The sequence below is a fragment of the Bombina bombina genome, chromosome 3, assembly GCF_027579735.1.
Source record: "Bombina bombina isolate aBomBom1 chromosome 3, aBomBom1.pri, whole genome shotgun sequence".
Classification (NCBI taxonomy): Eukaryota; Metazoa; Chordata; class Amphibia; order Anura; family Bombinatoridae; genus Bombina; species Bombina bombina.
The window spans coordinates 545941709-546013797 of record NC_069501.1 but is presented as its reverse complement, the minus strand read 5'-3'; the positions used below and the strand labels follow the sequence as shown (position 1 = coordinate 546013797).

The 72089-nt window shown below is 38.5% G+C and overlaps 2 protein-coding genes and 2 non-coding genes across 6 annotated transcripts; 3 read left to right on the top strand and 1 right to left on the bottom strand.

Annotated features, from left to right (window-relative positions):
- The first annotated feature begins 26327 nt into the window (after positions 1-26327).
- On the top strand, positions 26328-41489 carry RAB42 (RAB42, member RAS oncogene family). Its single transcript, XM_053707044.1, has 3 exons — positions 26328-26629; positions 38341-38762; positions 41166-41489. Exons 1-2 carry the CDS (start codon positions 26415-26417, stop codon positions 38732-38734), a joined length of 609 nt encoding a protein of 202 aa, XP_053563019.1. The 5' UTR covers positions 26328-26414; the 3' UTR covers positions 38735-38762; positions 41166-41489.
- Positions 40988-65784, bottom strand: TAF12 (TATA-box binding protein associated factor 12). Of its 3 annotated transcripts, XM_053707041.1 has the most exons (7): positions 65663-65766; positions 59975-60056; positions 49766-50017; positions 49572-49649; positions 43987-44101; positions 43545-43633; positions 40988-41307 (listed from the first exon to the last, which is right to left on the bottom strand). In XM_053707041.1, the coding sequence occupies exons 1-7, from the start codon at positions 65725-65727 to the stop codon at positions 41272-41274; spliced, it is 717 nt and encodes a 238-aa protein (XP_053563016.1). In that variant the 5' UTR covers positions 65728-65766; the 3' UTR covers positions 40988-41271. The 3 variants fall into 3 exon arrangements, with proteins under 3 accessions (XP_053563016.1, XP_053563017.1, XP_053563018.1); XM_053707042.1 differs by lacking the exon at positions 59975-60056 and having other exon boundaries at positions 65663-65784; XM_053707043.1 differs by lacking the exons at positions 59975-60056; positions 65663-65766 and adding an exon at positions 60361-60384.
- A 429-nt stretch (positions 65785-66213) lies between these two features.
- On the top strand, positions 66214-66348 carry LOC128654789 (U11 spliceosomal RNA). Its single transcript, XR_008401513.1, has one exon. It is a non-coding gene; the product is annotated as a U11 spliceosomal RNA (small nuclear RNA).
- A 4028-nt stretch (positions 66349-70376) lies between these two features.
- On the top strand, positions 70377-70511 carry LOC128654790 (U11 spliceosomal RNA). The gene has a single exon (XR_008401514.1). It is a non-coding gene; the product is annotated as a U11 spliceosomal RNA (small nuclear RNA).
- The last annotated feature ends 1578 nt before the right edge of the window (positions 70512-72089 follow it).

Sequence of the window (72089 nt, the reverse complement as noted above, 5' to 3'; positions counted from 1 at the left end):
GCTAAACGTATTACTATCCCATTTGAGGATAGCTCTGTTAAGAAAGTTGTTTTCAACATACAAGATATTTGTTTCAACCAGAGTCGGCCGTTGCCACGGTTGCTGGAGAAACTACCTTCTGATGTGACTCCTTATAGGATTGATCGGGGTGGAGAGATCCCCTCGACATTACTCAGAAAGATTTACGGCCTGGAGGGTTGCTAATTCTTTTATCTGTGATGCTATTAGGCAGATTATTTGCCTAAATGCTAAGGCTTCAGCCTTTTCTGTTCAGGCCTGCCCTCCTACCGCAAGAGAATATGAACGAGTCTAAGGGACTAGTTTCGTTCTTTACTTTTGATAAAGCCCATGTCAGCAGTCCTTCGCTAAGCCTGAGCAAACCAAGAGCTCTTGGAAGCCAGCTCAGTCCTAGAATAAATCCAAGCAGAGCAAGAAGCCCGCCGAGTCTAAGTCGGCATGAACAAGCGGTCCCCGGTCCTCTGCTGGATCGTGTAGGGGCAAACTGTGTACGGGATCTGTCTTCTGAGGAGTTATTGTCCTGGTGCCTATCACAGTGAGAGGTTTGGGATACTATTCAAACCTTTTCGTGGTTCCAAAGAAGGTCAGAACTTTCCGTCCGATTTGGACCTGAAGTGCTTAAAAAAGTTTATAAATGTCCTCTCGTTCAAGAGGGAGACAATAGGTACATTCTTCCCCACGTTCGAGAAGGGCAGTTCATGAACACAATAAATCTGAAGGATGCTACCTTCACGTACCAGACCCTCCTGGGTGATTGTGACTACGGTTGCCAGTCTCTCAGGATGGGGAGCTGTTTGGGGTGCCAGGAAGGCACAGGGCCTATGGACTCAGGAGAAAAAGCTCATTCACGATCACATTTTGGATCTTGGGGCAATATACAATGCTCTGAAGGCTTGGCCTCTGCTGGATTCATCCCAGTTTATCAGATTCCAATCAGACAATATATCCTCGGTGGCTTACATCAACCATCAGGGTGGATACGAGAAGCTCAATAGCTATGAGGGAAGTATCTCAGATCTGGAGTGGGGAGAGACCCACATTTGTTCACTGTCAGCAATCCAGATTCCAGGTGTGGACAACTGGGAAGCGGATTTCCTCAGCAGACAATACTTTATTCCGGGGGATTGGTCTCTCCATCCCGAGTGTTTGCGGAAATTTGCGAGAGGAAGATCTTATGACGTCTCATTACCAAGTTACCCAGATATGGGTCGAGTACAGGGATTCTCAGGCGGAGCTAACAGATGCATTAGCGGGGCCTTGGAGGTTTAATCTAATTTATCTTTTACGGCCATTACCACTACTTCCAGTGTAGTGGTTCGAATCAAGTAGGCATCAGTGATACTGATTGCTTCGTCTTGGCCACGAAGGATAGGGTTCGCGGACTAGTGGGGATGTCGTTATCTCCTCCGTGGAAGTTACCTTGTTGCAGGGATCTGCTGACCAAGGTCTCTTTGTTCATCTATGTCTAGATCTCTGAGGCTGACTGCGTGGAGATTTGCATGCTTAGTCCTAGCCAAGAGAGGGTTTCCGAGAGTGTTATTTTTACTCTCTTTCAAGCTCGTAGCTGGTTGCTCGTCGCATCTACCATAAGGTGTAGAGGACCTACTTATTCTGTTCTCCAGAATAAACTAGAGAAGGGCTTTCTGCAAGTCCCCTGAGGGAACAGATTTCGGCCCTGTCTGTGTTACTGCACAAGAGGTTCGCTAAGCTTCCTGATGTGCAGTCACTTGTTAAGGCTCTGCTAGGATCAGACCTGTGTTTAGATCTTTTGCTCCTCCTTGGAGTTTAAATCTTGTTCTTTAGGTTTGCACGGACTCCGTTGGAGCCTATGCATGAAGTATACATTAAATTATTGTCTGTGAAGGTTCCTTTTCTACAGGCTATTCTGTGATTACTGCCTTGCAATGCATCCCTCCTTATCTGGCTTTCCATGCTGATAAGGCTGTTTTACAAACCACGTTAGGTTTTCTTCCTATGGTTGTGTTAATTCGCAACATCAATCAAGAGATTGTGGTTCCTTTTAACGTAATTCTGGATGTGGTTTGTGCCTTGAAGTCCTATCTTCAGACCACGTAGGAAATTAGACAAACTTCTTTTTCTGTTTGTTCTCTTTCCGGGAAGCATGGGGGTCGGAGGGCCTCTTTGACTTCCTTATCTTTTTGGCTGAGGAGTGTCCTACGTTTCGCATTGAGACAGCGGGACATAAGCCTCCTCTGAGGATTACGGCTCATTCAACTAGAAATGTGGCCTCTTCTTGGGTCTTTAAGAATGAGGCTTTTATGGAGCAGATTTGTAAGGCGGCTACTTGGTCCTCCTTCCATACTTTTTGCAATATTTTACAAATTTGATTTATTTTGCTTTGGTGGAAGCAGCTTTTGGGAGACAGGATCTGCAGGCTGTGGTGCCCTCATTATAGGGTCCGCCTTCTTTTACCCTCCCGTTTTTTTTATTCAGTGTCCTCTAGAGCTTGGGTATTTGTTTCCACAAGTAATGAATGAAGCAGTGGACTATCCTCCCATTAAGATGGAAAGCATAAATTATGCTTACCTGATCATTTCATTTCCATCTGTGGGAGGAGAGTCCACTGCTCCTGTCCGTTTCTCCGGGTGCGGACCTAAATTTAATATTCTCTACTGGCACCATTTATACCCTGATATTCTCCTACTGTTACTTGTTCCCTTGGCAGAATGAATGGGGGATGAGGGGAGTGGGGGAGGTATTTAAAGGGTCCCTGAACCAAAAAAAAATATTTCATGATTCAGATAGAGCATGCAATTTTAAGCAACTTTCTAATTTACTCCTATTATCAATTTTTCTTCGTTCTCTTGCTATTTTTATTTGAAAAAGAAGGCATCTAAGCTAAGGAGCCAGCAAATTTTTGGTTCAGAACCATGGACAGCACTTGTTTATTGGTGCTGTCCAATTAGCAAGGACAACCCAGGTTGTTCACCAAAAATGGGCCGGCATCTAAACTTACATTCTTGCTTTTCAAATAAACATACCAACAGAATGAAGAAAATTTGATAATAGGAGCAAATTACAAAGTTGTTTAAAATTGCATGCTCTATCTGAATCACAAAAGAAAAAAATTGGGTTCAGTGTCCCTTTAAGCCTTTGGCTGGGGTGTCTTTGCCTCCTACTGGTGGCCAGGTTCTTAATTCCCACAAATAATGAATGAATTAGTGGACTCTCCTCCACAGATGGAAATTAAATTATCAGGTAAGCATAATTTATGTTACTTTGCTATTTTGTGTGAGAGTAGGGGTGACCTTCTGGTATTTTTGTTGAACCCAAACATTGTTTATTAACATTAAAGTCCAAATGTCCAGCACAAGTGTAAAAATGAATGCATGTGCAAACCACTGAGCCACAGTATCCAGCTCCACAGTAATACAAAAAAGAAAAATGTAGCCATACCATCCAAATATAATGCTTTATACAGCTCACAAAACAGGATCAGCAATATTTTGGGACACAGCCCTTTATTCATTCTTTTTCAATCAATCTTTATTGCAACTTCTACCTAGTGCATATTTTTCCACAGATACCCATGCTCGTTAGTGATACAGAATATAAAGAGATCCCATACATTGTGTTGTTATAATATCATGGTTGTACATGACATGGTTGTACATGACATCATTGTCTGATCTGCTAAACAATTCAGTACATTCACCTTTGAATAATTTCCTTATTTTGTCAATGTCACCTAAATCTGTTACTCAATGGGTTACTTTGAACTGACACCATGTTACTAGTAAGAAAGTCAGCCTTCTATAGACATGATTAAAGGGATAGTCTAGTCAATATTAAACTTTCATGATTCAGATAGAGCATGCAATTTTAAGCAACTTTTTAATTTACTCCTATTATCATTTTTCTTCATTCTTTTGGTATCTTTATTTGAAAAAGCAGGAATGTAAGCATAGGAGCCGCAGGGCCGGCCTTTGGGGTGTGCAAGCCACAGCGCTCAGGGCTGATCCAAAATTTGGATTCCACCATATTATCGCAACATTTATACCCTCTGCTTAATTTCACAGTGATGCCCTCACTTTCACTGTTTTCTACCAACCTTTGCTCCCCTTTTCTTGTGAAAGCTTAATATCCAACAGACCCTGGCTGACCAAAACGCCACCAACCAATTTAACAAACGGTTTGCTAGTCCGTTGTAACCAATCAGCAAATAGTTCCTTTGACACATAGAAAGATGGCTGCCAAACCTCCTTTTGGGTACGAGTGAAACAGGATAAGTAAATAGTGTTTGGCGCATGTGTACCCTTTGCTGCTGTTTTGTTCCTTTCGTCACTTCCTACCTGCAGTCGCTCACCTGAAAGACTGGGCAGCGAGTGACGATAGTGCCGAGACCCTGCGGCCCAGGATGGGCTTACCCTTGATATCTGCGGCCTGGACATGAGGATGGTCACCCTTATACTGAGTAAGTCCAGCCAAGCTTCCCCTCTCCCACAGTCCCTCGTTATACTTTATAGCCCCAGTCTTTCTCCTCAGCTTCCCTCATCTCAGACTTTTACTCCGTTACCTTTATCTCTCTCCTAAACAAACTTCCTACGTTACCAAAAGCTCAACTTGTCGTTATGTTTCTTTCCTTCCCTAGTTTTCTTCCCCCCTGCGTCCCTGTATTTATCGGTCCCCTTGATACGTCTTTTTTTAAGCCACTCTCTCATACTTCTCTAGGTCCTGCTATTGTTATGTTTCCTCCCCCTTCATACCCCTCTTCCACCCCCCACCCCCCCCCTGTGTGAACTCTTCTCCCATGAATGTAGGGACTGGGAAGAAGGACCCCCCCAGGAAATCATTTTTTTGAGGGGCAGATAATGCATAACCCCCCCCCCTTCCCCCAGTTAAATGAGGCAAGAGTATTTTTTAACAGCCTAAATACAGTAAGTGTGACTGTGTGTGTGTGTATATATATATATATATATATATATATTTATTTATTTTTTATTTTTGTGTAATTGGCAAGAGTCCATGAGCTAGTGACGTATGGGATATACAATCCTACCAGGAGGGGCAAAGTTTCCCAAACCTCAAAATGCCTATAAATACACCCCTCACCACACCCACAATTCAGTTTTACAAACTTTGCCTCCTATGGAGGTGGTGAAGTAAGTTTGTGCTAAGATTTCTACGTTGATATGCGCTTCTTAGCATTTGAAGCTCGATTCCTCTTAGAGTACAGTGAATGTCAGAGGGATGTGAAGGGAGTATCACCTATTGAATGCAATGGTTTTCCTCATGGGGATCTATTTCATAGGTTCTCTGTTATCGGTCGTAGAGATTCATCTCCTACCTCCCTTTTCAGATCGACTATATACTCTTATATTCCATTACCTCTACTGATAACTGTTTTAGTACTGGTTTGGCTATCTGCTATATGTGGATGGGTGTCTTTTGGTAAGTATGTTTTCATAACTTAAAGGGACAGTACACTGTAAAATTGTTTTTCCATAAATGTATTTTAAATGACTTGTTATACCAACTGCAGAGTATAAAATATTTGAGAAATTGCATTTTCAGGTTTATTTGTGTATATGAAGTAGCTGGTTTTGTGCTTTGAAACCACAGCCTATTACAATGGGTTGAGTTTCAGGTAATATCAGATCTCATTATGTTATCACTTTTATGTACACAGACTTGCTTCCTTATCTTATATTTGTCTGGAACACCAAAGCTCAATACATAGAGAGAACAATGGAAAATTATCATTTTATTACTTAACTATCCTGCCCCCCACTGTGAGTTTAATTCCTTCTGCTGGCTGTGTTTACTTAGGCTTGTCAATAGCGTATACGCCAGTATCAAAACTTTCAGTATAGGTTGGGAAACCACAAGCTAAATCAGCTATTTCAAATGCTGAAATAGGAGTAAAGGAGCTACTTGCAACCAATTTAATACACTCTAGCAGGTTAAAAGGATCATTGGGAAAAAATTTAAGGGGAGAAAGTTTTTGGGTGAACTGTCCCTTTAAGACACTCTCTGCTATGGTTTGGCACTTTATGTATTTATATAAAGTTCTAAATATATGTATTGTACTTATATTTGCCATGATTCAGGTTTTCAGTATATTTCCTTTTGCAGACTGTCAGTTTCATATCTGGGAGATGTTTTTTTTTATGAGAAAAAAAAAATTCCCTCCAGCTGTGGTTTGTAATAGTTGTCATGATAAACTTTTACATGCAGGGGAATCTATCTATCAGTAGTAGTTCATTACCTGTTGCTGTTCCCTCAACATCTAATGCACAAAATATACCTGTAAATTTAAAATAATTTATTGCTGATTCTATTCAGAAGGCTTTGTCTGCCATTCTGCCTTCTAATAAACGTAAAAAGTCTTTTAAAACTTCTCATAAGGTTGATGAAATTTCAAATGACCAGCAACATACTGAATTATCATTCTCTGATGAGGATCTATCTAATTCAGAAGATCCTGCCTCAGATATTGACACTGACAAATCCTCTTATTTATTTAAAATGGAGTATATTCGTTTTTTGTTAAAAGAAGTGTTGATTACATTAGATATGGAGGAAACTAGTCCTCTTGATATTAAAACGAGTAAACATTTAAATTCTGCTTATAAACCTCCTGTGGTTATTCCAGAGGTTTTACCAGTTCCTGATGTTATTTCTGATATGATTTCTAAAGAATGGAATATGCCTGGTACTTCTTTTATTCCTTCTTCAAGGTTTAAAAAATGGTATCCTTTGCCAGCAGTTAGATTGGAGTTTTTGGTAAAGATCCCCAAAGTTGATGGGGCTATCTCTACTCTTGCTAAACGTACTACTATTCCTACGGAAGATAGTACTTCTTTTAAAGATCCTTTAGATAGGAAACTTGAGTCTTATCTAAGGAAAGCTTATTTATATTCAGGTCATCTTTTTAGGCCTGCAATTTCTTTGGCTGATGTTGCAGCTGCTTCAACTTTTTGGTTGGAAACTTTAGCGCAACAAGTATCGGATCATGATTTGTATAGCATTGTTAAGTTGATTCAACATGCTAATAATTTCATTTGTGATGCCATTTTTGATATTATCAAAATTGATGTTTAATATATGTCTTTAGCTATTTTAGCTAGAAGAGCTTCGTGGCTCAAATCGTGGAATGCTGATATGACTTCTAAGTCCAGATTGCTATATCTTTCTTTCCAAGGTAATAAATTATTTGGTTCTCAGTTGGATTCAATAATTTCAACTGTCACTGGGGGGAAGGGAGTTTTTTTGCCTCAGGATAAAAGACCTAAGGGTAAATCTAAAGCTTCTAACCGTTTTCATTCCTTTCGACAAAATAAAGAACAGAAACCTAATCCTTACCCTAAGGAATCTGCTTCCAATTGAAAGCCTTCTTCGAATTGGAATAAATCCAAGCCATTTAAGAGATCAAAACCAGCCCCCAAGTCCGCATGAAGGTGCGGCCCTCATTCCAGCTCAGCTGGTAGGGGGCAGATTAAAATTTTTCAAAGATGTCTGGATCAATTCGATCCAAAATCATTGGATTCAGAGTATTGTCTCTCAGGGGTACAGAATATGATTCAGAGTAAGACCGCCTGTGAGAAGATTTTTTTCTCTCACGCATTCCAGCAAGCCCAGTAAAGGCTCAGGCTTTCCTGAAGTGTGTTTCAGACCTGGAGTTATCAGGGGTAATCATTCCAGTTCCATTTCAGGAACAGGGTCTGGGGCTTTATTCAAATCTATTCATTGTCCCAAAGAAAGAAAATTCATTCAGACCAGTTTTGGATCTAAAGATTTTGAATCGATATGTAAGAGTACCAACTTTCAAAATGGTGACTATAAGGACTATTCTGCCTTTTGTTCAGCAAGGGCATTATATGTCCACAATAGACTTACAGGATGCATATCTTCATATTCCGATTCATCCAGATCACTATCAGTTCCTGAGATTCTCTTTTCTAGACGAGCATTACCAATTTGTTGCTCTTCCTTTTTGCCTAGGGACAGCTCCAAGAATCTTTTCAAAGTTTCTAGGTGCCCTACTTTCTGTAATCAGAGAGCGGGGTATTGCGGTATTTCCTTCTTTGGACGATATCTTGGTACTCGCTCAGTCTTTACATTCTGCAGAATCTCACACTAATCAACTAGTGTTGTTTCTTCGAAGACATGGTTGAAGGATCAATTTACCAAAAAGTTCTTTGATTCCTCAGACAAAGGTAAACTTTTTAGGTTTCCAGATAGATTCAGTGTCCATGACTTTGTCTCTAACAGACCAGAGACGTTTGAAATTGGTTGCAGCCTGTCGGAACCTTCAGTCTCAGTCATTCCCTTCAGTGGCTATGTGCATGGAAGTTTTAGGTCTCATGACTGCAGCATCGGACACAATCCCATTTGCTCATTTTCATATGAGACCTCTCCAGCTTTGTATGCTGAACCAATGGTGCAGGGATTATACAAGGATATCACAATTATTATCCTTAAATCCCAATGTTCGACTTTCTCTGACTTGGTGGCTAGATCACCATCGTATAATTTTAGGGGTCTCTTTCATTCATCCAACCTGGACTGTGATCACAACAGATGTGAGTCTTTCAGGTTGGGGAGCTGTTTGGGGATCACTGACAGCACAAGGGGTTTGGAAATCCCAAGAGGCGAGATTACCAATCAATATTTTGGAACTCCGTGCAATTTTCAGAGCCCTTCAGTCTTGGTCTCTGTTGAAGAAAGAACCGTTCATTTGTTTTCAGACAGACAATATCACAACTGTGGCATATGTCAATCATCAGGGTGGGACTCACAGTCCTCAAGCTATGAAAGAAGTATCTTGGATACTTGTTTGGGCGGAATCCAGCTCCTGTCTAATCTCTGCAGTGCATATCCCAGGTATAGACAATTGGGAAGCGGATTACCTCAGTCGTCAGACTTTACATCTGGGAGAATGGTCTCTCCACCCAGATGTGTTTTCTCAAATTGTTCAGATGTGGGGGCTTCCAGAAATAGATCTGATGGCATCTCGTCTAAACAAAAAACTTCCCAGGTACCTGTCCAGGTCCAGGGATCCTCAGGCGGAAGCAGTGGATGCATTGACATTTCCTTGGTGTTATCAACCTGCTTATATTTTCCCGCCTCTAGTTCTTTTTCCAAGGGTGATCTCCAAAATCATCATGGAGCAATCATTTGTGCTGCTGGTGGCCCCAGCATGCCCTCACAGGTTTTGGTATGCGGATCTTGTTCGGATGTCCAGTTGCCAACCTTGGCTACTTCCATTAAGGCCAGACCTTCTATCTCAAGGTCCGTTTTTCCATCAGGATCTCAAATCATTAAATTTGAAGGTATGGAAATTGAACGCTTAGTGCTTAGTAATAGAGGTTTCTCTGACTCAGTGATTAATACTATGTTGCAGGCTTGTAAATCTGTTTCTAGAATGATTTATTATAGAGTTTGGAAGACTTACATTTTATGGTGTTCTTCTCTTAAATTCTCTTGGCATTCTTTTAGAATTCATAGAATTTTACAGTTTCTTCAGGATGGTTTGGATAAAGGTTTGTCTGCAAGTTCCTTGAAAGGACAAATCTCTGCTCTTTCTGTTTTATTTCTTAGAAAGATTGCTAAACTTCCTGATATTCATTGTTTTGTGCAGGCTTTGGTTCGTATCAAGCCTGTCATTAAATCAATCTCTCCTCCTTGGAGTCTTAATTTGGTTTTGAAGGCTTTACAGGCTCCTCCGTTTGAGCCTATGCATTCTTTAGACATTAAACTATTTTCTTGGAAAATATTGTTTCTTTTGGCCATCTCTTCTGCTAGAAGCGTTTCTGAATTATCTGCTCTTTCTTGTGAATCTCCTTTTCTGGTTTTTCATCAGGATAAGGCGGTTTTGCGGACTTCATTTAAATTCTTACCTAAGGTTGTGAATCCTAACAACATTAATAGAGAAATTGTTGTCCCTTCTTTGTGTCCTAATCCTAAGAATTCTTTGGAAAGATCTTTACATTCTTTGGATGTGGTGAGAACTTTGAAATATTATGTTGAAGCTACTAAAGATTTCAGGAAGACTTCTAGTCTATTTGTTATCTTTTCTGGTTCCAGGAAAGGTCAGAAGGCTTCTGCTGTTTCCTTGGCTTCGTGGTTAAAACTTTTGATTCATCAAGCCTATTTGGAGTCAGGTAAAGCCCCGCCTCAGAGAATTAGAGCTCATTCTACTAGATCAGTTTCCACTTCCTGGGCTTTTAAGAATGAAGCTTCAGTTGATCAGATTTGCAAAGCTGCTACTTGGTCTTCTTTGCATACATTTACTAAATTCTACCATTTTGATGTATTTGCTTCTTCGGAAGCAGTTTTTGGTAGAAAAGTTCTTCAGGCAGCGGTTTCAGTTTTCTGCTGTTGATTCAAGAATTTTCCTCACATTTATGAGAATTAACTTATATTTTGGGTTGTGGATTATTTTTTTCAGCGAAAAATGGCTGTTTTTATTTTTATCCCTCCCTCTCTAGTGACTCTTGCGTGGAGTTCCACATCTTGGGTATTGCTATCCCATACATCACTAGCTCATTGACTCTTGCCAATTACATGAAAGAAAACATAATTTATGTAAGAACTTACCTGATAAATTAATTTCTTTCATATTGGCAAGAGTCCATGAGGCCCACCCCCTTTTTTATGGTGGTTATGATTTTTTTGTATAAAGCACAATTATTTCCAAATTCCTTTGTTGATGCTTTTTACTCCTATCTTTATCACCCCACTTCTTGGCTATTCGTTAAACTGAATTGTGGGTGTGGTGAGGGGTGTATTTATAGACATTTTGAGGTTTGGGAAACTTTGCCCCTCCTGGTAGGATTGTATATCCCATACGTCACTAGCTCATGGACTCTTGCCAATATGTAAGAAATGAATTTATCAGGTAAGTTCTGACATAAATTATGATATATATATATATATATATATATATAATGCTACCCCCCAGATATTTTTGTGTTCTTATGCCAATACCTTCTCCCAGTCTCTCTCTCTTTATGCTTTATAGAGTAAATATTGTACAGTAGTTTATGAATACAGATAGATTTGTGGTTAAAGACCACAGAGAATTACCAAATTATGTGTTTAACAAAACCGGTGCATCAGAATAGAGCGTTGCTGATTATGAATACTCTTTATTCCAATTAAAATAAAATGGTTTTGGATAAGCACCCACAATGTTCACTTTCATGTTTATAAATGAATATCACTTTATGTTCCTCAGGTAACCTATTTTTTTACATTTGTTTTATTAAACCCTTTGCGATAACCCATATTTATCAATATAAAGAACATGTTATTTAATTATTTTCTAGTCTCCTTAAAGAGATTGTACTATGCAGTTCCATATTATACATAGAAAAACAACTGTGCAGTATACTTTGTGTTGATGTTTAGGTGAATGTGGGGGGGTAGGAGGCTCCACAGGAGTAGACCGCACAGGGTGCCTAAATACCTAAGGCCGGCCCTGAGGAGCTGGACCATTTTTGGTTCAGAACCTGGGTAGCACTTTCTGATTGGCAGCTAAATGTAGCCACCAATCAGCAATTGCTACCCAGGTGCTGAATCAAAAAAGGGCTGGCTTATATTTAAATAAAGATACCAAGAGATCAAAGAAAAATTGATAATAGGAGTAAATTAGAACGTTGCTTAAAATTGCATGCTCTATCCGAATCATGAAAGTTCAATTCTGACAAGACTATTCCTTTAAGGATCTAGCGCAGGCCTGAAGCATTGTCATTTACAAGCTGATGACCCTGATGTGACAATAAAGGGAAAAAGGAGGCTAGATCAAAGTTTGTTTATATGTAACACCTTTTCAGGTATCTCGGATATCAAGGAGTTACAAAAACCTAAATTATGCTAACCTGATAATTTTCTTTTCTTCTGACGGGAAGAGTCCACAGCTGCATTAATTACTTTTGGGAATTCAGAACCTGGCCACCAGGAGGAGGCAAAGACACTCAGCCAAAGGCTTAAATAACTCCCCCACTTCCCTCATCCCAAGGGAACAAGAAGCAGTAGGAAAAATATAAGGGTTAAAAAAGGTGCCAGAAGAACAAACAAATACGGCCCATAGATAAAACCCCGGCGGGGAGCTGTGGACTCTTACCGTCAAAAGAAAATTATCAGGTATGCATAATTTAAGTTTTTCTTCTTAAACAGAAGAGTCCCCAGCTGCATTCATTACTTTTGGGAAAGCAATACCCAAGCTATAGAGGACACTGAATGCAAACAAAGGGCAGGTACAGAAGACGGCCCCTTCAAAGGGCACCACAGCCTGAAATTACCCAACACCCGATAAACTGTATTACTAGAAAACAAGGGGTAAAAAACCGGAAGGACCAAGTAACTGCCCATCAGTTAAACAACCTGCAAGCCGTGCTAGAGAACACTCAGAATCCCTAGAGTCCACTGAGCACAAAGGCTTCCAAGGAGCCAAGCCCTGAGGCTCCCACTAAATGTACTCCCAACCTGAAGGAAGAGAACCTCCCTCTACCCCCGAGGGGGAGAACAGAAGATCCAATAAGAGATCCAAAGGACCACCAACAAGGGTAAGAAAAAAACTCAAAATGATTAAAGCGAACCCAAGGTTGCTATAAGACCACCGCCCCGGGAAATGAACTCCCTAGAAGGACAAGGACCAGAGAGTAACTCCACACCCATGAAAGATCACAAGGAAGAACAAAGGTCCACCCCCAGATCCATGACACAGCACCCTATAACTTACGGTGCCACAAGCTCCCCACTGTACCATAGTCTAGCCGACACAACCGCAAAACTAGTCAAACAGAGGTAGGTTAACTGTCCTAGCAGATAAAAAAGGCTCTCTGAGAGAACACAGAGCCACACTGAACAAGAACTCACAATGTTCAGTCTCAAGGCAGCAAAGCTGACCCTAAGTCATCGAGGTACACCATCCCACAGAAAAAAATGCTGAAAAATATCGGCAACAACTAACGACCAGGAAAAATCCGGACCCTAGAACAGCGTCCAACACCAGCAGCAAATGCAACCAGTGGAGGGATGGACACCGAGAATCCCCCACCGAAAGTAGAACAGGATCAACTGAAAGTACACAGTCAAGACTCAACAAAGCAGACAGATCCCCGAACCCCACTCCTAGGTAACGGACCCAGCCCAGAAGGCTGGCAACGAACTAAGACAGAGAATACAAAATTCTCCGAACCAGAACTCAAGAAGAGAAAAGAGGGGTCTTAGAGGAAACAAAACCCATGGGAGAACAACTCTGACCGTTACTTAAATCTGGCATGCTACCACGAAGCCATGGCAGAAAATCAACATGCTCGGGTACCAGAACCCCTACACAGCTCCCTTTCTATTAAGAAGGAACACTCCCAAGAAGGAAGATAGGGCACTGAACTACAGCGTGCTAGTACCAGAATTCAGCTCTGTTACCTCGTGGACGCAAGGAAGGAAGGAACCCCTCGGAAATTAGCAGATAAGGACCCTCGGGGCCTAAATGGATACTGTGATACTTCCAACACCTCCCCAAAGGAGGGCAAATGCAAAGGAACCACATCCCCAGCCATAGGCATGGAGAAGAGGATGTAGAGAAACGGTAAACACCATACCAATTGAGAAGAGACCATTCGACCATTACTGCCAGCTCAGCTGATACAAACAACAATGAGCCCACATCCAGGAGCAATAGCTGCCCCTGACGACAAATGTAGGATCCTGCCTGAGAGACAGTAAAACTAACAGTCAGGCAATTACCAAATCTCGCATAAGGGACAAAACTGACCCCCCTGAAGGGACAATTGGATGTTCTAAACCTAAAGGTTGAAACTGAACTGCCCAGTATCTAATCCAGAATCTCAGGCAAGAGACATGGCCATAAGCCAGACCCCCAGAAACTGGGACCGGCCAAATGTTCTAACCCCTGAGGAACCATCAAGCTGCCTCAAACGGAGGAGCGCACCCTGGGCAGTGCATCCCAATGTCCTTGGACATTGGACACTCATAATAGACTCAGACCAAAGAGCCTAGAAGACATCTTAACAGGCCTAAGAAGATGGCAACCAGCACCTGGAGGTGGATCTGAACCCAAGACCCTCTGCTTGCAAGCCCAAAGAGCTAGATCTCCTAGAGAGTCAAAGGGCAACACCCCAGAGTCAAAAGATCACAGGGATTACAAGGGACAGGCTCCAAACAAGCCCTTAGGTTGAGAAGACAACACAATCTCCAAAGATCCCTACAGGATCAGCCTCCCGGATATCCCTGTACTGTCCAAGGAATAACGATGGGAGCCTCACGTCTCCTGGCAGAAAAGCTAACCAGGGGAAATACTGGGGGAAAACGGGAGTAACCCAGACCCCTGCGCTCCCATATATGAGAGCGAGCGAGATACTGAAAAAAAAGGAGGAAATGCCCGAACTTCCAGGCACAGATGACCCGCCAAGAAGGGAAAAAAAACAGCCCCCGCAACCTACAAGAGGTACTGTGACTAGGCCCCAAGAACAGACATCCAGAAGATACCAAAAGTGAAAACGAAAATCTCCATCCATCTGGTACCCCAGAGGTCAACCAAACCTCCAAACCATAAGGGAATGGAGAACTTCGGTTCAGAGTCCAAAGGACCTCCAGAACCCATGATGAAGCCTTAGCAGGATCCAATCCTGAAACCCTCAACATTAGGACAAAATGAACATCCAGCACCCGACAGAATAGCCAGCACACCGGCACCATGTGGGTGACATTAACCCTAAGGAACAGCAGCTAGCGTCCGACCAGTACTCGCCTGGTACAAGAACACTCCAGAACAGTCCAAGGTCCAAGAAAAATTTAAGCCCCCGCAGGGATCGATAACATAAACACAACTATGTCTTATAGTAATGCGCAACTTCCAAGGAAGTGCCTACGCGACCACAAAATCGCAAGTATCCGTTCCAGAGAAGAAACGTTCCCAAAACAGAAAATTATAACAGACATGAGCTTCTTAAAACAAATAAACACATCCTAACCGTATCAAATAAAATGAAGGCATCACCCGTGGGTGAACGCACAAGGAGAATGGGCACGCTAACAGGACCAGCCGATCAGAGGCCCCATTCTCTCAAGCTCAGAACTGGAACAGATGCTTAAAAAAAAAACGGAGACGTCAAGGAGATTGGCTTTATCCCCATACGTCTAACCCAGTTTTCCATCAGGTACAGAAGACCGAGGATCCATCGGCCCACAAGGACTGGAATCCTCCAGCACCGCCAAAACATGCCTTAGTAGGACACAAAGACGTTCCAGTCTATAACGGAAGACAAAATGTTCCCCCGCCAGATTGATGGCGACCCCAGCCCCGAGGGTGGGGCCCCTGAAGCCTCAGAGGCCATCGCTTCCCCAGAAGGCTGAACTGAATCAGGCGATCTCACGCTTGACAGGCCCTGGTTAATAGAACACGGACAGTATCTTAAAAATACTTCTCTTGGGAGATATAAATGTGCCAGCGCCATAGATATGGCCATGCGGAACCGTGCTGTAACCTCTGGAGGAAACAAGCCACCTTCCGGAGAAGGAGTAATGGCCATAGGGGGACACCTGCTTGCGTAGCAAAAGAAGGTTCTGTGGCACGTGCCTCACAGGACATGGTATTTTCAGGGGGTGGATGGCTCAACACACTCTAAGCTCCCTTATTCGGAGGAAGAGAGTACTCTAGAAAGGCAATCGGAATATAACTGATGGTCATGGATAACCCGGGCCATTTCATACTCTTCGCAAGACGTATACTCCGAATCGGAGATATCCGTCTCTAAAAAATCAGAATCCTCCATAACCTGGAGATTGTAATTATGGTCAAACACTAAACGCCACCTTAAACCCCCAATGGCTGAGGTACTCACCACCTCCTGTGAACCAGACGACTAACGAACAGACTCTCTACGTTGCCACTCGGTCAGAGTACGGAAATGGAAAAACAACGTTACCACACCCGGTCACGAGGTGCACCATGTAAGCCAAAAAAGGTGCACTATTTTAATAGGACAGCACAAACTGATGATAAGGCCGTTATGTTACGAATAGCCATGAGCTCAAGCATCACTACACATTAGCAGACAGAGTCACATAACAAACATTATTAAAGTCCCCCCTGTTCAATAACCCAGCTCAGGAGATATGAACCCTTGATTCCATAAGATAAAGGAGTCCCACTGGGACCCTGACTTCTTTCGTTAACATTACATTCACATATCGAAATAAAATTAAACGATCTTACCGGAATCTACGCCGTAGAACAGGAACAAGTGTGACAGATAGTAGCCTTGCTTCTGACATGGACTTGAGTGAATAAAGCCAGGCAGCGAAACTGGTCAATGCTGATTGCCTAGGAGCTGTTAATATGAGTCAGGATGGTTTCACAGAAAGACTCTCCCTGCATCTCCAGACTCTAACCTTCATCCATGCTCTCACTGAGAGGCTGACAGGATTACTTAAAACTCCAGTCCCATTTTGAAGAGTACTACCCTTTATAAGAGACTTTCTTCAATCTTCTGACACTTCTCTGCCAACCTCCTGTGACAAAAGGCAAAGAATAACTGGGGGATGAGGGAAGTGGGGGAGGTATTTAAGCCTTTGGCTGGGGTGTCTTTGCCTCCTCCTGGTGGCCAGGTTCTAAATTCCCAAAAGTAATGAATGCAGCTGTGGACTCTTCACGTTTAAGAAGAAAAGAAACTTTTGCTTGACCCAGTTTTAAAGGTTAATTCCTCTATATAATCTTAAAGGGATATGAAACAGTGTATTTCATTGTTTAAAAAAAAAAATATATATATATATATATATTAACTTTTTACTTGATAGAAATCATTGCAATATGTATTATTCATCATTTTAAAATGATTTTACCTTTTATTTCTTTTTATTTAAACTTCATTTGTGCAGTGTAATTTACTTCCTGTTACAGCCCTACAAATGAGGCTGGGGTCTCTACAGGAAGGCTAATCTATCTTTATGTCATTAAACTTCTAGAGTAACATGTGTTGGTTTGCTATTAAGTGAATACTAGATACCCAGGCTCAGAAGAAGCAGAAGGCGACTTTTATGTTATCATTAAGCAAATTCTGTGGGAATACACAAGAACAAAATGGCGCCTCCTAGTGTAATAGAGTTTTACACAATATACAGTCAGACACAATGTAAGATAGGTACTCACAATGGTTGCAGCACCCACTTGTGCTTAGTAACACCGACTGGGATCTCTGTGTCCCAGCTCACTGTTCCTTAGATCCTGCACACCTCCGTCACTGGGCGTTTCCCCAAAGCAAAAAAGACTCTCAGGCTGTCAGTCAGGTAAAAAACAGTATCCAATTTTAATAAAATATAATAAAAGCACTATGTAATAAAATATTGCAACGCGTTTCTCAGGTTACACGCCCGTTATTTGTGTGCGGGTTTATTTATCCACATGTCGTAGTATGACGATACCTTTGGGCGGTTTTGTTGATACTCTTGATGTAATATGACGCTTTAACTTTTGGATTGGCGGATAGTGAAGAGGTGAAACCGCCCACAGGCTTTCAGTCTCATAAGAAATGGCAACAAGTATTGATAAAATATGTCAGATATAGATCACAAATATGCCTTGATATGCACTAATTCTAATATACTTGTTGAAATCATGACTATAGCGAGTCTATTCTTTGTCATTAAAGGGACAGTCAAGTAAAAAAAAAGTTCATGATTTCAATAGGGCATGTAATTTTAAACAACTTTCCAATTTACTTTTATTACCAATTTTGCTTTGTTCTTTTGGTATTCTTAGATGAAAGCTAAATCTAGGAGGTATACATGCTAATTTCTTAGACCTTGAAGATCACCTCTAATCTGAAAGCATTTTCACAGTTTTTCACCACTAGAGGGCGTTAGTTCATGTGTTTTATATAGATAACATTGAGCTCAGGCACATGAAGCTCCTAGGAGCATGCACTGATTGGCTAAAAATGCAAGTCTGTCAAAAGAACTGAAATAAGGGGGCAGTTTGCAGAGCCATAGATACAAGGTAATCGCAGAGGTAACAAGTATATTATTATAACTGTGTTAGTTATGCAAAATTGGGGAATGGGTAATAAAGGCATTATCTACCTTTTTAAACAACAAAAATTATAGTGTTTACTGTCCCTTTGATGAGTTCATAATTCAAACAGTATACAGGTTAGTTGTAACACATGTTTTGAAATGTATTTATATTCTAAAACTCACTGGCATGTTGTTACACACATCAAGTAAAGATATCATTGGCAATGGTTTATTGTATGTGGGGAATTAATCATTTTCACTCTGCAGTGTGATAGAGGAATATGGAGGGTTAACTAATTATCACATTATACACCTGGGTAGGGAGGAGGGGAAGCCAACTTTAGCTTTGTTTTGATATGTTCTGTGTAAAGCTTAGAGCTCTCAGTTAGGATGTATATGCCTGAGGAAACAGCGTGTAAGCTGAGAAACGCGATATGCAATATTTTATTACCTAGTGGTTATTGTTTGACCCAATGCTTTTATTATATTTTATTAAAATTGGATACTGTTTTTACCAGACTGAGAGCCTAAGAGTCTTTTTGCTTTGGGGAAACGCCCAGAAACGGTGGCGTGCAGGATCTAAGGAACGGTGAGCTGTGACATTGAGAGATCCCAGTCGGTGTTACGAAGCACAAGTGGGTGCTGTGAGGTTGAATATCTAACCTGATTAGTGTGAAACACTACACTGCTCACTTTTAAAACTTTCCCAAAAGGTTTAAATGTTAGATGAATCTGTGTAAGGTGGCGCAAACTAATGCCATTTCTACTTAGTGGTGTAGGCGTCTCGTTGATGATATATAATAAGGGGATATATTCACTACTTAGCCTAAGAACTGAATGGAAAGGTCCTGCTGTATAATGTCCGTACTGAGACTGAAAGAACTGAATGAGTCCTACTGTAAAATGTGGTAAAAATATGTTGGCTGTCTATAAATAATGAGATGTTAATCAATACTGGTGAAAATATAAATATATGCAGTTAATGATACAATATAAGGTATATACCTAAACAACTTTAAATACATCAATATGAAAATTAAAAAAATTAATAAATCACTAAATAAAAATGTAAAATAAATAAATAAAAACACCGGTGTATCGAATTGACTATATTGGAAGGCTGCAAAGCTATACAATTTCAAAGTATCACGGTTTAAGCTGTAATCAACCTGTTAAAAACTAAATAAAACCGAAATGTACAGTGGCATTCGAAACAAATCGTAACACAATCTTAATACAATCCTATCTCATTGTATCTATTAGCATAGTATCTGTATTGTATATCAATTCGCCCTCAGTTTCTAAGTTGAAGGCAAATAGAACTTTTGTAGGTAAATTACCCAATGACTTATTGTGCAGGTTAAATGTCCTGTTTCAATATAGCAAGTTAATATTGTGTTAAATATTTAATATGGCAATATTGGGGTTTTGCACCTCTCTGTAAAATGTCTTGTTTCAATATAACAAGCTGATAGTGTGGTAAATATTTAATATGGCAATATTGAAGGTTTTTTTGCACCTCTCAATTCATTCACATCGGTTTGTGGTGTATATGGGTGTGTAGTTTATTATACCCCTTCTTTCACATAACCACAGTGGAGTTCCGTTATTGAGGAGCAAATAAACATCAAAGAAAAGACCTCATCGATACATCCGGTAAACGGAGGCTGGAAGACACGGCACTCCACTGGAATCAACTGTACGACGAGGAAGGATTCTCAAACAGTGCACTGTTGAATCGAGGAGAGCATATACAGCATCAAACCGTATGTACATATTAAAAAAGTCAACATAGGATATCTACAAAAACCACATTGACTTTTTTAATTGCAATCTTTTAAAACGTCCGTAACCTGCAAGAAGGGGTATAAACTACATACCTATATACACCACAAACCGATGTGAATGAACTGAGAGGTGCAAAAAAAACCAATATTGCCATATTAAATATTTACCACACTATCAGCTTGTTATATTGAAACAGGACATTTAACCTGTGCAATAAGTCATTGGGTAATTTACCTACAAAAGTTCTATTTGCCTTCAACTTAGAAAGTAACAACTGAGGGCGAATTGATATACAATACAGATACTATGCTAATAGATACAATGAGATAGGATTGTATTAAGATTGTGTTACGATTTGTTTCGAATGCCACTGTACATTTTCTGTTTTATTTCGTTTTTAACAGGTTGATTACAGCTTAAATTGTGATACTTTGAAATTGTATAGCTTTGTAGCCTTCCTATATAGTCAATTCGATATACCGGTGTTTTTATTTATTTATTTTACTTTTTTTTTTAAACTTTTTTTATTGAAGGTAAAGGAGTTTACAGGCATAAAATGCATGGTACAAAAATCAATGCAAATATTCATGGCATATCTGAAAATACATACTGCACCAAGAGCAAAAGATAAATAGAGATAAACTAGCCTTCCCCTTCATTTTCTCCCCTCTTCATGTCTTGTTAGATCACTCTTGGATCTTAGGTTTGTAAATAGTATCATTCAGGGGTTTAACAAAGGCAATAACAGAAAATATACAGAAAAATGGCATCTCCAAGATTAACAATACTAAATAGGATTCGTGTTTTAGGAGTGAGAGATGCTAGGGTCCCAACCGTGCACCCACTTGTTAAAAATAAGCATTAACACCAGAACAATTAAGTATGAACCATAGAACATAGAGAAATAACATGTTAACCCTAAATGGGAAATGAGACTTAAGCAGCTTAACATGGGGACACTAATACTGTGGTTCAAGATAGCTGGGAAAAAACAACTTTACTTTTTTATTACGTCTCCAAAAGGGTAATATACAACAATTTAAGGCTAAGAAAACAGCCTGGGTAGAGAAGATTCATCCCTGATGTGTTCATTCTGTTATTTATTGGGTGTGTGTTAGAAAAAGGTAAATTATGCATTTAATTGTTCTAAAGGAGGTGTGCTTGTCATGCATATAGAGGTACCGTTACTTCGTGTTTAAAGACCCTTATTGTATCTTTGTGGTATAGGATGTTTCCCTCAGGGGCCCCCCACTAAGCCCCACAGAGAACATGCAAATATATTTAAGGGTGCTATGTAGGTTGCAATATCGACCGAGCATGGGTAAAAAGAAAACAATTCTGCAAAGCGCTAGATATGCGATAACGGTGTGGTGAGATGGCTTGATTAACCTAAATACCACTGTACAACATATATTGAAATTAATATAGTTCCTATCTCTTGCAAAAATACTTTTAGCTCCCTCCCCGGTTCCGGCCGCAAACCGCGGGAAGAAGGCCATTTTAGTGATAGGACATTAAGGGAACCTTTGCGTCAGGCAAAAAGTAAAATCAACAGAGTGAACTCATATTTTACCCCTAGTATTATTACATCATGAAATAAAAGAGAAAAACAAGCATCTTGTAACTCAGGGCAATACTTAGCCACACAACCCAAAAAGTCTTAATGTCTCTCCCACGGTGATTAATAAGCCAAACATGTATTGCAAAGGAAAAGCTTACATTATGCTTCTGAATTCAGGCAAAACCTATAAAAGCATGAGCACTGTCTCTATATCCCAATCATGGCTCCCACCGCCATGAAAATGGTGCTTATATAGTGATGAGGAAAGTCCTGTGCAACCCTCCACTTTCAAATCTGCAGGTCGGAGCTTGTTAGTGATGTCTAGTCGGGAAAATTGCCCAGGCATATGTGGTTTGTAAAAGTCATAGGGGCCAAGGCTCTTTTTATTGTTTGGAGCAGCGCGGGAGTCCCCCCCGAGCTCCCGCCCCGATGACATGTTGATTATAGTACCTTCTGGCCGCGGCAAGTCCTCCCGCGCCTCTACGATTGCGGACAGTTCAGGTAGTTTCCCGACCTGTATACTTGCAGCCTTCACCCGGCAAGAGCCGTCCTCCTTCTTGACTCCCTCCGTGCTGTCTGAGGGTTGCGGGACAAATATCGGAAACAGGCCCGGTGACTCAGTTGCGGGATTGGTGTCCTCTGGTAAGACCGGCATTGTGTCTGCTTTGTTGGCTAATATAGACAGGTGAAGTTTTTGCCTTCCTTCATAGATGTGAGTAAGATAATCCCATGGGGCTCTGGCCATCAAGTTCTGGAAGCAGCGCTCTAGCCTCTCCATACAGCTGTCGCAACTGGTGTGCAGGTTAATTTTCTGTTCGGCCTCCATTTTGCAGGACAACTATGAAGAGGTATTAAGTAGTATATTCTTCTATTCCGACTCTGAGCTGTTGATATGGTTCGGCAAAAGTGTATATGTTTCAGGCTGAAGTGGTGAGTACACGCTTAGGACCAGTACCCTCGATTACTCGAGGGGGGTGGCGTCGCCTATAGTGAGCCGCCGCTCTAGGCCCCTACGTCCGATGTCTGGCCCAAACTTCACAAGCACAGCACAAATGTCTCTGAATTTCAGGTGCTATTAGTGAAACTGCCCTCACAAGCAGTTAAGTATAGATTAGTGCTGTAAGGTCTCCTGTCGTCGGCGGATTTCAAGAAATCAGTGAGAGCTCAGAGAAAATGCGACCACATGAGATCGCGGTTCGGACACGCCCCCTTATTTTACATTTTTATTTAGTGATTTATTGTTTTTTTAACTTTCATATTGATGTATTTAAAGTTGTGTAGGTATATACCTTATATTGTATAATAAACTGCATATATTTATATTGTCACCAGTATTGATTAACATCTCCTTATTTATAGACAGCCAACATATTTTTACCACATTTTACAGTAGGACTCATTCAGTTCTTTCAGTCTCAGTAGGGACATTATACAGGAGGACCTTTCCATTCAGTTCTTAGGCTAAGTAGGGAATATATCCCCTTATTATATATCATCAACGAGACGCCTACACCACTAAGTAGAAACGGCATTAGTTTGCGCCACCTTACACAGATTCATCTAACAAGTGGGTGCTGCAACCATTGTGAGTACCTATCTTACATTGTGTCTGATTGTATATTGTGTAAAACTCTATTACACTAGGAGGCGCCCTTTTGTTCTTGTGTATTCCCACAGAATTTGCTTAATTGTTTCCTATTGGATTGGAAAGGAGCAGCCGACAGTGGAAAGTAAAGAATCCTCTGGAGTCTCAAGAAGGGACGGAACTAAAAAAATATTTACCATATGGACGTTTAAGATAAGAATTGCTTAATTTAGGAAATTGTCTAATTAATATTTTGCCTAATTATTACTATTTTGGGCAACATAAGATCTGCTATAAAAGTTGCTATAGCATTTTGTAACATAAGATTGGCTATAGGATTTGCTATAATTTTTTGCAAAGTTGTTTTAGTGTATTGCGTAATTGCGCCCCCTTGGGTGGTGATAAGGTGTGTTACCAAGTTGATCTTTGTGAACTTATGTTATCAACCTGTTAGCTTTCTTATTTCCCTGAGGGCAGGGGTTACACTAAGAATTTCTAAGTATTCATTTTGCAATAAAACAAGTAAGTTGTTTGCTGTTTTTCAACACAATCTGATTATTTTTATATTTACTTTGATCAAACATATTTGTTGTTTTTTTTACTAAATGAGCACTGTTTAATAACTATTTAATTTAGTACTTATCATCTTAATATGACATTTTACTATCAGCATTTCTCCGTTGAATCACTATAGGCATCTACAGCAAGGGGTTTAGCCGGCAAAAGTGCATTTTTATGTCATTTTCTTATGTGAAGATGTTTTCAGAGCAGAGTGCTTTTTAGTGTAAATCATATTTTCTACATTTTGCACAGATGAAGCAGTCGTAAGGTTTTCTGCATTAAAAAAAATTGTTTCCAAGAGGTACATAAAACAGGAAATGTATTGACTTGTTGGTTAAAATTGGGACCCCAATCCACCCAAATCCCCAGTTATATATCTTGCAGTTCTATTAGCACTTGAATGGAATGATGAATATAATTACTACTTCTGACCTCATTTAACTCAGCAGCCATATGATTTATCACCTTCCTGTATCCTATTCCCCTACTCAGGGAAGAGTAGTGAGTGTGAAAGTCAAATGGCTGCTATGCAAAGTGAGCTAAAAGTTTATTTCCCTGTAAGTGCAAAAAGTAAACACAGCACTGTGAGCATCTCTCTGGTTTTATTGAGTAACTTCTTATTGTAAATTTCATATAGGTTCTTAGGGGCAGATTTATCATTCAATTTGTCGATCAGTCCAGGGAGATTTTAATCTGCGATCTATGAGGTTTCTTCATAGATATCAGTTTTAGGCCTGAATGTTTGGGGCATTTGCAATTTGATGAATCCTCCTCACAGTGTAGGCAATTTCATAAGTTAAAAGAAGAGAGGGGTTTATGCCACAATTTTTCAATACACTATACTGATAGCAGTTTTTGAGCTTCAGTAAGTGGTAATGATAATTTTTGAATATCAAATATAAGAACATTCAAATGTTGAAAGATCAGAGCGGTATCCATTTAGGTTTAGTTTAAACACACTGTCACAACATTTTACATAGCATTTCTAATATATTTAAACAAATAGGACTAAACATTATTATTCAAATATATATAAATATATATATATATATAAATATATATATATATATATATATATATATATATATATTCATATATATACACACACATTATTTTAAATACACAATCTTGTAGCTTTTTATGGGGTCACTCTTTGGGCCTTAAAGGGACAGTAAAACACCTTGAAATTACAAGACATTTCTGTTGTATTGCTATAGAATATCAACCAAAACAAATTCACATTCTTTTTACTGCAATAATTTATCAATCGCCAATTGCTAAATTTTCAATGTTAAATTACATGAAAAGGGGAAAATAAATGATGGTATATTGCAAAATTGTTTCATTACACATAACTAAACATGTTGTATACAAATCTCAAGGTGTTTACTGTCCCTTTAAATTGGACAAGCCTATTTTAAAGTTCCCTTGTATAACTGTTACTATGTATTATTTTTAAATGGAAAATACAATTGCAGTGTTACCACCAATAGTTTATAAGCCAGTGAGCAATATGTCTCTGAGCTGTACATAAACTTGTATTTCCTGTTAGTTTCAGTAACAATTTAAAAAGGCAGTATACTTTGTATTTTTTTTGTTTTTGTTTAAAAAGACAGATAATCCCTTTACTATCAATTCCCCAGCTTTACACAACCAACATTGTTATATTAATGTACTTTATAACGTCTAAACCTCTAAATCTCTGCCCTTGAAGGCTGCCTCTTATCTCAGTGCATTTTATCAGCTTTTCACAGACAGACAGTGCTAGTTTGTGTGTGTCATATAGCTAACATTGTGCTCACTCCCGTGGAGTTATGCACTAATTGGCTAAAATGCACATTTGTAAATAGCACTGATATAAGGAGGCAGTCTGCAGAGGCTTCGATACAAGGTAATCTCAGAGGTAAAACGTGTATTAATATAACTGTGTTGGTTATGCAAAACTGGGGAATGGGTAATAAAGGGATTAGTTATCTTTTTAAACAAAAACAATTTTTGGATAGACATAAAATGTAAATATTTTATTATTTCATGCTTACGTGTTTTTTATATGTATTATATAATTCACTAAATATCCAATTATTTATAAACGCTGAAACATGATAAATAAGTCTTGTGAAGACGCATAATTAGCGCTGCGAAATCTGTTGGCGCTCTACAAATAACCGATAATAATAATAATAATTCCATGGCTCTGCACTGAAGGCGAAACTGATTCCAGGGGGAAAACAAGGCAAATAAATGAGTGGGTTATGTGAGTATTAGTTACACTCACATCCACTCCATCCTATTTTTGTGATTTGTTTCAATAATAAATTCCAAATTCCTGCATGTGTATCTCCAACTACTGTTTGGAATGTAAGATGTTTAGGGAACATTATTGCCTGATCCTTTTGTCTTGGTCTGCTCATCCCTGTTTATTGTCTATACTTTAAAAAGAGATTGTGTCTTGTATATGTGCTTTACAGGATTTTTATTTTTTTCACTATATTAGGAAGTGTCATTTGTAACTACAAATATTAGAAGTTTAACCCAAACCAATAGGTTGGAAACCATAGTTTTGTTGGGGAAGAGGGCAGTACAGACAGAGATGTGTGTAGTATAGATCTGGGTAGTGATAAGATGGTTAATGGAGAAAAAATTAAGAGGAATATTGAAGTGGGCGGGAGAAATACTAAGAGGAGAGTGAAACTGGCACTTCAGTAGTTATTTATGCACACCTGGTCGACAGAGGAATGTGAGACACAAGTAAAAACCTGCATCTGTGACCCAGTCACTGCACAGAAATAGAGAGGGGGTTGGAAAAGTGTTAAAAAAAACAAAAACCGTTGAGGAGAGCAAAATCTTCAGCATATTTCCTGTTGTTATTTGTGGGCAGCACTTATTCCCTCTACAATGGCATGTTCATGGGATTTCCAGTTCCGTGTTCTACTCCTAGGGGACTCTGGGGTTGGCAAAACCTCTCTCCTTCGCAGATATACAGAGGGAGAGTTTACAGAAACTACTGGGCAGACGGTTGGGGTGGATTTCTTCTGCAGAGAAGAGGAGCCAGAAGTGGGTGTCAGAGTCAGACTGCAGTTCTGGGACACAGCTGGGCAAGAGCGATACCGGTAATTAGAGCAAGTGTGTGCGATTGTACTGCGAGTCTGGCAATGCGAATGTGTAATAAGGTGACTGCATTGCCCCTTTAAAGAGACATGAAACCCAAAAAATGTATTTCGTGATTTAGCCAGAACATACAATTTTAAACAACGTTCCAGTTTACTTCTATTATCAAATTTGCTTCATACTCCTGGTATCATTTGTTGAAGGAGCACTACTGGTTTCTAACTGAACACATGGGTGAGCCAATGACAATCGCTATATTTATGCAGCCACCAATCAGCAGCTAGATCCTAGGTTCTCTGCTGCTCCTGAGCTTACCGAGATAAATCTTTCAGCAAAGAATAACAAGAGAAGAAAGCACATTAAACAATAGAAGTAAATTGGAAAGTTGATTAAAATTGTATGATCTGTTTAAATCATGAATGTCTAATTATGACTTCACCGTCCCTTTAACATCTTCACTATTGAACCATTTTAACCTCTTGTACTATTTTGATGTTTATGCACTTCATTTAAAATCCATTTTCAGTGCTTTTACCCACAATGTTGTCGTTGCCCCCCCCCCCCAAGCAGATAACGCGCTTTTAGAAAATAACAATTTGCAATTTTATCTAGTTGTGGCAATAAAAAAAACATGGTCTTGATTACAAGTAAAGCTTAAAAATATTGCTTTAGCACAATTGATAGAACTTCTGTTTTTGTGCTCAGTTCAAAGTTATTTTTTTATCACTTGAGATATAGTTTAGGGTGCACTTATACTATATGCTATATTGCTCAAGTTCTCTATGTAGTTGTGAGCTATACTGTTAATAATAATGGTTTATTTCCTGTCTTATTGTGATAGTAAATTATAGCATTTGTGAAACGCTAGGATTTACCAGTGCAACAAATAAAGGGGACTTTCAATCATGAAGTATAAAATACTTCATGCTGAAAGTTCCTTTATTTGTCTGCAGCATTCACTGTGCTAAGCGCCTCAGGCAGCCCACGGAAGAACGCTATTTTGCAGTGAGGTGATCTTAGCCAATAGCATGCTAGCTATCTAGCATAATGCCAGCTGGCCCGCACCAAACATAAAATTAATACTTACACACAGAAAGAAAATTAAAAAATCCTTTATAGATTTTCACGTGTAAACTATTTTTTACATTCACCTTGTTTGCCCATTGATTTAGATACCTGCACTTTTTTATTTGATAAGCGATTGCTCTATAAACCTTAATTTCAACAACTCAAGACCAGAAAGTCGCGATTCTACGGGGTGTTGAAAGGTGCTGTGCTCCCTCATTCATTATTAGTTCCGTTGCCCTGGATTTGCAGGTAGTGTCTTTTTAATGGGACAGTAAACACCAAAAATGTTATTGTTTAAAACGATAGATAATCCCTTATTTACCATTCCACAGTTTTGCATAACCAACATTGATATATTAATATACTTTTAACCTCTGCGATTACCTTGTATCTAAGCTTCTGCAGACTGCTCCCTTAGCCTGAAATACAAGTCTGTCAAAAGATCTTTGATGACTCTTAAATAACTTCACAGGCATAAGCTCAATGTTATCTATAAGGCACACATGAACTAACGCCCTCTAGCTGTGAAAAACTGTCAATTGCATTCAGATAAGTGGCGGCCTTCAAGGGCTTAGTAATTATCATATGATCCTACCTAGATTTACCTTTCAACTAAGAATATCAAGAGTACAAAGCAAATTTGATGATAACATTAAATTGAAACGTTGTTTAAAATGATATGCCCTATCTGAATCATTAAAGTTTAATTGGGACTTTACCCCAACATTTTCTCCCCTTTAATTTGTTCCCAATGATCCATTTGACCTGCTGGAGTGTATTAAATTGTTTACAAATAGTTCCTTTACCCTTATTTCAGTATTTGAAATAACTGATTTAGTCCCACCTATACTGAAAGTTTCTGGTCTTAAAATAAACTTTCATGATTTAAATAGGGCATGTCATTTTAAACAACTTTCCAATTTACTATTATCACCATTTTTTTTTATTTTTATTTTTTTATTTTTTTTATTTCTGGTTGAAAGCTAAACCTAGGAAGGCTCATATGCTAATTCTTTAGACCTTGAAGGCCACCTCTAATCTGAATGCATTTTGACAGTTTTTTTTCACCACTAGAGGATGTTAGTTCATGTGTGTCATATAGATAAATTGAGCTCACACATGTGAAATTACCTAAGAGTAGGCACTGATTGGCTAAAATGCAAGTCTGTCAAAAGAACTGAAAAAAGGGGACAATTGTGTGTGTCATATAGCTAACATTGAGCTCACCTCAGTGGAGTTATGCACTAATTGGCTAAAATGCACATTTGTAAATAGCACTGATATAAGGAGGTAGTCTGCAGAGGCTTAGATACAAGGTAATTACAGAGTTAAAAAGTGTATTAATATAACTATGTTGGTTAAGCAAAACTAGGGAATTGGTAATAAAGGGATTATCTATCTTTTTAAACAACAAAAATTCTGGACATTATACACAATTTTTCTTTGCATGTAGTTATTTGAAAATGGGTGTATATTGTTCATTTAATGTATTTACAATGACTTGTTATACCAGCTTTTTTTTTTATGTATAGTTTTGCTTATTTTTAAATAACATTGTTTTGATTTTCAGGTCTGTAAACACGTGTATACATCTGGCACTGTGGGGCTTGGTTAGGAGTCTGAAAATCAGCAAAATGTTCTTAAAAAAATAAGCAAAACCATACATTTTTATAAAAACACTACTAGATGGGCTATATAAATGGATCATCTACAAAACATTTATGCAAAGAATAATCTAGTGTATAATGTCCCTTTAAGGGAAAAGTTATTTTATAGTATATCGTCCCTTTAACATGTACAGAGCTCTATGCAGAGTAAGAGGAAATATAAACAATGTAGCACCTCAATCTTCTACAGTAGCAGACACAAAAGGATTGCCAATCCACAAATTCAAGCAATGATAAACAGCACAGCACAACACAGTATGGCTATTGGTTGCTGCCAGGTGAACACTAAACCAATCACTTGCCATCTACTAGGACTTGTAATCCCTTATTCAAATAATAGGGTACCCATGTTTCACATGAGAAGATTTATGTTATAATTCTATGGTTGTTGATAAACTTTATAAGTTTAGAGTTGCCCATCCCTGAAGCTTATCATTCTTCTTAGGTATAGAACATTGTTGTAACAATCACCTGGCAACTGGACAGACACAGGGACATTAATTTGAAAGTGGAGGATTGCTTTTTTTTTTTTTTAAAATAAGAGGTCTGTGCATTATTAGGTGTGACAAAGAGGCTACCACAATCGCATGATTTTGTTCTATATGCCTATGGTTTCATCAGATGACCACTGAGTATATCTGCCTGGACACAACAGGACCACTTACCCCATTTAGTGCTTAGGTTTGGGTTATATGGTCCCTTTATAAACCAGAGTACCCTAACAGTCACCTAGTAGACGTGTTTGGAATTTCTATTATAATGAATAGCTACCTAGAGGAGTAAGAGGCACTTCATTCAAAAGTGGATAATCCACTCTTTCATACGAGGGATAATTTGTGTGTCATGTGTATGCTGCCATTGGTTTATAGGGGATCAGTTGAAGCTACTGTCACACCATACACCTAGGGGCAGATTAATTATTGTCCAGATAGACCAGGGTTTACCTTTAATGAACCTATCTTCCAAAGATTGCAAATCTACAACCCATTGGGGCATTAGCCTCTCGATAAAACTTCCCATTATATACATAACTAAAGGTTACATGGAACAGCTGGTTGGAATTACGTGACATCATTTAAAAGTAGGACCTCATGTTCCTCTGGATGTTTTATGGGGTTAGATTTTTCTGGGGGGAAAAAGCCCCGTCCCACTTCCCAAAACCACCCTGGTGTTTAATTTTCAGTGATCATTGTGATCACTTACTGTTGCTAGAGGGAGATATGACCCCTCATTCGGAAGAGGGTTTTCTCATCCTTGTAAAGCAGAGGGGAGGATAAGGCCCTATCTGGTGGGACATGTGTATCTCCCAGTGATTGCCCTCCCCCCCTTTGAATGGTAAGCTTCCTTCCAATCCAATAATGGATCACGTATTCCTCTAGGCCACAAGGAGGGGTAAAAGGGCTTTGTTACAGACCCTCAACCAAACCTCATTGTATTTTTATGATAACCTACATCCTACAGGTGTCATGTGTGTGGGTATCAAAGCATAGAGCTTATAAGTGAAGCCCACTAAATCACAAGCACTTGGGAATGCCTCTGGTGCTTTCTTATTGCATATATTACATCATTATGCCTGCAGGGATACTATGGCCAGCTGTTCCTCTTCATCTGCACTAAAGAACAAGGAAATGGTTCTGCTTGCAGAAAACAGTCAACAAAGAGATGCACACAGGGTAGTAAAGGCCTATAGCTACACTGAGGCTTTGCAGCATGTATTTAATCAGGAGGGCAACTCTTAAAGGGACAGTAAACACACCTTGAGATTTTTATATACAAATGTTTAGTTGGGTATAATAAAACAACTTTGCAATATATTTTCATTATTTTGCCCCCTTCTAGTGTAATTTAGCACTGAAAAATTGAGCAATTTCCAATTCTCAGACCTTCAAATGCACCCTGCTGACTTCTCAAGACAAGGTGTGCTACATATATGTTCCAAATTGGCTTCAACTGATACAAGCTGCCAAAATATCACTCTATGCTACCTTTAGGACCGTGACTAGCTTTGTTGTCTGTAGACTAAAGCTCAGATTGGTTCCTCCAAATAAGGCACAGTAAAAAGGATGTTAATTTGTTTTAAAAACATTAAGACTTGGCGGATCTGTCATAACAACACAGCATACGTGGCTTGTTAAATACAAGGTGTTTACTTGTCTCTCTAATTTTGGAATTTCTCTTTATTTAACAGATATATATAATAAAGAAATACAGGGGATTCAGAAGCATAGGGTTGAAAACAGAGTATGAAATACACATTAATCAGCAGATTAATCAGCAAATCAGCGGTTGAAAATGTAAAAAAAGAACACAAGATAAACGTATATATATTACTAATGCATATTTGCTGTATGTGTATATTCACAGATAGATGAAAATAAGAATATAGAGTGATCTGCTCTGCATTAAAAAAAATATAAAGAAATATATATATATATATATATATATATATATATTTACACACACACACACACACATATATATATATATATATATATACTATTCCCACTCTGCACTTTCTCCAAAAGAATTAGTAAAAATATGAGAGCTTTCACACTCCCTCAGATATTTAGAATTATTAAAAGGGTGAATGATATGTTTGCCGGATAGGATTTAAAGGGACAGTCAACACCAGAATATTTGTTGTTTTAAAAGATAATCTCTTAATTACCCATTCCCCAGTTTTGCATAACTAACACAGTTATAATAATACATGTTTTACCTCTGTAATTACCTTGCGTCTAAGCCTCTGCAGACTGCCCCCTTATTTTAGTTCTTTTGACAGACTTGCATTTTAGCCAATCAGTACTCACTCCTCTCAAAATGCATTTAGATTAGAGGCGGCCTTCAAGGTCTAAGAAATTAGCATATGAATCTCCTAGGTTTAGCTTTCAACTAAGAATACCAAGAGAACAAAGCAAAATTGGTGATAAAAGTAAATTAGAAAGTGGTTTAAAATGACATACCCTATTTGAATCATGAAAGTTTTTTTGGACTGGACTGTCCCTTTAATTACTATCTTCCATTTATTAAGAAAGTCTTTAATACTTAATTGTAATGTAATATCTACTAAATTTTGTTCTATATATAATTATTTCAACTTCTTTTGGAATTCTTTAACCTTTAATGACAATTTCTTTCTAATGACATTGAGTCCACGGATCATCTTAATTACTGTTGGGAATATCACTCCTGACCAGCAGGAGAAGGCAAAGAGCACCACAGCAAAAGCTGTTAAAGGGCCATAATACCCAAATGTTTAAACACTTGAAAGTGATGCAGCATAGCTGTAAAAAGCTGACTAGAAAATATCTCCTGAACAACTCTATGTAAAAAAGAAAGATATTTTACCTCAAAAGTTCCTCAGTAGCCACCTCCCATTGTAAAGGATTTCTAAGCAGCATTTTAGTGTGTCTGTCCTGGGACAGCTGAAAGGATGAGCATCGTGAACTCTCATATTATTTCACCAATCAGGTAAAGGAAGCTTACTATGAAATCTCATGAGAGTTAAGTCAAATCTCATGAGATCACAGTAAGAGTTCATGACCTCAGCACTGCTGATGCTGATTGGCTGCTGTTCATTTCTTCATTTTTTTATTTTTTTTTACCTGCAGCTGGGAGCAGGTGAAGTATAACTTTTTACACAGAACTTACTCTGCTGAGCTGAGGAGATTGTGAGGTAAAATATCTTCCTTTTTTACATAGAGATGGTCAGGTGATATTTTCCTGTCAGCTTTTTACAGTTATACTGCTTCAGTTTCAAGTGATTTAGCATATGAGTAGTATGTCCCTTTAAATACCACTCCCCCTACCCACAATGCCTAGTCATTCCCTTTGCTTGTATCAGTTGCAAGGAGGTGTAAAGTTAGTTGTCTGATTCTTCAATCAAGAGTTTATTTTTTAAGCAGAGCAAGTTTGCTCTGGTTTTCTTTGGGGTTTAGTCGTAGTCCATGTCAGTCTCTTCAGTAGAGCAAGTGGTGGCTTGCAAAAACAATACTAAATTTAAGACAATAGATAATAAACAGTCACAGTCATGTGATCAGGGGGCTGGAAGAAGGTTCCTAGATACAAGGTTATCACAGAGGTATAAAGTATATTAATATAACTGGGGAATGGGTAATAAAGGAATAATCTATCTTTTAAAACAATAACAATTATATGGTAGACTGTCCCATTAAGCATTTGGGAACTTGTGGGGTATAATCCCCACTGAGCCTCCCAAGTAATTTCATACTGCCCTTGGTTAAAAGTTTGAGTAAGTTTACTCAGCCTTTTCTTTTTTCTACAGGTCCATGTGAGGTAGGAAGCCCCTCTCATACCAAGTGAGCTGTCCTGCTGCCGGACAGATTTTTGAGGTAAGTGCCTATTTCTTTCCCTGTTTTGATATAGAAGAATTTGGCACTTTGACAGTTATTTAGGTCTAAATATACAATCAGCCTTCTAGGTTAATGGTTTATTGTATGGCAGTTTTGCAGGCACTGGGGATGTTTGGAGGCTCAGTTTATTATGTTTTCACTTTGGTGTATATGTGTTTTTTTTGTGTATGAATGGCTACCGGGAGGTTTGTTAGGCCACACCCACAATAGGTGGGCTTATCTGAGATAACAAGGACGTTTTTGACGCCCTTTTAGCGGTTTCCTGTTGTTCCTGGATGTTGCAGCTCTGTTGCATAGCTCCTCAGAGGTGGTTCAGCGTTCTCTTCGCTTTCGGCTGTATGGGGGTCCGGATAATTTTCTCTTTGTTTCCGGCAGCAAGGAGGTCAGGTAGGCACCTCAGCAGAGCTTGCTGAGGTGTGGAGATTGCCTGTTTTGTTTTTTGTTTTTTTTGTGGGGCTGCTGCTCTGTTTATTTTTAAGTTTCTGTCTGAATTTCAGGGACTATAACGTTTGTGTCTTTTTTTGCATTCATTTTGTGAAAAATTGTTGCTGCATGATTTATTGTGCAGTTTATTTAAGGATTTTCTAGTTTAATCTGTTTAAAATTTAAAGGGACAGTAACGTTTTTTGTTTCATTAAAATTCTGATTTGAACTTAGAATTTTTTATTGATTAAGGTTTTTTCCTTTGTAATAAGTTGGAACAAGAGGCCCTGCAAGCTGTTGCTTGTTCTCTATGTTTAAATACTAATGTTGAGCCTCCTATACCTTTTTGTTCCTCTTGTATTGAGAGAACATTAAATTACAAGGATAGATATCCTCGGCAGAATCTGAGGCTTTGTCTGCTTTTCCTATGTTTCAGGGGAAGTGCAAGAGGAAATATAAGGTTTCTGTTTCTGTTGCAATTGTGTCTAATGTTTCTTCTCATAAGTCTGAGGAATGGTGAGATCTCTGATTCTGATAGTGTAAATCCTTCTTCTGAACCTAAGGTTGTTTCCTTTAGGTTTAAGCTAGAGCACCTCCGTTTGTTACTCAAGTAGGTTTTGACTACCTTGGATGACTCAGAGGCATCAGTCATGGTTATTCCTAAGAAATCTAGTAAACAATATGTTTTTTGATGTCCCTTCCTCGGTGGAAGTTTTTCCTATACCAGATCGTGTTTCAGATATTATTGCACGAGAATGGGAGAAGCCTGGGATTCCTTTTTTCCCTTCTCTAATTTTTAGGAAGATGTTTCATATTGCTGATTTTATTAAGGAATCTTGGCAGATGGTTCCTAAGGTGGAGGGAGCAGTTTCCACTCTGACCAAGAGGACCACTATTCCCATTGAGGACAGCTGTTCCTTTTAAGATCCTATGGATAAGACGTTTTCTGCGCTCCCACGGTTGGAAGGTGAATTTAGGAAAAAGTTCCTTAATCCCGGCTACAAGAGTGGTATTTTTGGTGGCCATTATAGATTTTCTAGAGATGAATTTTTTTCTGACAGAAGCAAGAAAGTCAAAGATTTTCAATATGTGTCTTGCTCTTCAGTCCCTTCCTCGGCCATCAGTGGCTAAGAGCATGGAGGTTATTGGTCTGATGGTTTCAGTCATGGACATCATTCCATTTGCTCGGTTCCATCTCAGACCTCTGCAGTTATGCTTGCTCAGGCAGTGGAACAGGGATTATGCGGATCTATCTCCAAAGATTGTTCTAGATCAGATGTCCAGAGATTCTCTTCCATGGTGGTTGTCTCAGGATCTTCTCTCTCAGGGAACTTAATTTCGCAGACCTGCCTGGGTAATTGTAACCACGGATGCTAATTTGCTGGGGTGCTGTCTGGGGTTCATTAAGAGCTCAGGGTCTATGGACTCTGGAGGAGTCGGTTCTTCCAATAAATGTTTTGGAACTGAGAGCAATTTTCAATGCTCTTCTAGCCTGGCCTCAGCTAGCTTCAACCCAGTTTATCAGGTTTCAGTCGGACAACATAATGTCAGTGGCTTACATCAATCATCAGGGAGGAACTCAAGAGTTCCTTGGCCATGAGAGAGGTAGCCAAGATTATTCAGTGGGTGGAGATTCACAACTGTTGTCTGTCTGCTATCCACATTCCAGGGGTGGACAATTGGGAAGCAGATTTTCTGAGCAGATACACTTTTTATTGAGGGGAGTGGGAACTTCATCCAGGAGGTATCTTCCAGCTTTATTCTCAGTTGGGGTAGCTGGAGTTGGATCTCATGGCATCTCATCAGAATGCCAAACTCCCGAGGTACGGGTCGAGGTTAAAAGATCCTCAGGCTGATCTGATAGATGCTCTGGCAGTTCCTTGAACTTTGTCTGGCATATGTGTTCCCTATGTTTGCTCTTCTTCCTCGGGTCATTGCTCGGGTCAAACGAGAGGGCATCAGTGATTATCATTGCTCCAGCGTGGCCTCGCAGAATCTGGTTTGCAGATATGGTGGAGATGTCTTCTCTTCCACCTTGGCGTCTTCCATTAAGGAAGAACCTTCTTCTGCAGGGTCCCTTCATCCAAATCTCGTTTCTCTGAAGCCGACTGCTTGGAGATTGAACGCTTGATTCTTTCTAAGCGTGGTTTTTCTGAGTCAGTCATTGAGACTATGATTCAGGCTCGTAAGCCTGTGACTAGGAAGATTTATTATAAGATTTGGCATAAATATTTGTATTGGTGTGAATCCAAAGGCTACTCGTAGAGTTAGGATTCCTAGGATTTAGTTTTTTCTCCAGGAGGGTTTGGAGAAAGGTTTATCAGCTAGTACCCAGAAGGGTCAAATTTCTGCTTTATCTATTTTATTGCACAAGCGCCTGGCGGATGTGCCAGATGTTCATTCTTTTTGTCAGGCCTTGGTTAGAATTCGGCCTGTGTTTAAGTCTACTACTCCACCTTGGAGTCTTAATTTGGTTCTTAGAATCCTTTAACAGGCTTCGTTTGAACCTATTCATTCTTTGGATTTTAAGATGTTATCTTGGAAGGTTTTGTTTTTGGTGGCTATTTCTTCGGCTTGAAGAGTTTCAGAGCTTTCTGCCTTACAGTATGAATCACCTTTTCTTATTTTTCACTCTGATAAGGTAGTTCTGCGTACTGCCTTGGGTTTTCTTCCCAAGGTTGTTTCTGATAAGAATATTAATCAAGAGATTGATGTTCCTTCTTTGTGTCCTAATCCTTCTTCTCATAAGGAGCGTTTGTTGCACAACCTGGATGTGGTTCATACATTGAAATATTATTTGCAGGCGACTAAGGATTTTCGCCAGTCTTTTTCTTTATTTGTTGTCTTTTCTGGGAAGCGTAAGGGTAAGAAAGCTACGGCTACTTCTCTTTCTTGTTGGTTCAGGAGTGTTATTCGCTTGGCAGCAGCCTCCTGAGAGAATCACGGCTCATTCCACGAGGGCTGTTTAATCTTATTGGGCTTTCAAAAATGGAGCTTCTGTAGGTCAGCTTTGCAAGGCTGCGACTTGGTCATCTTTGCATACTTTTTCTAAATTTTACAAATTTTATACTTTTGCTTCCGCAGAGGCTTCGTTTGGGAGAAAGGTTCTTCAAGCAATGGTACCTTCTGTTTAGGTTAACTGTCTTGTCCCTCCCTTATCATCCGTGTCCTCTAGCTTGGGTATTGGTTCCCAACAGTAATTAAGATGATCCGTGTACTCACCGTGTCATTAGAAAGAAAACATAATTTATTCTTACCTGATAAATTTATTTATTTCTTGACACAGTGAGTCCACGGCCCACCCTGTATTTTTCAGAGTTTGCTTTTCTATAAACTTCAGGCACCTCTGAATTTTAGATTACTTCCTTTCTCTTTGGTCAAATGACTGTGGATTGTGGGTAGGGGAGTGGTATTTAACAGCTTTTGCTGTGGTACTCTTTGCCTCCTCCTGCTCGTCAGGAATGATATTCCCAACAGTAATTAAGATGATCCGTGGACTCACCGTGTCAAGAAATACATTTATCAGGTAAGAATAAATTATGTTTTTTTATTTCCCTCCCTTTAGAATCTGGATTTCTGACAAAGAAAATAGCCATATTTATTAGTTTGTAGCTCGTTTGTACATATATCAACCAAGAATATTACTTTATATAAAATTAAATTTGTCTACCCAGGATTTTAGATAGCCAAAAGTAGTGAGGGATATTTGCCTTGAGGGAACTACATTTTATGCAATTAGAACCCTTGTATAAAATATTGTTACAGAAATTTTAGTAGCTAAATGGCCAGTTGGACAAGAACTAGAAGTAGGCAGCTTAACAATTAATACAAGCATTAAGAAAGCAGAGAAGACAACTTCCTCAGTGAAGTGGAAAGGATCTCATTTAAAAATATTGCACAAGGTTTATCGAACTCCTCTATTGTATCTAAATGGGAATAAATTTAAAAAAAATTGATTTTTTTTTAATAAACTCACACTCTGACGTTAAAATGTTTTTTTGTTTGTTTTTTTTGCCACTGAAGTATTGTTTTACATTAGATGTCCATTTTTTATTTTCTGCGTAGCCTTTTTACTTGCTGGACATGATTTCACATGTTCCTTTTATAGATAACATTAAAAAAAGACGGAACAAAATTTGATGACTATTAAAAACATTTTCCTTTTTTTTTTTTTTAAAAAAGGGCAGTGACACGTTCCTATTACAGAAATGCTGCAGGAGTTCTCCTTCTCTTTGATATCACCACCAGATCTACGTTTGAGAGTGTCCTGACATGGCACCAGGAGGTGACAGAGCGTGCTCAGCCTCTCCTTTTTATCTTGCTTGGAACTAAAAGTGACCTAAAAGAGCAGCGCAGTGTCACTAGAGAAGAGGCACAAGACCTTGCAGATGCACTGGGAGCCGCTTATTTGGAGACCTCAGCCCGGACAGGCAGTAATATTCCTGCTGCTCTTGGTCTTCTTTCTCGGGAGATGCTGAGAGCTGAACGTGATAGAGCACATACACAGCAGAAAGAAGGAAATGGGCCTATTAAGGAGGAAATTAAGGGAAAACAGAAGGGGAGGTGTGCATGTTAAAGCTCAACAATAGGGACAACTAGATCAGGTATGTTGGTAGCCAAATTTGCTAAATGATTGGAATGGTCACTGCAACAAGATCCAACTTGCTTTGCCACCGTTACCATTTCTGTATTGCCTAACAAACAGCTGTAACTTCATCTCATGCCAACAGTATTATTTAAAGGGACAGTGAAGTCAAAATTAAAGTTTCATGATTCAGATATAGAGCGTGCAATTAAAAAAAAAAAAAAAAAAAAAAGTGCATACGTGCTCAGGTGTTTGTGTGTCTTTAGTGCTGCAGGGCAATAGAGTTTGCAAACATAAAAATATTTTATTATATAGCAGTGCTAGAGTATTGCTGTTCCTGAGCCTAGGCTACCACAAGAAGAAAGCATATTTGATGACATACACCATATGGCCAAAAGTATAGACACCTGACCATTACACCTATTTGAGCTAGTTGGAGACTTCTAAAATAATGGGCATTAATATGGAGCTCCCAGCCTCCCCCTTTGCGGCTATATACAGCTGCCACTCTTCAGGGAAGCCTTTCCACACGATTTTGAAGTGTGTGTGTGTGGGAATTTGTGTCCATTCAGCCAAAAGAGCACGTGAGTGATGTTGCCATGAAGGTCTAGCTCACAATCAGCATTCAGATTCATCCCAAAGCTGTTCAATACAGTGAGGTGAGGGCTCTGTGCATGCCACTCAAGTTCCTCCACACCAAACGCGCCAAATCAGGTCTTCATGAACTTCACTTTGTGCACAGTACACAGCCATGTTGTAACAGGAAATGACCTGCCCCAAACTGTTGCCACCAAGTTGGAAGCACTCAGTTGTATAAAATTACTTTGCTTTCCCTTTTAATGCTACAGGATACAAACACCTTGTAATTACAAGACATCTCTGTTGTGTTGCTACAGAACATACAGCCAAGTCTTTACATTTTAAAAACAAATTAACATGCCCTCAGAAATTATTTTATTAGACAAACCCCACCCACCATTTGCCTTCTTTTTAGGAGCCAATCGGGGCTTTAGTCCCCAGATAACAAGGCAAGCCATTGCCATAAAGTTAGTAGAAAATAGCATTGTTTTGCAGTCGTTATCGGATACATCCAATTAGAGACTTAATTTTCAGAGTTCAATTACATGAGTAGGGGCAAAATATGCAAAGTTGTTTCAATATGCATATCTAAAGATTTTATATATACAACTCTCAAGGTGTTAAATATGTCCCTTTAAGATGACCCTTCAATGTAACTAAGGGGCCTAGCGTAATTTCTGAAAAACAGCCCCAGACCATTTTCCCTCTTCCGCAAAACTTTACAGTAGGCACTATGCATTCCAATAGGTAGTGTTTTCCTGGCATCTATATTTTTCCATCAAACGTGCTTCATCATTCGAGAGAACATGTTTCTCTCCAGTGGGCCACTCCAGCTGAATCTTGCATTTGCGCATGTTGATGTGAGTCTTGATTAGGGTTGCCACATCAGCCATGTTTTTCTGGACACTTATAAATTACACATGCTGCAGGGCGGAGCATGTATTGTGTTTCTGGACAGCACTATTCATATTCCTCCCTGCACACCCTGCAGCATGTGTAACTTATAAGTGTTCTGTATTTTAAGGGACGAGTGGCAACCATACTTGAGTACAGCTGCTGGGCCATGGAAACCCATTTCATGAAGCTTCCGACACACAGTTTTGGTGCTGATGTTGCTTCCAGAGGTAATTTGGAACACTGTAGTGAATGATGCAACAGATGATAGGCGATTTTTACACACTACATTCTTCAGCACTTGGCAGCCCCGCTCTGAGCCTGTGCGGCCTACCACTTTGTGGCTGGGATTTCACAAACTGACTTGTGGCAAAGTTGTAATCATATTATAGTCACTGAGCTCTTTAGTACAACCTATTGTACTGCAAATTTTGTCTATGAAGATTTCATGGCTATGTGCTGGATTGCATGCACCTGTTAGCAATGGATGCGGCTGAAAAACATAAACTCAGTACTTGGTGGGGTGTCCACATGCTTTTGGCTATATAGTGCATATTGGAAAATTGATAATTGCATGCAACATTTAAACCATAAAAGATTAATTTTGACTTAATTGTCCCTTTAATCCTGTATTTTCCTCCACTGTTTTGCAACACATTCCATTATTTTGTAGATCCCACAAGGATATGAACCTTGTGCCCTTCAGCTCCCTATGATAGTCTTGCACTAAAACCTCACAGAAAGGCTGTCTTTAGAAACCACAGAAGCATATTTTTTTAATTACCATAACAACCTTTAATTAACAAACAAACCCTCTGTATATATACAAAAAACAAAAAAAAAAAAAGTAGAGGGTGGTTTAACCCCTTCCCTGCCAGCGGGGCCTGCAATACCAAGGTGTTGGGAATCAAAACCCAATATACTGAAAATGTTATCTTCACAAACTTAGGCTTGTTCCGGAAGAGGTGGTCTCCGTACTCATCTGCCAGTGCTTGAAGGAGTAAGGAAGATTGGAGGAGATTAAGGATTTGAGGAGCAGTGTGTCTGGAGGGGGTTTACTTCTTTTGTGTCTTCTTGATCAAAGCCATTCTCTGTTGGGGGACAAAGGTGATCAATGAAGATGGAGCATACAGCAATGCAGAGAAACAGAATGCGCAAGCTGGATTTGCAGCATTGTATCCCTACTTTAGATACATTCAAAAAACAAATATATTTACTGCTTTGACTTTTTAAACACAATTATTTATATACTAATAAAAATACTGCAATTTGGGATTCTGAGTGGTCATTTATGTGCAAGACAGAATGTGAAGCAAAGTGAGACCACAACAGTAAGGACCGAGTAGAAAAGAAACCAGTGCATATTTATACAAATTAAGTCAGTCAAATGTTATTTTTGTTCCAAACTTTGGGTTCTTCTACATATAAAATGTCTTGCTGGCTTCTAAATATTTGTGTTGGCTCCTAAATTGTCAACCTCTGAATGTTTTACAGTGCAGAGATAGAATACACAAGGTTGAAGGGATACAGCCCTTCTTTATAAATGGACTGTACAGCTCAACATTAAATAATTGCAGATTTAAAGTGTTGCTGAGCCCACATAACAGCTTTTATTAAAGTGTCATCATTTAAAAGGGCCATTATAGGTATTACAATTATATGCGCTAATCCGTTAGAGCATGCAACTTTAAAGGGGCATTAAACTGCTGTGCACAGCTACAAAAGAATAGTAATTAATCACTAATTTAATTTCATCCTGTTCCTACAGCTCTATACAAATCTGTTCTCCTGTTTTAGTAGCTTAAAGTGAAGGCCCATTTTGATGAATTAGTGCCCGGTTTTTAATAAACCTATTAAAAACAAGGGCACTTTAATTCATCAAAATTGGCATTTCACTGTTTTCTTCAAAAACTTACTTTTTAATCCTGAATGCCGCTCCAGCGATTCCCCCGGCCGTCGGAAGCCTCTGCAGACGTCAGAAATTATGAATCAGGCTTCCTCCAATCACAGCTTCCCCTGGGGGGAATCTTGGCCTGATGCAACGCTGTGATTGGAGGAAGCTGGATTTGTCATTTTGGACCTGCGAAGACGGCTTGCAACGGGCGGAGGAAGTGCTGGCTGGCAGGATTAAAAGGCAAGTTTTTGAAGAAAACAGTGAAATGACAATTTTGATGAATTAAAGTGCCCTTGTTTTTAAAAGGTTTATTAAAAACCGGACACTAATTCATCAAAATGGACCTTCACTTTAAATGGTGCCAGATACTGAAGCTCTGCCTCTTTGTACAGTGTGCCGCCATCTTAGAGCTCAGGTATTCTCACAGCCGGTCACATAAGCAGTGCTCACTCACAGATCAGTGATATTGTCCACTTATTTACAGCTGTATAATGTGCATGATATGTGAGCTTTACTTTTATGTATTTTTTACACAGTTTTACAGTTACACAAAATAGAGCAATGCAGCCACAGCAAAAAAAATGTACATCTCCTGCTTTGTATCATGCACCATAACCTGAAGTACATTACACAGTTGTAAAAAAATAAAATAGAAGCTTTGCTCACTCACAGATCAGTGATATTGCCTGTCACAGGCTGTGAGAATACCTGAGCTAAAAGATGGCAGGGCCTGAGTATCTGGCACCTTTAAGCTATTAAAAAAGGAGAAAGGATTTTAAAAAGAGCTGCAGGAACAGGATGAAATACAACAACATAGTGACAATTCTAGGGTAGTTGTGCCCAGCAGTTTAACGTCCCTTTAACTCTAGTGACACTGCAATGCTGTGCGTTTAAAGGGACAGTAAACACCTTGTTATTACATTTCTGTTTTGTTGCTTAACTCCACCTACCATTTGCCTTATTTGGAGGAGCCAATCTGGGCTTTAGTACACAGACAACAAGGCTAGTCATAAGGTTAGTGTGAAGTGAATTGTTTTGCATTTGTTATCTGGTAAAGCCAATTAGTTACAGACATAGCAGGAGTTAGCCTTGAGAAATCAGCAGGGTGCATTGCATTTCAAGTTCTAAGAATTAGAAATTGCTTATTTTCAGAGACGAATTACAAAATAAATCAGCAAAATATATTGCAAAGCTGTTTAATTATATGTAACTAAACATTTTATATAAAAATCTCAAGATGTTTACTGTCTCTTTAATCCGAGAAAAATTAAACACGTTATTCTACTCAGCATCACTAGTCGTACAACTCGGCTGTGGGTCCCGAGTGGGATTTTAAGCCTTTGTTTACCCGTCTGACCAAACCATGAAGAACCATCAGGGAGGGTCCTGGAGAAGTAAGCTAATTTCAGCAAGTTATTAGATGGCGTCAGTTACCTGTTTGTGTGCCTCTGTTGTGCAGGCCTTTTTATAGGGCCTGATTTCTTCTGATCCAAATCCAGGGATCCACATGTTCCACTGTCGCTCTGAAATGGACAACAAAATCGCATTATACTATGCACACCCACCTACAATCCCATGGTGGCCTATTTGTCTATTAAGGGATAAAAGGCTGAAAGACCCTACAAATAAAAGATTGTATTTCTATTAAATCACAAGACCATGTGTCACAATATATAGTCATTCTGTTTCTAGTAGTGCGTAATGAGGAATGTTGTTGCCCTACAAATGTCATTGACTAATTGGAATATTACGACTGGATAATCTAGTTCTGCATCTCACTGATACTGTTAATAGTCATGTTACATCCACTACTTTTTACAAATATGAATGTTTTGTTATGCCATTTCTTTGTTTAATAATAATAAGTTATACTAACCCAAATGAAGCTGTACATCTTTTACTTCCAGTGTGTTAGATTTGCGGTGTCGTGCCAACTGACAGGCTGCAGATACCACACTCTCTATAAAATCATCAGCTATCTGCAAAAGCATCTGTGAAATAAATGAAGACGGGCATATTTAGACATATACATTTATTATTATTTAGTTGTAAAAACAAAAAGTAAGGGGTTTTGGGTATTAATATATAATAAAATTAAAAAGACATCATGGTGCAAAAATACACTCCATTACCTAGGTATAGACTTAGCTACAACAATAGATGAAACTTAAAAAAAAAAATACGAACTGAGTAAGAAAACTATTAATCGAGATCTCTCTTCTTGGCTAACCAAAAGGCTATCATGGTCAGGTAAAATGAACGTCCTTAAAACAAACATATTTCCAAGACTGTTATACATTCTACAATCATTACCAATTCCACTACCCACAAAATACGTTTCAAGCTTACAGAAGGCGTTCAGCGATTTTGTATGGAATAGAAAACCTCCTAGAATCAACACCAACATAATGCAAAAGCCCAAACTTCAGGGAGGGTTAGGTATCCCTAATATCACATTATACAGACAAGCAATTTTTTTACAAAGAATAGTTGACTGGCATATACATTATAATCATAAAAGATGGGTACAGTTAGAACGCTCAATATCAGACATTCCACACCTGGGAAGATTGTGCAGGAGCATGGAGAACTTGAAATACAAGTTAGAAAATAGCTCCCCACCTATATTAGAAACATTCACTGTTTGGGATCACATCCTGTCTAAAAAACATAATGATCTCATCGAAACCATCCCCTCTCACCTTGCTCATCGAAAATGGGCAATTTAACATAGGAAGCCACACCACAATAAGCGCAATAGACACAACTGTCCGTGATCTTTGCGTTCATATGATATCAAAAGAACAGATCCTTCCTCAGAAAGATCTATTAGATAAGGGCTACACTTACTTCCATAGTTAGTTTAAATACCATAGAGTGCACCGGTTTGTTTCACAACATGAACAAAGCAGAAACATGGTCAGACCTCTAACAAACTTCGAATCTCTATGTACTCGCACACCACCAATCACTCATACCCTTTCATCGATATATAAATTATTAACCATGAACCCACCTGGCTATATACCACAATATCTCGAGAACTGGGAAGATGACCTGGGTATAATCATCCTTCCTCAAACAGGCGCAATGATTTTCCAGAACATAACAAAAACGTCAATATAACTTTCCATGGTGGAAATTAATTTAAAAATCTTACATAGGTGGTATCTTACCCCATAAAAACTACACCGCTTATTCAGACACAAATCTGACCAGTGCTGGAGATGTGGCCACAGAGGCAGCGGCATGGCGCATATGTGGTGGTGGTGCAATTCAATCCAAACCCTTTGGAGACTAATTATAACAGAAATAGACTTGATCCTGGACATCCAATTTCCCTTAGATCCATTGATTTGCTTGTTATGCAAACCCCCCAAAATCAAGTATAAACCCTACAAAAAAACTATTATATATTATGACAAACAGCATAAAAGTTTTAATAGCCAAGAATTGGAGATGCAAAACTACCCCAACCCTAGAAATGTGGTCTCAGAGTTTCAGAATTTTTAGAACTAGAGGAATATTAAAAAAACGACAAGGTGGATGTATACGCAGAAATATTAAATACATGGGAACAATACCTCAAACAAACACCCACAGTCGGAAAACCGCAACACCCAAACTCCCTCAATTACTTAACCAGCACAGTCCATGACCAGATATATCCTGGATGGCTTGAGTAAACCCCTATAGACCAAATCTGTTATTGAACTGCACGCATATGGATGCCACAAAACTCACCTACTTTAATGATAATAAAATACAATGAATAAAGTATGTCACCTAATCTTGAGTACATGAGCAGCCCCCTCTTTCTTTCTCTCCCTTCTCTTTTCTTTATAAATATTTCTTTTTTCCCCCCTTCTTCCTGCATAGAAAATATTATGTTTCGATCATAAAAGAGGAAAGATATTCTTGTTTTTCTATGTTTAATTTCATATTAGTATGTAAAACAATACTGAAGTTGTTGTTATACTTTGACAGAGCTGTGTCTCCCACACTGTATTATGCAAATTTTGACAAAGTCAGTTTAAAAAAAAAATAATAATAATAAAAAAAAAAAGACATGAGACTAAGGGGCCGATTTATGAAAGTGCAAGCGGACATGATACGATGCCCCCTGCAGAATCACAGCCAATCGGTTGCTAGCAGGGGGTGTCAATCAGCCCAATTGTATAGGATCGGGCGGATTGATGTCCGCAGCCTCAGAGCAGAGGCTCACGCAGAAACAGGGTCATCAAGCTCCATTTGGAGCTTGATAATTCGGCCGCTAAGAATATTATGCTCCCATGACAAATCCAGTATCTTTATTGAATGTTACCTTTTTAAATGGGCATATGGTATTAACACTTCTAAACTAATGTGGAACACAGGGGGTTATACAGAGCAGTGGGGAGGAGATCAGATGAAGTTGCCACAGGCTGCACAATGACACAGAAGGGATTACCATACAATGGCACTAAACCCCTGCTCTCATATGACTGATTTGCAGTTATTAAAAGGGACAGTGCACTGTAAAATTGTTTTTATAGTGATGTATTTTTAATGACTTGTTATACCAGCTGCAAAGTATAACATTTATGAGAAATTGATTTTTCGGTTTATTTGTGTATATGAAGTAGCTGGTTTTGTGCTTTGAAACCACAGCCTATTACAATGGGTTAAGCTTCAGGTAATATCAGATCTAATTATGTTATCACTTTGTGTACACACACTTGCTTCCTTATCTTATATTTGTCTGGAAAACTAAAGCGCAATACATAGAGGGAACAATGCAAAAATTATTTTATTACTTAACTATCCTGCACCCCACTGTGAGTGTTATTTCTTCTGCTGGCTGTGTTTACTCAGGCTATTCAATAGCTGATACTCCAGTATACAAACTTTCAGTATAGGTTGGGATACCACAAGCTAAATCAGCTATTTCAAAGGCCAAAATAGGGGTAAAGGAGCTACTTGTAAATAATTTAATACAGTCCTGCAGGTAAAATGGATCATTGGGAAAAAATTAAATGGGAGAACTATTTTGGGTGAACTGTCCCTTTAACTAGCTCTGTATCTGACCATTAAACAGTGCCATGTTACTGTAGTAGTGAATGTCAATATGGTACTATCAACATTTCAATGGTAAAACAATTTGACAATGTATATTTATATAACATCATCATTATTACTATCATTGTTATGATCTACAAGCTATCAATAAAGAAACTCAACAAACACAAAAAGAGCAGAGGCTACTCTCTATGCATAAAACTGGACAGATCAGAAGTTTGTCCTTTCTGATTAACAACTTTATTCCATTAAATGGTGATCACTACATCAGGGATATTTGTTTCTCTATCTAAGTGGTGCTAAGATGCTGAGCACATATATTTTAAAAAAAAAATTAAAAAAAAAAAAATTCCTGAAGCAATCGAAGATCTCATAAGGAAGAAGTCCTGCATACCCCTGAAAATGTATAACCAAATACCACTTGTGAAGTGTTTGAATATATGAAGACATTTGATTTATTGTACGCATAAGAAACTTTAAATTCTGTTTTATTTAAACTTGTATTTATTTTTCATATGTTGCCGATTTGTCTTGTGTTGCACTTCTCCAAGTTACCACTTCAAAACACAGAGAAAATTATTTAGCATAAAGTATATGAAGGAATGGCTTGGGTCGGGGAACAAAAAAAAATAAATAAAAAAAATACAAATACAATTGTGGATAATAATCCCAGAAAAAAATAATAATACATAAATAGATTTATAAGTCTGTAACAAAGTGAAAAATCACCTTAACAGAAAAAAATGGTTGTAAATGCTTCTCTGGGATCCCATTTGTTCAGAAATAGCAGTCATATATGGCTTTGGCTTTGGCTTGGCTTTTTGGTAGTTAGAAGGCCGCTAAATACCGCTGTGCACCACACATGTATTGCCCAGCAGTGAAGGGGTTAATTAGAGAGCTTGTAGGGTTAATTTTAGTTTTAGAGTAGAGATCAGCCTCCCACCTGACACATCCCACCCCCTGATCCCTCCCAAACAGCTCTCTTCCCTCCCCCACCCCACAATTGTCCCCGCCATCTTGAGTACTGGCAGAAAGTCTGCCAGTACTTTAAAAAAAAAAAAGCTTTTTTTTTATTATTATTATTTTTTAAAATATTTATTCTGCCTTTTAGGATCCCCTTTTAGCCCCCAACCTCCCTGATCCCCCCCAAACAGCTCTCTAACCCTCCCCCCTCTACCTTATTGTCCGCCATCTTGGGTACTGGCAGCTGTCTGCCAGTACCCAGTTGTCCATATAATTAGTTTTTGTTTTTTTCTGTAGTGTAGCTTCCCCCCTCAATACCCTACCCCCCTCCTGGATCCCTTCAAAACAATTTTCCCCCTCTCCCTTCCCCTCTTTCCTTGAGTATAATGGCCGTGGGTGCGTACACATGCGCGCTCCCGAGCCCCGCCCCCTTGCGTGCTCACAGACACTCATCACAGGATCCGGAGCACGCACCAGCGATGGGCCACCCACCCGCCTCCCTGCATTGGCTCCCACCCACCCACCAACGATTGGCACCATTGCTTGACGATGCAGAGAGGGCCACAGAGTGGCCCTCTCTGCATCGAGAACTCTGCAATTCTATTTCTGCAGTGCCCCACTTGTGGGGCATGCAGAAATAGCGCAATCTCGCTATTTTGAGCAAGATCGCAGCAGAGAGAAGCCCAGGAAGCCAGGGCATAACGACCAACGTCGTAAGGGGTTAATCATCTTGATATCCTTTGTTGATAAGTATCTAAAAAAGGCTCAGGAGCTGCCGATTGGTGGCTGCACATAGATGCCTTGTGTGATTGGCTCACCCATGTGCATTGCTATTTCTTCAACAAAGGAAATCTGAAGAATGAAGCAAACAAAGTGAAGGCAAACTGATAAATGAAAGCCCGTTTTTTTAAAATACTATTAAAAAACAGGGGCACTTTAATTTATCAAAGTTTAGAAGGCAGCCATTTTGATTAAAAAAAAAAAACTTACCTTTGTTTTTTTCACAGCAAGAGCAGCTTCCCCCACCGGAGATCCTCTCTTCGCACATCATCAATGACTAATCCAACTTCCTCCAATCATGGCATGGCCTCAGGCAATGACTACCCTGGGGGGGAAGTCGTGATAGGAGGAAGCTGGATTAGTCATCGATGACGTGTGAAGAGAGGATCTCCGAGTGGGGGAAGCTGCTCTGGCTGTGCAAAGAAGAGAAGTTTTTAATCAAAACGGCTGTTTTCTAAACTTTGATTAATGAAAGTGCCCCTGTTTTTAATAGTATTTTTTTAAAAAGGGCTTTGATTTAATTAAAGTTTACCTTCACTTTATAACAAAATATTTGTGATTCTATTTTTAGTTAGTTAACACCTTACCTTGGATTTTAGGTTATTAAAGTGTATTGACACATCTTCAAATATCATGCAGACTCAAATAAATCTCACTCACCTCTTCCACATCCTCGTCTAGCTGTTCATTAGGATCCACCTCTCTGACTAAATCATGAAGCTTCTTCTTTGTTAGAACCTGATCAAAAGAAAAACAGGACATGTGTATTAAAGACCTGTTAAACTGAGCCAGAGTCTATCTTTAGATCATGGTGACACCCATTTCTATATCACACCATTATACAGTTCTGTTACCTGGTTAGCATCTGGGCTCACACGTCCCCCTCCTGTTGTAGATCCTGGAGTTTTGACCCCCACAGCATTGTTTACCATAGCTGGCTCCTGTTTCACAGTAGCCATAGCAGGTGTGGAGGAAGAGAAGCTGGACAGGTTGATCAGCGTGGATGCTCCAAATTGATTCATAATCTGAAGTGCTTTCCCACGCAGCTCACCCAATCGGGTTACGTCTGCGTGCTGCTTTGGGGTATGGGGCCCAGGGCCTAGTAGCTGAAGAAGAATGAAGGAAAATAGATTACAACAGCTTCTAGGAACATAAACTTTAAACAATGCATTCTGAATCTCAATGCCAAGTCTAAGTACACTTGAATGCCTCACCACAATCAGAGTGATAAAAGAGAAAATGTGGGCAGCTGCTCTATTTTCTCTGAAAGTAATTATATCAGAAATGTAAGGTTAAAAGCCGGCCAGAGAGAAATAGAAAGAGAGAGAGAGAAAGAGAAAAAAGAGAAAGAGAAAAAAGAGAAAGAAGAAAAAAGAGAGAGAGAGAGACTTATGGGCTAAAATAATTAGTGATTGGCAACTCAGATTTAAATACCTCATAAAATCAGGTATATACAGAGCCCTACTGTAAATCCTCTTTTTTTTTCAGGGTAGTTTATATTAACTTCAAAAAGGGACCAGCATCAGTAGTTCCACAGTCGGGGTATTCAACCCTTTCGCTGCTGGGGAATATTCACACAAACCCTGTCCTAGACATTTTTTGTTGTTTGGCCTTCATTGCCTTTGCACATAATTTTTTGCAAAGTTTTCTGGAGGTACCCAAACTCAAATTATACAGCAGACCAAGCATTTTTACAAAACAGCTTAAAGTGATGGTAAATTTAGTGCAATTTAAAATATCTTATTCTTCAAGTCACTACCACCTAAATCGCTAACTTTTTTTTTCTTTTATATCTCAAAATTTTAGATGTAAATTACTTATGTTTATCAGACTTTGCTCGGCCCTCTGCATTACTTCCTGATCTGTCCTTGATCGTACATAGAGAGTGGTACCACCCGCTCTCTACGTCGTCATATGGGCAGCTTGGCTTTTAACTTTAGCTTTGCGCGCCATTACCTGTATTGTGACAACAAGTATGCGATTTAGCGCATGTGCTTAAAATAAGAGGGGCGTGTTGGGGTATTTTACAGTCGCAGACTGGCCTGGATTTTGATTGTAAGTCTAAAAAACATGGCGTTGATTGTACGGGCGGAGGAACGGAGGTAAAATTCAAACGATATAAACAATAAATATTTCAAAATAACACATTTGGCCAGTTTCAAGAATTAAAAGTCCATATATTTTTTTATTTTCTATGCGATCGAATGTTTCACATACTTAGTTTACCATCACTTTAAGTTAACAGAAATGTAGTATGATATAATGCCACCATATCAAATGCAAAAATAGTAAGTTTGTGACATTTTGGACGAGATTACAAGTGGAGCGCTAATTTATCGCGTGTCCACAAATGGGCAAATTTGCCCGTTTTTGTGCGAGCGATAAATAACCAGCCATTATAAGTGGCTGGTTATTGCTCGCTGAAGCAATTAGCGCTTATAAAATTAATAAGAGATCAGATCTCTTGTTATAAATGTCCACAAAATGCCCCCAAAATCAAGTGTAATATATATATATATATATATATATATATATATATATATATATATATATATATATATATATATACATACACACAAAATAAGATCGTAGCATCTTTATTTTTTAATAAAATAAATGCAAAAAGCAGTATTTGAGGTCTAAAGGGAGCAGGTGTGGGGTATTTAAAAAAAAAAAAAAAAAGGCACTGAAAAGTGCCTTTACATTGCAGTCTATGGGAACTGTGTGTTTCCAGAAAATATATATGTATATGCTTAAATCCATAATGTGTATATACAAATATTTACGTATATAAAGCACATAAATATATATTTACAGTTTGCTGCCATCGCTGTGCTACTTAACCCCTGCGCGAGTTTTCATGCAGTGTCTGATGGCATGAGGACAAGGCTCCCTTTGGAGCCTATGAAAGTGCACTTTTGTGAGCTCAAGGCTTCCTAGCAATGCGAACGCAGCCTCACGTTCACATTGCTAGGAAGCATTGCGCTCACGAGAGTGCACTTCCATAGGCTCCAATGGGAGAATCGTTCTCATTACTCATTGGAGTGCTAATATTTCTCTCGAAAGCGATATTTAGGGCTCTGCATGTGGTGTACATATTAAATAGCATTTCCTAAATATTTCAAGCACACATTTATTGTCCCATATTTAGCATCACCTTCTCAAAACGGCAGAATTTGTGTATTTATACTTTACAGTTAAATTAACAATTAAACATCAGACGCGAGAACAATTCATTTTTTTAGTCACAATTCACTATATTGCGGTCTATTGAGTAGATCAGTAGGTATAAAAATATCTAAAAGAAAATAAGGCACAAACTCTTGAGTGTAGCGTTTATCTGATTTAATTTCTTTCATGGTGATGAGAGTCCATGATCCATTATTCATGTGAATTACTATTCTCTGCCACTAGGAGACAAAGATTCTCAAATCCCAAGAGCTCTATAAAACCCCTCTCACCTCACACATACTGCAGTTAAACGTATAGCCAAGCAAGTGAGGTAAGAAAAAGAAAGAAGAGGCAAAAATAGAGCAGGGGGGAAAAAAAGATGTGCTATAAAAAAAAAAATCTAACCCCAAACAAAGGGTGTGGTCTCATGGACTCTCACCACCATGAAAGAAATTAATTTATCAGGTAAGAATAAATTATATTTTCTTTCATACAAGTGGTGAGAGTCCACAATCCATTACTCATGTGAACTAATACCCAATCTGTGGAGTTCATGAGTAATAACATAAAGGGAGGGATTTAAAAACATTTTTCACCGAGAATATAAATCCACAACCCGAAAGAGATTTTATATATATTTATTTTATTTTTATTTTTTTATTATTTTAAATAACTCACTTAAAAACAAAACCAGGCATAACCAAACAGACAACTGCATGAAGAACCTTACTAACAAAGGCTGCTTTAGAGGAAGCAAAAACATCAAAATTGTAGAATTTAGTTAAAATATGCATAGAAGACCAAGTAGCTGCCTTGCAAATATGATCAACTGATGCCTCATTCTTAAAAGTCCAAGAAGTGGCAACTGACCTAATGAGCTGTAATTCACTGAGGCTGACCTGCCTCCAAATAAGCTCTGTGAATCAAAAGTTTGTTTTTGGTTTGAAAATAATTTTATTGAGCGTCATAAAAAAGTACAATATTTTCCATAAGGTTACAAAAGGTAGAAAAAAATAAATAAAGAAAAAGAACAATGCAAAGTTTTAAGTAAGCAATTTTAACATGGATTACTACTTGAGTGGCAGAATATGGAAAACTATGATTCCCTGGAATGATCACAGGAAAGTACATACGGTAGTCCCATGAATGGTAATTGCGTTTTCCTTTGAAAAAATGTCCATTGAGACCCTTTTTTAACATATAGATTATAGTTATCATCTAGGATGCTTTGCTTTCATAAACTTGTTACAAACTTAACTGTGAAATCCTATCTTCTTATACATAAAGGCATGTGCAAATCTATCTCCTTGCGTCCTACTTAAGAATTCAGCACACGTGAATCAAAAGTTTTAACCAAGAGGCTAAAGAAATAGAAGCCTTCTGACCTTTCCTATGCCTAGAAAAAAGAACAAACTAGAAAATTGTCTAAAATCCTTAGTAGCATCAACATATTTTAATGCCCTAACAACCAGAAAATGCAAAGATCTTTCAAAACCATTTTTAGGATTAGGACACAAAGTAGGAACAACAATTTACCAATGCTCTCTGAAGAAACAACCTTAGGCAAAAAATTAAATGATGTCCGTAAAACAGCCTTATCTTTATGAAAGATCAAATAAAGGAGGCTCACAAGAAAGAGCAGCAAATTCAGAAACTCTTCTAGCAGAGGATATAGCCAACAAAAGTATCAACACTTTCCAAGAAAGTAGTTTAAATGTCCAAATTATTCAGAATCAAAAGGAGGAGCCTGTAATCCCTTAACACTAGGTTATGCACCTTCAGGCAACTGGCAGATAAACCATTATAAAGGCTATCCTGAAAAAACAAGAATCCTAGGAATTCTAAAAGCATGCCAGGAAAAACCAAGATATGAAAGTTTTCCCGAGCCTTGTGATTGATCTACATAGAAACAGGCTTATGAGCCTGAATCAGAGTTTTAATCACAGAATCTGAGAAACCCCTATGTCTCAGAACTAAGCGTCAGTTTCCATGCCATCAAGTTTAGAGACTTGAGATCTAGATGGAAAAATAGGACATTAGGATAGAAGGCCTGACCATAGAGGAAGAGGCCAAGGAGGGTAACTGGACATCTGAACCAGATCTGCATACCAAATCCTGAGAGGCCATGCTGGGGCAATCAGGATAAACTACTTCTCTAGCCTTATCTTGGAAGTCACTCTGGGAAGAATAACCAGAGAAGGGGACAGATAAGCAGGCCAAAATGACCTAGGGAACTACTAGAACATCCACTATCTAGTACCTGGAAAGTTAGTTGTTCAAAAAAGAGGCCATCAGATTTCTGGGAGACCCCAAAGATCCACAATCTGATTGAACACATCCTGATGAAGAGTCCACTCCACTGGATGTAGACACAGACGACTGAGAAAGTCTGCCTCTTAATTGTTCACTCCTGGAATGTGAATTGCAGAAACTAGACAAGTATTTGCTTCTGCCCAAGAAAGAATCCGAGACACCATCATAGCCAGGGAACTGAGAGATCCCCCTGATGGTTAACATAAGCTACTGCTGTAACATTGTCTGTCTGCAAACAGAGATAAGAGTACCTTTTCAACAGAGGCCAAGCTTGAAGGGCCCTGAAAATTGCACAGAGTTCTAGAACATTGATTGGCAACCTCGCTTCCTGAGGTTCCCAAACCCCTTGTGCTGTCATAGACCCCCCAGACAGCTCTGCAACCTGAAAAAGACTTGCATCTGTAGTGATCACAGACCAGGTAGGACGAGCAAAAGAAGCCCCCTGACTAATAAACAAGTAACACAAGCTTTCATACGAGTCTTTCATATGAGAGTCCCCATACATAAAGGGTACACAGGCAGCTTCCTCTTTTAAAATATCCTCCTGCTTGAAAGTGGCCTCTGATCTATAAAAAATATAAACGAGAACAGGGCGTCCCAATAGTGTAATATCTCCATGAGATGTAATCTAAAAAACTAAGTACTTACAGATTTAATAGCACCCAATCATTTCTATTCATTCAGGCTGGACTATTGGAAGCCGACCAGCTGACTTAAATCTCAGTAATGCAAGAGAGATTCCTTCTATGGGGAGTTTTCACAGCTATAAGTATCCGAAAAGGAGTGGTATGCCCAAACTAGATATGGCAAACTGACCGATTGCTCTCCTTTTCCAAAAAACTAGCCCAAATAAGCAGGTTGTTCTGTCTCCCAAACTAGGCACACTGGTACATCAATACACAAGAATACTAGAGGGATGCGCTCTAATCCAATGAGCGTAAACCAAACAAGCGCAATCCCAGTGCGTGTAAACAGGCTGGCGCACAAAAAAACCTGCTGCGCGCAAAAGGGAAACAGTGAAAGATCTGTCCCAGGGAGATAGATATAGATATATATATATATCCCCCAAGATATCAGCACTCTCTGTTCCTGCCGTACAACTGTGGGGTGCCATCCAGTATATATGTAATAAATAAATACAAAGGATGCACTTGCCTTGATTCAAAATATTTAAATTAGTGAGTTAATGTTTTCAGGGAGTACGGGGTTACTCCCCAAAATGGTTAACTCACTAAATTAAATATTTTGAATCAAGGCAAGTGCACCCTTTGTATTTTTTTTTTTTTTTTTTTAAATGTAAAAATACATACCCTATATATATATAGATCCATAAAGGGAGGCAGAACACACGAATTTGTAGAGGAAACTAAAAGCACCCTGGCGAATGGTACAGTTGAGTGAGAGTGCACCTTTATGGAAATTATATGTATATCACTGAATAGCAGCTTCTGGTAGTAAGAAGCTTCTGACCCCTGTTACAATAAGGGATGGTACCTATACTATATTGGTTACCAATGTTTTACTGTTATATACAATACACAGATGTCCAGACCACATTGCATTCTCAGAATAACTGCAACCCTCAACTACAATGCACTATACTATAGCATTAACCTTAACACTGGCATACCCCAGTACAGCTATTAATGGAACCAGACCCACTATAACATTAGATTTATTGTGGTGGGGCTTACTGTTAAATTGCTAATCATAACCCCTAACATCCAAGAAGACTCTTACATGCCCCACCTCCTCCTTGAAACTAAGTACCCGCACTTGATCCCACTGCACATTAGAGAACCCGTGCACCTAAGATGACCCTCCCAGCTCTTAAGAGAAACCCCTCCAAATCTTACATAAAACCCCCCCAGCTCAGTTAGAAGAGAGAACAATTCTCAAATTTAGTCCTTCCACCGTAATTGTAACCAATTAACCAAACAGGATTTAAAAGAATAAAGTATCATTATTTAAAAAAGGAAGAAAACTGGAGAAGCCCTAGACTACATCACAGAACAACACTGCAAAGGGTGATCTCCATTATGGTGGAAAAAAAGCTGAAGGAAAATATTATTTATAAGGAGTGTCTGTTTTGGGGATGATCTTGTTTTTAGATATGGGGCTTTAAGTTGCAAGGGAGGTCAGTTTAACCGAACATTAATAGCAGAGCATATACAGCATATATATATTGTTTCTGAGAAAAGCAAATCAAGTTTTTTGTTGTTTGTTTGTTGTTGTTTTTTAAACAAATGTAACGTTCAGCCAACATATCAACACCAGCAACTAAAACGGTTTCCTGCAAAAATAGCCAAAGTATTTTGAGAGCATACAAGCAAAATATAGGCCCTGTTCAAAGTAACTTTGAATCTAGAGGGATCATAGCAAAATAAAAGTTTACTGGGTGGTGATAAACAGGCTCAAAAGTCCCTGACACAGTGTGGGGTAGATGTAATTTTGAGGAGACGTCCATCTTTATTACATCTATATTCTATGAATTTTGAGACATTGTACACATAATTATGTACTTTCTTGTCTTTATGTCTATAAGTCTAAGGACCATACATTATTATAAGTGATAAATAAAAAGAGAGAAGCGCTCAACCTGGGAACGAACAATAGAATAAAAGCTTGTTCTATGGATAGCTACCACCCAAGAAGCAGCCTCTTTTTGCTCAACATGTGCCTTTCACAGAGAAGAACTTTCCTGAAGCATATCAGTCTGATCCTGACTTCACAGTAATGTCCAGCCCTGAAAGTGTCACAATTTGCATAAATAAAAAGAGAGAGGGATTGCCTAGTATTTCGGGGCTGGACTGTACTGTTAAGTCAGGATCAGACTGATATGCTTCAGGAAATTTCTTCTCTGTGAAAGGCATATGTTGAGCAAAAAGAGGCTGCTTCTTGGGTGGTAACTAGCCATAGAACAAGCTATTATTCGTTCTCAGGTTGAGCGCTTCTCTCTTTTTATTTATGCAAATTAGGACATTTAGGGAAGTCTCCCTAAGTGTGATGCGGGAAGCCAGACGTGGACCCGTTGCTCAGTGTGCCTAGAGGGATATGGCTGCACCTCACTGATAAGGCCCACAATAGGCCGAAACGTACGTCTGGGGGTTTTGAGGTTTCTCTCGTTCAGAGGGGGATTGCCTGGTATTTCGGGGCTGGACTGTACTGTTAAGTCAGGATCAGACTGATATGCTTCAGGAAAGTTCTTCTCTGTGAAAGGCACATGTTGAGCAAAAAGAGGCTGCTTCTTGGGTGGTAACTAGCCATAGAACAAGCTATTATGCTATTGTTTGCTCTCAGGTTGAGCGCTTCTCTCTTTTTAATTTATGCAAATTATTATATGTGAAACTGTTTAAATCACAAATGTTGAAGGTGCATTCTACATCAACTGCACAAATAAGCAATAATCACTGAATAAATACAGACTGTCACCTTTTCTAAGGCAAGACTAAAATATGTCATGATAACAAGTAAACTAAAAAGATATCACAAAGTAATGGAAACAGGTCCAGTTAGTTTTAGAATAATTTCTTGTTAATTGTGTTTTTCAAACAAAACTTTATAGTTCTGGTAATTATTTAAAGGGCCATTATAGAAAAAAAAACTATCACATGCTCTCATTTTTTACAGCATGTAACTATCACTATTAACCCTGCAGGGGTTAAACCCAAGTACAGTACTGTTCACAGATAACTGCTGGTCCCGAACAGAAACCGCTGGTAAATCAATCAACGCTAGATGCACAGCTGGGTCGTGCAACTATTACTGCTGATTGGGTCAGCGGCAGTGCTAGTCAGTTGACACTCACGGCTATTAGTCTTGAGGTGGAAACGTCACCTCACTGGAGAAAGCGTTGTGCAGTTGGCGGTCGGAGGTGCTGAGTTAGTGATCTTCTTTCCTTACAGATAGGGTGAGTTTAACATAGTTTCTTACAAAAAAAATAAATAGTGATGGTAAATCCTAGCGTTTGTTATATAGGAATTAACAAAATGTCAACTCTTGAAGTAAGGTTGTTTTAGTACATGCCATTAAATATAATGAAACTCTGCATTTGTGTAATGTCTCCTGTATATTACAGACGCAACAAGCATACCAACACAAATGGTACAGTTTTGCTACTATCCAGAACTGATCAGTTCCAACCATGGAATCATCACTAGCTCAAACTATTATTCACTTACCTGGTCTGTGGTATTTGAGGACTGGATCTGAAACCCACTAATAAAGAGCTCCTCTGTCCTACCAAAGTATATTGAAGAATTAATCACAAACTACTTACCATATGGAATATGTTTCTTCTTTACCACAACTGAATTGAAAAGGGACAGCAAACACAAGATTTTTCTTTCATCATTCAGATAGAGTTTACCATTTTAAAACATGTTTCCAAAGGTATTTCTATTATCAACTTTGCTTCATTCCCTTGTTATCCATTATTGAAGGAGCAGCAATGCACTACTGGGAGCAAGCCAAACACATTGGTGAGCAAATGACAAGAGGCATACAGTTGCAGCCACCAAACAGCTAGTGCATTGCTGTTCCTAAGTCTACCTAGGTATGCTTTTCAATATAGAATACCAAAAGAGAGATACCAAGCAAATTACAATACATATTAGGAGCAAATTGGAAATGTGTTGAACATGGCATTCTTTGAATTATAAAGAGTTGCATTTGACTTTACTGTCCATTAACTGGTGAAATCCTGCCATCTTTCTCGTGTATCTTCAAGCAGAAGTACTTCTAGTGATCACTAGTAATTTTCCAAACAAGCACAGAATAGTCTAAATCTCATAGATGAGCTCCATTCCTAAGAACAACCCAAAATATGAGAATTTAAAAAAAAAAATCACAATTTAAGATTTGTTTGCTTGATCCACCTGAAATCAAATGTATAGTTTTCATTATTTTTAAAGAACATTGCTCTGATTTTCAGACTCCTAACCAAGCCCTAAAGTTTTATGAGAATACTGTCGGCTACCTACTCCAGCTTGCTCCTGTTTGTGTAAAGGGTCTTTTCATATGCAAAAGAAGGGGGAGTGTCTTATTTCCCACTTGCAGTGGGCTTTCCAACTGCCTTTTCAACAGAGTTAAACTGAGAGCTTCTAAGTAAGTTTTTAAACAGTTTTATACTGGATTTTTATATCAGTATCTGTGCATCTTATTCTTTATAGTAATGTCTATTACATGCAGTTATATGAAAATGAGTGTATACTGTCCCTTTAAGTTTTCACAGGGACTAGAGCCGAGAAGAAAATCTAACTACTCCGCTTTATAAACTGTGGTTTTATGAGCAATTATTCAACATAACTGTACAGTGCAGAATATTTATTAACAGTGCTTTAGTTCTTGCAGCTTGTTACCAGGTTATATGCCACACTACTATACAGTTTAGAGTGCCCATTATCAGAGATTAGATACTCAGCATCATTACACGAGTGTAAATGCTATTCAATATATAGCGCAGCATATTGATCATCAATATACACACACACAGCACAGCAAATGGTTAATAAGGCTGTAGCATTTGGGATACTCTATATCACTATATAGTGAATCATGCTTACACACTTCTTACTTACAGCTAGCTGAGTATCTAGCTCTGTAATGACATCACACACGGCGGTGGGACCACTGAGCACACACGCCATGGTCACTGGCTGTCTGTGGACAACAACAATATCAGGAATAGGTGTACACATGCTGGTGTCTAGGCAAGTAAAACACATACAAATAGCTAGAATATATGTGTGCAGAGAAATGAAACTTTATAGGAACATGGTACTCTAACATGTATATAAAAGAACAGCAGGTAAACATGTTACACTTTTTCTTTCATGTATGAAATAATTAAAAGGGACATAATACTCATATGCTAAATCACTTGAAACTGATGCAGTATAACTGTAAAAAGCTGACAGGAAAAGATCACCTGAACATCTCTATGTTAAAAAGGAAGATATTTTACCTCACAATTTCATCAGCTCACCAGAGTAAGCGTTCTGTAAAAAGTTATCGTTTAGTTACTGCCCAGCTGTAGGTTAAAAAAAAAAAAAAAGTTAGGAAGGAAGAAATGAACAGCAGCCAATCAGCATCAGCAGTGCTGAGGTTATGAACTGTTTAACTGTGACCTCATAGTAAATTTCCTTAAACTGAATAGGGTAAAAACGTGTGCATGAGGCATGCTCCCTTGCAAGTCCTGGGACAGGCATACTGATTGGCTGCTTAAAGTCCTTTACAATGGGCTGTGAATACTTAGGACATTTTTAGGTAAAATCTCTTATTTTTTACATAGAGATGTTCAGGTGATATTTTCTAGTCAGCTTTTTACAGCTATGCTGCATCACTTTCAAGTGTTTCAACATTTGGGTATCATGGCCCTTTAAGTAAAAAAATGTAAATGCAAACTGAAACTAAAAGGAAGTGCATGATTGTGCACAACAGAGTCCTGTAACCCAACAGATCAAAGGCTGGAAAGAGCAGCTTCAGTAGAAAGTTAAAGGGACAGTAAAGTCAAAATAAAACTTGCATGATTCAGACAGTGCAAGCAATGTTAAACAATGACTTTACAATATACTTCTATTATACAATTTGCTTCTTTCGCCTGGTATCCTTTGTTAAAAAGTATAACAAGGTACATTCGGGAGCAATACAGCACTACTGGGAGCTAGCTAGTGACTGGCGAATGCACGTATATGCCTTTTGTCATTGACTCACAAGATGTGTTCAGCTAGCTTCCAGTAGTGCATTGTGCTCCTTCACAAGATACCAAGAGAAGCAAATTTGATAACTTAAGTTGTATAAAAGTGTATGCTATCTAAATTAAGATAAACTATGGGCTTCATGTCCCTTTAAAGCGATGGTAAACTTTCACCTTTATAAAAACAGATAAGAATGTTAGTGATATTTTAGCTGGAGTTTAATTGATCAGTTGTAATGAAGATGCGCTGCCTATAACTTATTTTTTTATTATAGATATGAAATTCAAATACCTTGCGCTCCACCACCCACTTCAAAAGTCAATTTGTTTGATTTGTTCTCCAATCAGTGCCCCCCACTTAAAAGGACATTAAATACTAAATAACTGCTAGATTGATTAATTCAAAGAAAAGATTATTCTGAAAAAAACATGTCGATTTTATTTTAAAGTTTCATTAGCTGTTTAAATATTGGCAAAATAAGTGTAAAGATTTAGTGTCTATAAAACAACGAGAGCTGGCATGTTGTAACTTAGGTTACCTTCTCAGCTGTTGCCAATTAGGGACAGTGATAAATAGGTTACTAGAGTGTGCAGCCAATGGCGTTAAGGAATATAACAGTGTTCTGAACTTCCATTTCTAACAGGACCTGAAAAGCTCAAAATTTCAATATGGAATTACAGGAAAAGGGGAAAATAAATAATGAAAGTATATGGCAGAGTTGTATATATATATATATATATATATATATATATATATATATATATATATATATATATATATATATATATATATATATATATATATATATATATACACATATACACACACACACACGATTTATCGTTTTATATTATCTCAAAGTGTTTAACCCCTTAAGGACCGGGCATTTCAGACAAAAACTTCCCTAAAAGACCAGAGCATTTTTACCATCACTACATTTAAACAGAAATAGAGCCTTTATTTTTACCTATCAAAACTATATATTTTTTTTTAGTAGACACCTGAAAGTATTGATCTAGGCCCATTTTGGTATATCTCCCACCACCATTTCACCGCCAAATGCGATCAAATAATAATAAAAAAAAAAAAACACGTTAACTTTGTAAATAATTTCGGTGAGAAACCTAAAATTGTGAAAAACAGCAATTATGGCACAAATGGTTGTAAATGCTTGTATGTGATCCCCTTTAGAAGGCCGCAAAATATGCCACTGCGTACCACACTTGTATTATGCACTGCAGTGAAGGGGTTAATTAGGTAGCTTGTAGGCTTAATTTTAGCTTTAGTGTAGTGTAAAGATCAGCCTCCCACATTACACATCCCACCCCCTGATCCCTCCCTGACCCCCCTCAAACAGCCCTATTCCCTCCCCACCTTACAATTGTAAAGTCTGCCAGTATGAAAAAAGCCTTTTTCTATAAAAAAAAAATATGTATTTGCTGCAGTGTAGGTTCCCCCCTGACCACCCCCTGCAGCTGCCCCCCTCAATACCCTACCTCCCTCAGATACCTTTATGATGACGGATCCCACTGTGGATCCCCCTCATTGCCCCTACCTCCCTCCTTCCCCCTTAATGACGCCATTTTTTTTTGTAGCTCTGATGAGCAGTCCCACCCACTCCCACCTTCCCAAGCGATGTGCAGCCCACCCGCCTCCCTCCTTGCACTCCCACCCAACGATCGGCACCACCGCTGTGCGATGCAGAGAAGGCCACTCTACTCTGCAAAACTATTTCTGCAGTGCCCCACTCGTGGAGCATGCAGAAATAGCGCAATCTCACTATTCTGAGCGAGATCGTGGAAGAGAGAAGCCCAGGACTGCTGGTCCTTAAAGGGACATTTAACACTTTGAGATGGTAATATAAAATGATAAATTGTATATAATAAAACAACTCTGCAATATACTTTCATTATTTATTTTGTCCTCTTTGCCTGTAATTCCATTCTGAAATTGTGAGCTTTTCAGTTCCTGTTAGAAATGGAAGTGCAGAACACTGTTAAATCCAGCACAACCATTGGCTGCACACTCTAGTGACCTATTTATAACTGACCCTAATTGGCCACAGCAGAGAAGGTAACACAAGTTACAACATGGCAGCTCCAAGTGTTTTATAGACACTAAAACGTTACAATTTAAAACTACTTTCTAATTTACTTCTACAATTAAATTTGCTTCATTCTCTTGTTATCATTTGCTGAAGGAACAGCATTGCACTACTGGTAGCTAGCTGAACACATCTAGTTAGCCAATCACAAGAGGCAAATGTGTGTAGGCACCAATTAGCTTCCACTAATGTAGGATATGTCCGTATTCCTTTTCAACAAGGGATACCAAGAGAACAAAGCACATTTGAAAATAGAAGTGATATTGAAGGTGTCTTAAAATGTCATGCTCTATCTGAATCCTGCAAGTTTAAAGGGACACTAAACCCAATTTTTTTATTCCATGATTCAGATAGAGCATGCAATTTTAAGCAACTTTCTAATTTTCTCCTATTATCAAATTTTCTTCGTTCTCTTGCTATCTTTATATAAAAAGCAGGAATGTGATGCATAGGAGCCGGACCATTTTTTTATTGAGAACCTGGGTTATATGCTTGCTTATTGGTGGGTAAATGTAAGCCTCCAATAAGCAAGCGCTATCCATGGTGCTGGACCTAAAATGGGCTGGCTGCTAAGATTTAAATTCCTGCTTTTAAAATAAAGATAGCAAGAGAATGAAGAAAAATTGCTAATAGGAGTAAATTAGAAAGTTGCTTAAAATGTCATGCTCTATCTGAATCATGAAAGAAAAAATGTGGGTTCAGTGTCCCTTTAATTTTGACATTCTTTTACTTTTAATATTCTTTATACCTCTGTGATTACACTGTATCTAACCCTTTTGCAGACTGCCCCCTTATTTCATTTGTTTTGACAGACTTTCATTTTAGCCAATCAGTACAGACTCATAAATAACTCCACGGGAGTGTGCACATTATATATGGCACACATGAACTAGAAGTTCAAAGAACACATGCATAGGTTTAGTATTTAACAAAAAATACCAAGAGAATAAAGCAAATTTGATGATAATGTATAATGAAAAGTTGTTTAAAATTGCATCACCTATCTGAACAGGACTATCCCTTTAAGTTCTGTGACGGGTTGGGGATGAAATGTAGAATTTCAGGATTTTAAGTTACATGTGCATATATAATAATGTTTATTTTAAAAATGTTACCACCTTTTTATAGTCCGGATTATACAATTTTTATTTTTTTCCCATTTCTCATGGTAGATATCAAAAACTTCCAATACAAAGGCAGTTGTTTTCTTCCTAGAGATAATTTGTGGCTCTAGTGTATTGGTGACAAAAACTCAGATAACCTAAACCACATTTTAAAGTGATAGTAAATGTGCTATGTATTGAAAGATACTGAATCTACATATTTTGTAATAGTTTCATTCATAAAACTTTGGTGTAGATGCACAGATTCCGGTTATTGATTTACACCTAGAAGTTTTATTAAAACCCCTCTGGCCGCCTTTTACAAAACTGCTTTTATTCTCAAGGCGATGTTTCAAACTCTTAGCCATACAACTCACACAAACAAAACATAATGTTGCAGAGATACTTGTGGGCTCTGATCACTGAGAAGAAGAAAAAACAAAGCTCAGTTTTGTAAAGGGTGGTGGTGGGGGGAGTTAATACATTTTCTAGATGGGGGGGAGGGAGTTAATACATTTTCTAGATGGGGGGGGGGGGAGTTAATACATTTTCTAGATGGGGGGGGGGAGTTAATACATTTTCTAGATGGGGGGGGGGAGCTAATACATTTTCTAGATGTAAATCAATAACACATTTTCAACTAATTATACTAAATAATATGAAGATTCTGGATCTTCTTTCAATACAAATTTGCCATCACTTTAATTTAATAAGAAAGATTGAGAATGTCAACTATTGTGTGTGTATAAAGTGAATCACTTTGCAAAACTGTATGCAATGATACCACTACTAAAGAAAATAGTGGAAAATACTCATAGTAGTTTTTATTAAAATATATTATGCAGCGTGTGTAATATATATATATATATATATATATATATATATATATATATATATATATGTTCTTGCGCTTTAAGTTATTTTTAAGCACAATATATCACTAAACGTGGCTCTTCTGCCTATATAAATAGCTAGTAAAAATGTCAAAAAAAACAAACAAAAAACAACAGCTATGTAAGAAATGAGACCGTTTATTTAAATAAAAGTAAAATAAAAAATACTACAGCAACATGACGACGTAAGAAAGATACAGAATATAAACACACTACATGCTGAAAATATTTTGTACAATGCGAGTGTTGCTACCCACAGTACGGACATGTAATGTGTAGGGAGCTGTACATATACACCGACCTCAGCAGCTATCGTAATAACACATGCCATGTACAGCCTACAGCTCTAAAACGGTTATCTGTATCAGGACATATCCATGAGCACACTGCTTCTACTGCCGTCGTGATATAAGGTACCTGCAGCTGAGTATATAGACCAGACACACTGGGACGTACACTACACCCTCACCTCTTCCGCCTCTCTCGCTTATTCAGCCTCAGGAAATACGTCACTAGAGCCGCCCACTCACGCATGCGCAGCAACAGCCTTTGAAGCGTAATTAGAAAAACTTTATACATATAGCATCCGGGTATCTAAAAAAAAAAGTTACTTCAGTGATCAATATTAGAATGTGTATTCATTTCCGTGTATTTACATAGGAACAGTATTTGAAAAATAAACTACATTCACTGTTTATGAGTTATACTTTTTGTTAAAAAAAAAAAAAAAAATCGACACTCCAGCAGCGCTCTCAATTGTTGCTGAGTGAAGACGATTTGACCACAGATGACCGCTACTATTTTTTCCCAGCATGCTCTCTTATCTGCATACATTTGCATATCTCAAGTTAAAATGTCGATTTATTTAAACTTCCATAAATTAATTTCAATACCTTCTTTAAATAGTCATTTATGCTTTAGTTTTCAATTGATAATAAAATATTTTAGTATAAAAATTGTCACCATCAGTTTACGAAGTGTTCAGTAATGGCTGAACCCTGGAGCTAGCAGGAAACCGTTAAAAAGGGCTTGTGCCGTGCTTGGCACATCGCGGCCTCCTTTTAGGGGGCTGTGGTGCGGAATCGATATCAAGAGATTTCGGAAGCAAAATTTTTGTTACGGGGGCTGCTTGTGATCGTTATTCCGGGCGCCCCATATAAATTGTTGAAAAACAGATTTAAAAATCTGAATATGTAAAGGATAAAGTCTGTATATGCAGTTGCTTGAAGGATTGAGGATTCAAAGTTGATGATGAGGTGGAGAACATAAATCTGTCTCTCTCACTTTATTTATGTTTAACATCTGAACGTTAATATGTACCCCACAATGCTTCTAAAATATTGGTCTGTGGCACTGGCCCCTAGTGTTGGAACTTTAAAGGGACACAGAACCCAAATTTGTTCGTTTGTAATTCTATAAGAGCAAGCAATTTTAATCAACTTTCTAATTTTACTCCTATTATCATTATTTCTTCGTTCTCTTGCTATCATTTTTTTTTTAAAAAGAAGGCATCTAAGCTTTGTTTTGGTTTCAGTACTCTGGACAGCACTTTTTTATTGGTGGATGAATTTATCCACCAATCAGCAAGGACAACCCAGGTTGTTCAACAAAAATGGGCCGGCATCTAAGCTTACATTCTTGCATTTCAAATAAAGATACCAAGAGAATGAAGATAATTTGATAATAGGAGTAAATTTGAAATTTGATTGAAATTTCATGCTCAATCTGAATCACGAAATTAAATTTTTGGGTACAGTGTCCCTTTAAAGGGACACTGAACCCAAATTTTTTCTTTTGTGATTCAGATAGAGCATGACATTTTTAGCAACTTTCTAATTTACTCCTATTATCACATTTTCTTCATTCTCTTGGTATCTTTATTTGAAATGCAAAAATGTAAGTTTAGATGCCGGCCCATTTTTTGTAAAAAAACCTGGGTTGTCCTTGCTGATTGGTGGATAAATTCATCCACCAATAAAAAAAAAAGTGCTGTCCAGAGTACTGAACCAAAAAAGCTTAGATGCCTTCTTTTTAAAATACTCGGCTAGATTACAAGTTTTGCGGTAAGAGCTGCTCGATGCTAACTTGCAAGTTATTGTCACCACTCACCTCCCTATAGCGCTGCTATTACAGGTTTGCATAAACCCAGCGTTAGCAGGCAAGAAGTGAGCGAAGAGCAAAATTGAGCTCCATACCGCACTCCAATACCAGCGCCGCGGTGAGCTGGTTTTACATGCTCGTGCACGATTTCCCCATAGACATCAATGGGGAGAGCCGGCTGAAAAAAGTCTAACACCTGCAATAAAGAAGCATAAAGCTTCGTAACACAGCCCCATTGATTCCTATGGGGAAATAAAAAGATATGTTTACACCTAACACCCTAACATAAATCCCAAATCTAAACACCCCTAATCTGCCACCCCCGACACTGCCACCACCTACCTACACTTATTAACCCCTAATCTGCCGCCCCAACATCGCCACCTACCTACATTTATTAACCCCTAATCTGCCGCCCCTAACATCGCCGCCAGCTTTTAGGTGTGGCTGACTGGGAAGATTATTAACCCCTAATCTGCCGCCCCTAACATCAACGCCACTATAATAAAGTTATAAACACCTAAACCTAACCCTAAGTCTAACCCTAACACCCCCTACTTTAATAGAATTAAAATAAATCTAATAAAAAAAATTCCTATCATTAACTAAATAATTCCTATTTAAAACTAAATACTTACCTGTAAAATAAACCCTAAGCTAGCTACAATATAACTAATAGTTACATTGTATCTAGCTTAGGTTTTATTTTTATTTCACAGGCAAGTTTGTATTTATTTTAACTAGGTAGAATAGTTAGTAAATAGTTATTAACTATTTACTAGCTACCTATTTAAAATAAATACAAATTTACCTGTAAAATAAAACCTAACCTGTCTTACACTAACACCTAGCCTTACACTACAATTAAATAAATTACATTAATCAAATCCAATTAACTAAATTACAAAAAAACACTAAATTACACAAAATAGAAAATACATGATCAGATATTTAAACTAATTACACCTAATCTAATAGCACTATCAAAATAAAAAAAGCCCCCCCAAAATAAAAAAAATCCTAGCCTAAACTAAACTACCAATAGCCCTTGAAAGGGCCTTTTGCTGGGCATTGCCCCAAAGAAATCAGCTCTTTTACATGTAAAAAAAAAAAAATACAAACAACCCCCCAACAGTAAAACCCACCACCCACACAACCAACCCCCCAAATAAAATCCTAACTAAAAAACCTAAGCTCCCCATTGCCCTGAAAAGGGCATTTGGATGGGCATTGTGTCAGGGTACCAGGAATCAGACTGAGACAAGAAGTGCAAAAATAATCATACCTTTATTAATAGCAAAAAATAATAAAAAGTCCACAAGTCAAATAACAAGCCAGGAATCAAAACCAGAGCTGGTAGTCAGACGAGCCAAGTCAGGATCCAAAGCAAATAGTCAGACAAGCAGAGTCAGGAGCCAAAGCGAGTAGTCAGACGAGCCAGAATCAGGAACAAGGAGAACAGCAGAGTCAGGAACAAGCCAGGGATCAGGAACCAGGAGGAACATCAAACAGCCAGGTAATACACAGGAGCTCTCAGAAACAGGTCTGAGACAATGCAAGGGCAAAGCATACTGCACAGAGGCCCTTTAAATAATAAGTGATGACATCACAATTCTGAGACTGCATCCTGTCTCACACGGATGAAGTACACCAGTCTGGCCATAAAAGGATGTGCAGGAAATGAGCAGCATCACACAGTATGCACCAGCAAGTCAGCAAGAGAGGTTAGTAAAATGACTGCCAGCATCACATGACAAACAAGGCAGGGAAAAAACCCCTGACACATTGCCCTTAAAAGGGCATTTAGCTATTTTTCCGCCCAAAAGCACTAATCTAAAAATAAAACCCACCCCAATAAACCCTTAAAAAAAACCTAACACTAACCCCCGAAGATCCACTTACAGTTTTTGAAGACCGGACATCCATCCTCAACGAAGCCGGCAGAAGTCCTCAACTAAGCCGACAGAAGTCTTCATCGAAGCCGGCAGAAGTCTTCATCGAAGCCAAGTAAAAAGGATGCTGGAGTCGCAATTGTGCAATAGATGTGATAGCTTTATTTCATCCGATAAAACAGGTTACAATAGTGACAGCCCTTCCATAGTGTACAAGCTTACGCGTTTCGGCAGTTATGCCGTAATCATAGCTCACAGACTCCCTCCTTACTTTGGGCTTAAAAAGGGTGTAAAAACAGACTATTGGTTGAAAGGCTGTGACAAGTTTAACTCATTCTTACACTATGGAAGGGCTGTCACTATTGTAACCTGTTTTATCGGATGAAATAAAGCTGTCACATCTATTGCACAATTGCGACTCCAGCATCCTTTTTACTTTGCTACTATCAAGCCGTTTTTTTGGAGCCGGCAGTTTATCATCTCAAGTTCCTAATTAAGAATTTCCATTCCGGATACTCACAAAGTGGACAAGTGAGGACCTCACGATTGAACATAAGAATCAGGGATTCCTTACCCCCCGTAAGTCGCAACGGAGGATGACGTCACACCTGTAAGCCGGGTGAGTCATTGTGGCAGCGACCAACGTGTGGCTTGTTAGAACGTGGAGTCTCCAAGCCAAGTACACAGACCGGCGACCGCGCAGTGAGTGTTTCACCATACGACTGCAAACATACAGGTACCCACTATGGGATCAAAAGCCGTGAAGAGGGGGGTAAGTTTCATGTATTTGTGCATCCACACATTATGTGAATTTCACACAGAAGTATCCTATAGGATTATCACGAAGGGGTTTGTTTGATTCTCCCATACTTGGGGGAACGGACTCTCAATGTTCTTCATCAAAGCCGGCAGAAGTCTTCATCCAAGCGGGCCGAAGTCTGGGTTTTATTCATGACCACAAATGACTGCTACTATTTTTTCCCAGCATGCTCTCTCATCTGCATATTTTTACATATCTCAAGTTAAAATGTTGATTTATTTAAAGTTCCATAAATTAATTAATTAATCTTTAAATAGTCCTTTATGCTTTAGTTTTCAATTGATAACAAAATACTTTAGTATATAAATTGTCACCATCAGTTTACTAAGACTTCAGTAATGGCTGAACCCTGGAGCTGGCAGGAATCCGTTAAAAAGGGCTTGTGCCGTGCTTGGCACATCGCTGCCTCCTTTTAGGGGGCTGTGGTGCGGAATCGATATCAAGAGATTTCGGAAGCAAAATTTTTGTTAAGGGGGCTGCTTGTGATCGTTATTCCGGGCGCCCCATATAAATTGTTGAAAAATAGATCTAAAAACTGAATGTATAACATTTATTTTTAAGTGTGAATACACTGTTACTTGATGGATTTAAATAATGCATTATATTTATAGCTGGTGGGCTTGTTGAAGAGGACGATGTGGAGTCACATATGGTAACCTAAAACATTACCTAAATCTGGCTCTCCCAATTTATTTGTGTTTAACATCTGAACCTTAATTTTATGCAGCCCACAAGGCTTCTAAAATATTGGTCTGTGGCCCCCATGTGTTGGAACTTAACCCTCACTGCTTTATGTGAACATGAATAATAATTTAATACAGTGCAATCTGTTAGCAGCAAGGTTGAAAAATTATCCAGTTCACATTGGGTTTTTGGCCCAACAACAATATTGAAATGAACAGCAAACAACTTTTGCGGTTGTAATATAAAATGTTTTAATTATTCATAGTACAAGAACGTTACAGTATACTTTATTTATTTTACTTATTTCCTCTTGGATTATTTTCTCCAAATAAGGCAATTCGGAATGGTGGGGAGTTTGGTTACTGAAAAACTATTGCAGCAAAATTTTAAACCATTCTAAAAGTTTCACAACAACCTTATATGCTTAATTATCACATGACTGCAGGCAACTCTTGTAATATGAGGTCATTACTGTCCCCTGAAATTACAAAAGTCTGACAGCCAATTAGTTAAAGGGACATAAAACCCAATAATGTTCTTTCATGATTGAGACAGAGCATACAATTTTAAACAACTTTCCAATTTACTTTTATTATTTAATTTGCTTCCTTCTCTTGTTATCCTTTGCTGAAAGGTTTATTTAGGAAAGCTCATGAGCAGCAAAGAACCTAGGTTCTAGCTGCTGATTGGTGGCTGCATATATATACCGATTGTCATTGGCTCACCCATGTGTTTAGTTAGAAACTAGTAGTGTATTGCTGCTCCTTCAACAAATGATACCATGAGAATGAAGCAAATTTGATAATAGAAGTAAGCTAGAAAGTTGTTTAAATTTGTATGTTCTACCTAAATCATGAAAGAAACATTTTGCATTTCATGTCTCTTTAAATGGATAATAAACCCAATTTTTTTCTTTTACGATTCAGATAGAGCATGCTATTTTAAGCAACATTCTAATTTACTCCTATTATCAATGTTTCTTGGTTCTCTTGCTATCTTTGTTTAAAAAGCAGGAATGTGAAGCTTATAAGTCAGTCCCTTTTTAGGTTCAGCACCCTGGATAGCGCTTGCTGACTGGTGGCTACATTAAGCAAATCAATAAGAAGGCATAACCCAGGTTCACAACCAAAAATGTGCATTTATCTAAGTATTTAACTTTGGTTTACAAATAGATATAAGATAAGGAAGCAAGTGTGTGTACACAAAGTGATAACATAATAAGATCTGATATTACCTGCAAGCTCAACCCATTTTAGTAGGCTGTGGTTTAATAGCACAAAACCAGCTAATTCTTACACACAAATAAACCTGAAATACATTTTATACTCTGCAGTTAGTATAACAAGTTAAAATACATTAAGGGAAAAAACAATTTTACAGTATACTAACCCTTTAGTCTT

Coding starts and splice junctions, on each gene's coding strand:
- TAF12 (XM_053707041.1), bottom strand. CDS start 65,727: ATGCGTGAGTGGGCGGCTCTAGTGACGTATTTCCTGAGGCTGAATAAG. Junction 44,102..49,571: donor TAGACGAGGATGTGGAAGAG/GTGAGTGAGATT, acceptor TTTATTTCACAG/ATGCTTTTGCAGATAGCTGA. Junction 43,634..43,986: donor AGATGTACAGCTTCATTTGG/GTTAGTATAACT, acceptor TGTCCATTTCAG/AGCGACAGTGGAACATGTGG.
- RAB42 (XM_053707044.1), top strand. CDS start 26,415: ATGGCATGTTCATGGGATTTCCAGTTCCGTGTTCTACTCCTAGGGGAC. Junction 26,630..38,340: donor GCTGGGCAAGAGCGATACCG/GTAATTAGAGCA, acceptor TTTTTAAAAAAG/GGCAGTGACACGTTCCTATT.